This window comes from Pseudophryne corroboree, chromosome 6, assembly GCF_028390025.1.
Source record: "Pseudophryne corroboree isolate aPseCor3 chromosome 6, aPseCor3.hap2, whole genome shotgun sequence".
Classification (NCBI taxonomy): Eukaryota; Metazoa; Chordata; class Amphibia; order Anura; family Myobatrachidae; genus Pseudophryne; species Pseudophryne corroboree.
Window position 1 is genome coordinate 215,039,120 of NC_086449.1, and position 72,089 is coordinate 215,111,208.

Consider the following 72,089-nt stretch of genomic DNA (forward strand, 5'->3'; position numbering starts at 1 on the left):
TATTGAGCCCCTGCCGTAGTGGAGATTACCACTCTATAGTCAAAACTCATTTAATACTATAAGTAGGACTGTGGGAGGAAGCAATGCTAACCTCTATGCCCACAGCATGCCTCAGCCTGTCAAGCCAGACATTTTCCTGGCTGTAAGCCACCATGAGACTCCATACTGGGCCTTATTCAGTAACTGTGCCTCACAGGAGCTCCTGGCTCATCTAGTGATGAAGTGCAATGGATAGCTGATGCAATGCAAGATCACTGAAACTCTGTTCTTCTAACACCGTAAGGTCTTGCGATAATCCCACGCATTCCTTAGGAAAAGAAGATCCCTGCACAACAAATGCGCATATTCTAAATAAATAATCCCAAAATGTGGAACATCAATAATAAATCAAAATTAAGGTTGACTAATTGGAGCCATTAATTTGAGTGAGTCCCTAACATGAAATAATTGAGAACAACCTCTCTCTAATGCTCCGGCCGAAAATCTCACTTCTACCTCTCCAGCAGTTGCACTGGATTATGATTCAGACTCTTCTGAGTCACACTGACTTTGCAACAAATGTGGTCTCTCTCCACTTTATTTAAAAAAAACTTTGGCAATTTCCATTTCCACCTTTGCGGCTAGTTTTCAAAAATATGTTTGTGATGTTGATACTTGTTTTATATCTGCTCTAGGCTTTCATTTAAACCTAGGATCAAGTACAGCAGCACCCCTGAAATTATACGGCAGCACTCCTGGATTTATACAGCATAGGCAGCACCCCTGGAGAATTACACAGCACAGCAGACAGGCAACAGCACCCCTGGACTTAAGCAGCAGTGGGGCAGCACCCTTGGACTTATAGGGCAGAGGGGCAGCACCCCGTATAGGGCAGCACCCCTGGAATGATGTGGCAAATAAGAGGTGCAATATGAAATTGTCCTTGGGCCTTCCCACCCACCCTTATGTTGTATAAACAGGACATGCACACTTTAACAAATCAATAATTTCATTTCAGTGACAGGGCCTGCCACATGCCTGTGGCTGAAATGATTGGTTTGTTTGGGCCCCCACCAAAAAAATAAGCAATTAATCTTTCCTTGCACAAACTGGCTCTACAGTGGCAAGATGTCCTCATGCTCAGATTCCCCTCCTCTTTAGTGTTTACATCCTCATCCTCACAGAGAAACACTATTCAAACAAATAAACCACTTCATTTATGTGTCAGCAGACTGCTTACACTATTACCCAAAGTTTCTAACTTGACAATGACTTATGATGAATGTGCTGCAGGTGACGTATAAGGGAGAATGTTTGTAGGTGGTTAACGTCCTTATCCCTACTTATTATGATTGACAAAGGCAACAGATGGCTTGACACCTGTTGTCCGGTTTTGTGGAGAAATAATTCCACACCGAAGAGGTGGCTTTCTTGGTATTTTACATTTTCATCCCATGGGCAACATCCATCTCCACTGGTGCCTTATTCAAACAAACCACATCACCATCAGAATCCTCATCGTCAACATCCTCTCCAGCGCCAGCTACACATGTATCCTCCTCATCCTGGCGTACTTCTAAAGTGACATCCTCAATCTCAATATCAGCAACTGGACTGGCGGTTCTCCTCCCAGCACTTGCGGGGTGTGTGCAAATGGAGCCTCCTCTTCCCATACAGTGTTGTGAAGGTCAGGCCTAGACATCGCGGACAGTACCAGCACCCCTGTATTTTTACAGCATACAAGACAAGGCCAGTGTACATTAATTTTCACTGCACCCCTGTTATTTTACAGCATACAAGACAAGGCCAGTGTACATTAATTTTCACTGATTGCCTGTATTTTTACAGTATACAGGACCAGTGTACTTTTATTTTAACAACAGCACCCCTGAATTTTTACAGCATACAGGGCCAGTGTACATTTATTTTCACTGCACTACTGTATTTTTACAGCATACAGGACCAGTGTACTTTTATTTTAACAACAGCACCCCTGCATTTTTACAGTAGACAGAGCCAGTGTACATTTATTTTCACTGCACCCCTGTATTTTTACAACATATCAGACAGGGCCAGTGTACATTGATTTTCACTGCACCCTAGAATTGTTACAGAATACATGACAGGGCCAGTGTACATTGATTTTCACTGAACCCTAGAATTATTACAGCATACAAGACAGGGCCAGTGTACATTGATTCTCACTGCACACCTGAATTGTTACAGAATGCAACACAGGGCCAGTGAACATTGATTTTCACTGCACCCTAGAATTATTACAGCATACAAGACAGGGCCAGTGTACATTGATTTTCACTGCACCCTAGAATTATTACAGCATACAGGGCCAGTGTAATGTTATGTTAACAACAGCACCCCTATATTTTACAGCATGCAGTAGCAATGTGCTTTTAATTTTTAACAATTGCAGCCTTGAATTTTTACAGCATACAGGGCCTGTGAAATGTTATTTTAACAGTAGTACTCCTATATTTTACAGCATACAGAAGTGTGATTTTTATTTTTAACAACAGCACTCCTGAATTTTTACAGCATACAGGGCCACTGTAATGTTATTTTAACAGCAACACCCCTATTTTTTACAGCATACAGGAGCAGTGTGCATTTAATTGTGAACAACTGCACCCTTGAATGTTTACATCATACAGGGTCAGTGTAATGTTATTTTAACAGCAGCACCCCTATATTTTACAGCATACAGGAGCAGTGTATAATTTATAACAACTGCACATTTGATTTTTTACAGCATAGAAGGCCAGTGTAATGTTATTTTAACAGCAGGACCCCTATATTTTTATAGCATACTGGAGCAGTGTGCTATTAATTTTTAACAACTGCACCCTTGAATATTTACAGCATACAGGGCCAGTGTAATGCTATTTTAACAGCAGCACCCCTATATTTTACAGCATACAGGAACAGTATGCTTTTAATTTTTAACAACTGCACCCCTGAATTTTTACAGCATACAGGGCCAGTGTAATGTTATATTAACAGCAGCACCCCTATTTTTTACAGCATACAGGAGCAGTGTGCTTTTAATTTTTAACAACTGCACCCCTGAGTTTTTACAGCATACAGGACCAGTGTAATGTTATTTTAAAAGCAGCACCACCATATTTTACAACATACAGAAGCAGTGTGCTTTTAATTTTTAACAACCGCACCCCTTAATTTTTACAGCATACAGGGCCAGTGTAATGTTATTTTAACAGCAGCACCCCTATATTTAACAGCATACAGGAGAAAAGCTACACCCATGTATAGCTGCAGCACCCATACAGCACATGAAACACCAGTGACAGCCATGACAGCCAAGACATCATCCCTAACACAGCACAGGTACACCACAGTGACTGCAGCAGCACCCCTATAGAGCACACACTAACCCCACCCGACACCACCACCCACAGAGAGACAGAGGACTGTCTTCCTCACTCTCCAAGTCTGGAGTGAAAATGGCGGCAACGTGCGGCTGTTTATATGGAATCCAAAACCTGCGAGAATCCAATAGTGGGATGATGACGTTTTGCCTTGTTCTGGTTTTCGAGTCTGGCGGGAAGTCCCGAGCCGGACTTGGAGCCAGGCTTGGAACAGGATGTTCAGGGGAGTTCGGTTCTCTGAGAACCGAACCCGCTCATCTCTAGTGTTTATGAATAATAGGACTTTTATTTTGTATCACATTGAAAAAATATATTTTTTTCATTGGAATTATATAGGGGAATATGAGGTAATATATATATATATATATATATATATATATAATAACAAAACTAATTTTATTATAAGTTCAATAGTTGGCCTGACATATTACAAAAATACAGATATTTAAACATAAAATACAATCATAAATAGATGTAACCATCATAAATTAACGGTCATGTTTGGTGAACCACAGATTATGTGACTAAACTGCCTCATCAGGGCCAGATTAAAGAAGAAGTGACAGGGGCTATCATTCAGGGGCCCCCACACATTAAGGGCATATATTGTAGTAGTTATTGTATGATTTATGTCTTTTGTTTTATATAATAAAGGTGGTGCACAGGTCCATCATTCCCAGGCAAGTTTGCTGAGAACATTATTTTTTTAACTTTATTTATACTATTACCTCCCACAGTCAAGCCAAAGCCCCATGTTTGTAAAGAAGAACCCCAAGACTGGTTATCCATAGGAAGGATGGTCCTCATTTTTTAGGGTGGTCCCAACTACTCTGGGAATTCAAGCACTGGGCTGACCAATCGAGGGCTGGATGCTAATATAGCTGGGGGACCCCATTCCACCCCCCCCTATTTTCCATTACCAATGCCTAGGCTCAGAAGCCCGGGGCTGGTTATCATTTTTTATTATTTTACTGTACGTTTTTAAACTATTTTTACACAAAGCCTTTTAAATCATTGCTGATTGACAGGGGATTCACATCAGAAGAGGGGCTTCAATTCCGACAAGTATTGACAGTGGATAAAAAATAACAGTCAAAGTTAATGCATAGTAATTCTTGTTTTTTTAGACTGTAGATCACTGTTGATGCCCATCCATATGCAGCTGGCAGCAAAACTGATCTTTAGTAAATTTACCCCTAGTACATGCTATAAAATTATAGGTGGAGAAAGAGCGCTATATAAATAAAATTATTATTATTATTATTATTATTATTAAGTGGCCACTATAAGCATCTTCTCCACTTATCCTATTTAGAAGGTTTGGTATATCTCCCACATGGATTCCATAGTACAAAGTTAATGCACTACAGCCAGTCAGGAACCGCTTAAAAAAGGTTTTAGGGCATCACAATTTGTAATAATTTATACTACTTCAGTTAAAGAGCCCATTCATCAGTAGACTACCAGAGATATTCCCTGTTCTCTCATTGCCTGGGTCAGGGGATTGAGAAAAGCCAACATGTCGGAAATCCTTGATTTGTCCATGATCAGGTTCAACGAGTCAGGGATTTTTAACTTGCTGGATTTTGCAGATTCCCCGATGGATTGCTGATCATAAATGCCCGCCCATCAGCGTTCTTGATTACCGATCATTGGAATAGTGTTGGAGAATTGAGGAATCATCTGGCTGATATATGGACGGCTTTAGCTGTTGTTATTAGCAGCTTTTTTTAAATATTTGTTTTTACAAATATTGTAAAATAACAATATTTTGTTTCGAGCTACAATTTTTCAGGGCTTTTTGCTGTCCTCAGAATATATAATTTCATGCCAAATTATTCACCTCATGTCTACAAAAATTACCATAAATCTATCACTCGTACATAGTAAGGCTGTTTTGAACTGATGTCCAATTTTATTTGAACTTCACATGGCAGAAGTAAATTTAAGGGTTACAGTGCATTCATGAACAATTAGAATGAATCATAATAAATATTAGTCTAGATCAGATATACAGGGCTGCCATAACCCTTCTATTACCATTTCATTGTAGACAATATTTTCTTTAACCAAGATAACATCCACTTTGGCTGTTTATTTATAAAAGGAGGCTTTACAAGGAAGGACACGTTGAGATGGATATCTCACTGTCAGATGGTCCTACTAAGAAACCTTGGGAGAAAGAAACATTTGGTCATTTATCATATTTTTTGTGAAAACACAGACTTAATTTTAACTGTATAGTTTAACTCTGTAAGCAATACAATAACAGTAGACAGAAGTAAAACAAAACAAGCAACTACAATTTAGGTGCAGTAAGTTGAATCATCAATGCTTACTTTTGTGTTGCTATAACCCCAGTGGTATAAATCTATTTTATATGTGATCAGACTCATCAGAATGATCTTTTTTATTATTTAAAAAAAAAACAAAAAACTTTGAAACTTAAGAAAATAAATGTAATCCCGTAAGAAAACAAAGTTCATGAGATCATGGCATCAAAATAGGCCAGCTCTTCTTTTCTGTACAGTGCAGATGCCTTGTAAAGCAGCATACCTGGAGCCTGATGAAAACCTTTCCCTTTCAACATGCAATGAGTCTGCAAACTTACTTGCAGAGAAAGTATTCTCCATCTGTGCTAGAATCCCCACAGTGCCATCAAAGGAGTGCCAATCTTCCAAACATGCCAGTGTAAGCCACCTGTCTTCATAGACCAGAGCTTTGGCCCAGTGGATATTTAAAAAATTACTTCACAGAAAGGGTAGTGGACAAGTGGAATAGCCTCCCATCAGAGGTGGTATAAGCTCAGACAGTAGAGCAATGTAAATATGCATGGGATAGACATAAGGATATCCTTACACAGAAATAAGAATCAAATAAGGTTTGAGATAAAAAATATGGTAAAAAAAAAAAAGGGTGGCAGACTAGATGGACCAAGTGGTTCTTGTCTGCCATCAAATTCTATGTTTCTAATCTATAGTATATTCCCCTATAAAATATAGTTGTAATAGTTTGAACATTTTATGTCACATCATTGTGTCATTTTGTTATATAAATCTGTCCTCCATCTACTAAAGTACTAAGGGAAGTTATCCAGCTTAGAGTTCACTTCATTACACACAATGGTATCAGTTAAGCAATTAACCAGCAGTAGAAACTAATGCCAAATGAGGATCCCATTAAGCTACAGTAACTAACACAAATATGGACTAAACTGAATATCCTTAATCTTCTGCTTGATGCTCATAAATTATTGTCAGCAGCTGACAAGTATATGCCACCCAATAATAATATTCCTTGTACGACCTATTTCATTATATACACGCAATAAATAATGAATAAATAATGAATAATATGAATGTCCTCTGCCAATCAATCAGATATCTGAGATATTCAACCATTTCCCATGCAGCACATCTGATTGTAAGAAATACTTCTCCCATTTGCAAAATTAGTGCAACCTAATATTGCACTTTAGATGACAAGAAATGTGAATCCCTCTCATTAACCCTACCTAATCCAAAAGTTTAATCCAAACTGTTAAAAACTGTTAAAAAAAAAGTATTATCAAGAATGTTTTGCAGAAAATATTTGTTAGGGAACTGCTACCTTATTCATAGGGTGGTGACTAATTGGCTAATACTGTGATGGAAGTAGTTTGCAGATAACAATAAATAACAGTAAACATATTGTTTTATGGACAACAGGTATTGAGATACTCTTTTTCAACCACTGACATGGCGATTGGAAAATTCATTCCATACATTTTGCTTAGTGCCTTTCTGTTGATCTCATCCTATTCGCTAAAATATATATCTTGCTTCTGTATTCATTTACACCAGTGGTTCTCAAATCAAATCTGACCTCAAGTATCTGCAACAAGTCATGTTTTCAAGATTTCTGTCTGTAGAAGCAGGTGGGATAATTAGTAGCCCAGCAAAATACTGTACATTCACGCACCTTAGCATGATCAAAGAAATCCAAAAACCATGACTTACAGTATTGGGAGTACTTATGGACTGAGAAACATTGATCTACATGATTGCACTACTGTGGTGAAACGGGATCGTTAGTATGCGATCGCAACACTGATGCATCGCATACTGAATTAGGCCCAAAGTCTCACACTTCCTGCTTCTCACAGGCTATTACATTCTCCACATTATGGCCCTCATTCCGAGTTGGTCGCTCGTTATTTTTCTTCGCATCGGTGCGATTTTCCGCTAACTGCGCATTCGTAATGTTCGCACTGCGGCTGCGTCAAGTAAATTTGCTAAGAAGTTTGGTATTTTACTCACGGCATTACAAGGTTTTTTCTTCGTTCTGGTGATCGGAGTGTGATTGACAGGAAGTGGGTATTTCTGGGCGGAAACTGACCGTTTTATGGGTGTGTGTGAAAAAACGCTGCCGTTTCTGGGAAAAACGCGGGAGTGGCTGGAGAAATGGGGGAGTGTCTGGGTGAACTCTGGGTGTGTTTGTGACATCAAACCAGGAACGAAACTGACTGAACTGATCGCAGTGGCAGAGTAAGTGTCGAGCTGCTCAGAAACTGCTAAGAAATTTCTATTCGCAATTTTGAGAATCTTTCGTTCGCAATTCTGCTAAGCTAAGATTCACTCCCAGTAGGCGGCGGCTTAGCGTGTGCAATGCTGCTAAAAGCAGCTTGCGAGCGAACAACTTGGAATGAGGGCCTATATCATAACAGCAACATACATCTTCAAACCATCTTCTACAAAGATCAATCTACATACATTTGGAGGTATTACAATATATTATCATACCTTGAAAAACCTATAAATGACAGTGACAGTGATAACAGCAGGCAAAAAAAAGTGATATCCAACTATGAAAGTATTGAAAAAAGTGTTTGTTTTTTGTTTTGTTTTTTAAATTCTGACTTGATATTCCATTACATTTACTCGTCCTACTCCTATCCAAAACAGCATCTCAATATGGTCATATTTGACATAAAAAAATATGTTAGCTGCTATTACACAATACTTTTCCCATTCAGGTCACTTCAATGAAAGAATCCTGTAAGTAAGAGGATCAACTGTTATAAAGTATAAATAAGCCTTCTCACATACTAATTATTGTTGATAAACAATTATTAATACATTCTTTAATAAACAACTTAATAATAAGTGGCAATTGCATGGCAATTGCATTACAGATTAATCAAAAGACAATTGTAAGGGAATATATCAGTTGGTTGTCTGTTTTTTCCTGTCTATTAGATAGAAAAAAACAGACACCCAACTGACTTTTCAAACAATTGAATACCGCCCTTTGTGTCTATCTTGTTGAAGTCCCATTGTACTAATTAGAATCCTTTCACAATGTTTTCAAATTCCCTGTTATTTTAGCGTGTGAATGCACATCTACCTGGGATTTCGTACTGTAGGTCTAAATGCAAACTACCGGGGAGGAAGTCCCAGGTCTCCAACCCTGCTGTTTACCAAGGTCGGGGCTGAGACAAGGGAATTTGCTGGCTTTTAGGTCCTGCAATTTCCTGGGTCTGATGTGTGAAAGGGGTAATAGTCTCCTATTGGAGATATAAGAAGCAAAGGTGTTTATGTATCAAGTAGTGAAAAGATGGGAGAAAAAGACCAGTGCAGAAGTTGCCCATAGAAACCAATCAGCATCTACCTATCATTTTACAAAATGCACTTGATAAGAGCTTCTTCAAAGCTTATAGGTTGCTAGGGGCAACTTCTCTACTGGTCCACTGGTCCACTACATCAACCCCCAAATTACAATATATTTGTACAATATATCACCTGTTTAAACAGAGTGTATATTTACTTGTCTGAGTTTCCCCACCTTGGGCCTGTTAGCTGGGTTATTATGCTGGAGAGGTAGCAGGCCTTAGGACCGCTGGAAGCTGCTAGTCTTAAGTGGAATGTGCAGTTTGGCTAGTAAATTAAAGCCCTGTTATGAAAACTCAGTGGTGTCCAACTGGATAAATCATCTGGTTAAAATTAGCCAGTAATTCCACTAATTTTACAACCCTTCTTCCAGCCCTCAACGCCTCATTTAAGAAAAAAAAATGTTTATGTTCCCTTTCAAAGCACCTGCATTTTAAATGTGCAACCCCTGCTCCCCTCCCCAAAACCAATTACTTTCCCTATATATCTGCGCTTTTATATTCAAGAAAAACTTCCTCCTCCTTTATGGGCATCTGACTTTCTCAAGGTGTCCCAATGTGAGATTAATTTGATTGAACCTGCTTCTGGGGGAAACTAGACAGATATGCAGCTATTTGTAAATAACAAACCGGAGGACTTTTATCATGGTTCCTTGTCAGCTGTTTGTTTTATTCTAGTTTGTAGCACTTTGGTGGCTTGCTACGTTGTTATTAATATAATTAGTATCATTTTATATTATAAGCAGAGCAAGAGTTCTGGAGCGACATGCAAGGAGATAATGTTGACATTAAAGAATAAACAATTCACTGTAGCTAGTCACGGTTTTTTGATTGCAGGGAATTTAAGATAATATATTGCTTGCAGTTATTGATTGTAGATTGCTTACAGTTATTAGGCTTGATTCAGACCTGATCGTAGATGTGTTAAAATTAGCGCATCTACAATGAGATTCTCTGACATGCGGGGGGATGTCCAGCACAGGGCTAGTCCCCCTCCCCCCACATGGCAGCTATGCGTTCGCACCCACCAAGTAGCTCCCTACCTGCGCAGACTAGCTTCGCCAGCAGGCAGCTACCCACCATGTTCTGTGTCAGAGCGGCTGCGTGTGATGTGACGCTGCCACCGCGGCCCATCCCAGCAATGCAGGCGTGTCCGGACTGCGCCCCCCCCAATGGTGTTCTGATGCCATTGGTACGCCCCCTCCCTCCCTGCGACCGTCTCTGCCTGATTGACATGCTTTTGCATCTCACAGGGTGCGCACACTACAGAAAAGGCATCAGGCTGCGATCGCTGTTGTAGCGATCGGTTCTGAATTAGGCCCATTGATTTATAGATACCGCTTTCACACCAAAATCCCAGGTCTGACCCGGGATTTAGAACACGGTTTGAACCAGGGTAAGACCCTGGACAGACCTTGTTCACACTGCAGCTCCAACCTGGATGCCGTGTTAACTGTTCTGACAGCACTTGGAGATGAAATCATCACCGAGCGCTAGGGATCCAGCTCTTCCTATGTTGTAAACAGGACTAGGGTTTGATGACCTGGGTCACCCGTTCACACTGCCCCGAGTATAACCCTGCTCGCTATCCAGGTTAGATTCCTGGGTCACTGGACCCAACTTGTAGACAGACACACATAAGCCCAAGACAGAGAGAAGCCAATTAGCCTACAAGTACCTGTATGTCCTTGGATGTAGGAAACCACACAAACATGGCGACTACACATCCAACCCAAGGTTTTTTTTCGGGACCCTTTCACAGCAAGCTACAACCCAGGTTATGATGGCAGTATGAAAGGGGTATAAGGTACATACAGAAATAAACATCCGGATGGGCATTTAATTGAGATTACTTTTTATTAATAAATACATGTACTAAGCCTTGGAGAATGGTAAAGTGGAGAGAGATAAACTATCAACAAATCAACTTCTGTCATTTTTCAAATACAGCCTGTAATATGGCAGATAGGAGCTGATTGGTTGGTAGTTTATCTCTCTCCACTTTATCATTCACCCAGTGGGGAGTGTCGGTCACATGCCACTGCATTGCCCCTGAGGTGTCTGGGTACTCACAAACCCTACCTGCGTGCAACACTGAGAGTGTCAAAGATGGCTGCCTCTGCAATAATGTAAAATGCTTTAACGACTTTTGGCAGGAAGGTGCTGTAAATAAAGCATTATTAGTAATTATTATTATAACAAATTTACCTAAATGACAGCATTAGACTGCAAGCTCCAATGGGGCAAGGATAGTGGTGGACAATTTCATATTCACTGGAAAGTGCTGCTTACGTATTGTGTCTAAACATTGGCCCTCATTCCGAGTTGATCGGTCGCAAGGCGAATTTAGCAGAGTTACACACGCTAAGCCTACGCCTACTGGGAGTGTATCTTAGCATCTTAAAATTGCGACCGATGTATTCGCAATATTGCGATCACAAACTACTTAGCAGTTTTAGAGTAGCTCCACACTTACTCTGCCAGTGCGATCAGTTCAGTGCTTGTCGTTCCTGGTTTGACGTCACAAACACACCCAGCGTTCGCCAAACCACTCCCCCGTTTCTCGGCCACTCCTGCGTTTTTTCCGGAAACGGTAGCGTTTTCAGCCACACGCCCATAAAACGCCGTGTTTCCGCCCAGTAACACCCATTTCCTGTCAATCACATTACGATCGCCGGAGCGAGGAAAAAGCCGTGAGTAAAAATACTATCTTCATAGCAAAGATACTTGGCGCAGTCGCAGTGCGAATATTGCGCATGCGCACTATGCGGAATTTCACTGCGATGCGATGAAAAATACAGAGCGAACGACTCGGAATGAGGGCCATAGTTCATTCAGGTTCATCAATGCTTGTCATAACTCCGCCTTTCTTTTATTTTCACCACCACAGACAGACACACAAACTAAGACCAAGATGGAGGGAAGCCAATTAACCTACAAGTACCTGTCTGTCTTTGGATGTAGGAAGCCACACAAACACAGCGATTACACATCCATCCTGGACTAAATCAACTCAAAAGTAGAGATGAGCGGGTTCGGTTTCTCTGAATCCGAACCCGCACGAACTTCATGTTTTTTTTCACGGGTCCGAGCGACTCGGATCTTCCCGCCTTGCTCGGTTAACCCGAGCGCGCCCGAACGTCATCATGACGCTGTCGGATTCTCGCGAGGCTCGGATTCTATCGCGAGACTCGGATTCTATATAAGGAGCCGCGCGTCGCCGCCATTTTCACACGTGCATTGAGATTGATAGGGAGAGGACGTGGCTGGCGTCCTCTCCGTTTAGAATTAGAATAGATTAGAGAGACACTTGATTTACTAATTTTGGGGAGCATTAGGAGTACTCAGTAGTGTACAGTGCAGAGTTTTGCTGATAGTGACCAGTGACCACCACTTTTATTTATAATCCGTTCTCTGCCTGAAAAAAGCGATACACAGCACACAGTGACTCAGTCACATACCATATCTGTGTGCACTGCTCAGGCTCAGGCCAGTGTGCTGCATCATCTATATATATTATATATCTGTCTGACTGCTCAGCTCACACAGCTTATAATTGTGGGGGAGACTGGGGAGCACTACTGCAGTGCCAGTTATAGGTTATAGCAGGAGCCAGGAGTACATAATATTATATTAAAATTAAACAGTGCACACTTTTGCTGCAGGAGTGCCACTGCCAGTGTGACTAGTGACCAGTGACCTGACCACCAGTATATAATATTAGTAGTATACTATCTCTTTATCAACCAGTCTATATTAGCAGCAGACACAGTACAGTGCGGTAGTTCACGGCTGTGGCTACCTCTGTGTCGGCACTCGGCAGCCCGTCCATAATTGTATATACCACCTAACCGTGGTTTTTTTTTCTTTCTTTATACATACATACTAGTTACGAGTATACTATCTCTTTATCAACCAGTCTATATATTAGCAGCAGACACAGTACAGTGCGGTAGTTCACGGCTGTGGCTACCTCTGTGTCGGCACTCGGCAGCCCGTCCATAATTGTATATACCAGTGACCTAACCGTGGTTTTTTTTTCTTTCTTTATACATACATACTAGTTACGAGTATACTATCTCTTTATCAACCAGTCTATATATTATTAGCAGCAGACACAGTACAGTGCGGTAGTTCACGGCTGTGGCTACCTCTGTGTCGGCACTCGGCAGCCCGTCCATAATTGTATATACCACCTAACCGTGGTTTTTTTTTCTTTCTTTATACATACATACTAGTTACGAGTATACTATCTCTTTATCAACCAGTCTATATATTAGCAGCAGACACAGTACAGTGCGGTAGTTCACGGCTGTGGCTACCTCTGTGTCGGCACTCGGCAGCCCGTCCATAATTGTATATACCACCTAACCGTGGTTTTTTTTCTTTCTTTATACATACATACTAGTTACGAGTATACTATCTCTTTATCAACCAGTCTATATATTAGCAGCAGACACAGTACAGTGCGGTAGTTCACGGCTGTGGCTACCTCTGTGTCGGCACTCGGCAGCCCGTCCATAATTGTATATACCACCTAACCGTGGTTTTTTTTTCTTTCTTTATACATACATACTAGTTACGAGTATACTATCTCTTTATCAACCAGTCTATATATTAGCAGCAGACACAGTACAGTGCGGTAGTTCACGGCTGTGGCTACCTCTGTGTCGGCACTCGGCAGCCCGTCCATAATTGTATATACCAGTGACCTAACCGTGGTTTTTTTTTCTTTCTTTATACATACATACTAGTTACGAGTATACTATCTCTTTATCAACCAGTCTATATATTATTAGCAGCAGACACAGTACAGTGCGGTAGTTCACGGCTACCTCATTGCGCCTCTTTTTTTCTTTGCGTCATGTGCTGTTTGGGGAGGGTTTTTTGGAAGGGACATCCTGCGTGACACTGCAGTGCCACTCCTAGATGGGCCCGGTGTTTGTGTCGGCCACTAGGGTCGCTAATCTTACTCACACAGTCAGCTACCTCATTGCGCCTCTTTTTTTCTTTGCGTCATGTGCTGTTTGGGGAGGGTTTTTTGGAAGGGCCATCCTGCGTGACACTGCAGTGCCACTCCTAGATGGGCCCGGTGTTTGTGTCGGCCACTAGGGTCGCTAATCTTACTCACACAGCTACCTCATTGCGCCTCTTTTTTTCTTTGCGTCATGTGCTGTTTGGGGAGGGTTTTTTGGAAGGGACATCCTGCGTGACACTGCAGTGCCACTCCTAGATGGGCCCGGTGTTTGTGTCGGCCACTAGGGTCGCTAATCTTACTCACACAGCTACCTCATTGCGCCTCTTTTTTTCTTTGCGTCATGTGCTGTTTGGGGAGGGTTTTTTGGAAGGGACATCCTGCGTGACACTGCAGTGCCACTCCTAGATGGGCCCGGTGTTTGTGTCGGCCACTAGGGTCGCTTATCTTACTCACACAGCGACCTCGGTGCAAATTTTAGGACTAAAAATAATATTGTGAGGTGTGAGGTATTCAGAATAGACTGAAAATGAGTGTAAATTATGGTTTTTGAGGTTAATAATACTTTGGGATCAAAATGACCCCCAAATTCTATGATTTAAGCTGTTTTTTAGTGTTTTTGGAAAAAAACACCGAATCCAAAACACACCCGAATCCGACAAAAAAAATTCGGTGAGGTTTTGCCAAAACGCGTTCGAACCCAAAACACGGCCGCGGAACCGAACCCAAAACCAAAACACAAAACCCGAAAAATTTCAGGCGCTCATCTCTACTCAAAAGGCTTCAGGGCTGCATGTTGCGGCCACATGGATCAGCCTTCCTACATCTTTGACTGATTGTTATTACCCAGTTTTGTTTTATCATTGTGTTCAATTGTAAAGCACAATGGAATTTACTGCGCTATATAAGAAACTGTTTATAAATAAATATAGTGATAAAAAATGAATACATGTACAAATAGTTTACACTCTAACAAAATATGGCTTGTCATTCCCTTATTTTCTGAATTTTGTCTAAAATAAGTTTTAGGTTGAATCATTGTGGTTTATTAGCAGCATTAATAGGATTTTAATTACCTATCGGTAAATTATTTTCTCGTAGTCCGTAGAGGATACTGGGGTCCATTTAGTACCATGAGGTATAGACGGGTCCGCTAGGAGCCATGGGCACCATAAGAATTTGATAGCGTGGGCTGGCACCTCCCTCTATGCCCCTCCTACCAGACTCAGTCTAGGAAACTGTGCCCGAGGAGACAGACATACTTTGAGAGAAGAATAGATAAGGATAGTGGTGAGATTCTAAACCGGCAAATACAACAAGAGGAAAGCCAAGTGAATCAAACTTGAAATAGGAACAGCAACGGCTGAACCAACATTAATTAACCAAGTAACAGTGCAGGAAGAACAAAGCACCGGGCGGGCACCCAGTATCCTCTACGGACTACGAGAAAAGGATTTACCGGTAGGTAATTAAAATCCTATTTTCTCTTACGTCCTAGAGGATACTGGGGTCCATTAGTACCATGGGGATGGGTGGTCTTCATTATGCCGACTGACGGGATCCCGGCGCACAGTATACCGGCGCCAGGATCCTGACAGCCGGCATACCGACACTTATTCTCCCTCGTGGGGGTCCACGACCCCCCTGGAGGTAGAATAAAATAGCCGTGCCCATAGCGTGGCGAGCGCAGGGAGCCCGCAAGGGGCTCATTTGTGCTCACCACACTGTCGGCATGCTGGTCGCTGGGAGCCCGACCACCGGCATACCATAGTGAACCCATGGGGATGTACCAAAGCTCCCAAACCGGGTGGGAGAGTGCTGAGGTTCCTGCAGACCTGACTGACCAAACTGAAGGTCCTCAGAGGCCAAAGTATTGAACTTGTAGAACTTAAGAAAATGTGTTTGAACCTGACCAAGTAGCTGCTCGGCAGAGCTATAAAGCCGAGACACCCCGGGCAGCCACCCAGGACGAACCCACCGACCTAGTAGAGCGGGCCTGTACAGATTTTGGACACAGCAAACCTGCCGTGGAATAAGCATACTGAATAGTAAGCCTGATCCAGCGTGCAATGGACTGCTATGAAGCAGAACACCCAATTTTATTAGGATCATAAAGAACAAACAGCGAGTCAGATTTTCTGTGACAAACTGTTCGCTTTACATACACCTTCCAAGCCCTCACAACATCCAAGGACTTTGAAGTAGCAGAGGTGTCGGTGACCACCAGAACCACAATAGGTTAACAGCCTATAATATGGCAGATAGGAGCTGATTGTTTGGTAGTTTATCTCTCTCCACTTTATCACATATAACAGGCTGTTATATGTGGTTGATATGAAATGCAGACACCACTTTAGGAAGAAATTGCTAACGAGTTCTGAGGTCAGCTCTATCCTCATGGAAAATTAAATAGGATCTTTTGTGAGTCAAAGCCCCCAGCTCCGACACACGTCTTGCTGAAGCCAAGGCCAACAGTGTGACTGTCTTCCATGTAAGATATTTTACGTCCACCACCTGTAACGGTTCAAACCAGTCCAATTGGAGGAACTGCAGCACCACATTGAGATCCCAAGGTGCCGTGGGAGGCACAAAGGGAGGTTGGATATGCAGAACACCTTTCAAGAATGTCTGGACCTCAGGGAGAGAAGCCAATTGTTTCTGAAAGAAAAAGGACAAGGCCAAAATCTGGACTTTTATGGAGTCCAGACGAAGGCCCACATCCACGCCTGCATGCAGAAAAAGCAGGAAATGTCCTAGATGAAATTTCACCGCAGAATAATTTCTGCTCTCACACTAAGAGACGTAAAATATGATGGTAATGCTTAGACGTTACCCCCTTCCTGGCTTGGATCATAGTCGGGATAACCTTGTGAGGGATTCCTCTCCTGGCTAAAATCAGCCGTTCAATTTCCATGCCATCAAATGTAGCTATGGTAAGTCCTGAAAGACGAATGGGCCCTGTTGCATAAGATCCTCGCGAAGAGGTAGAGGCCACAGATCTTCGAGGAGCATCTCCAGAAGGTCAGTGTACCAGGCCCTTCTTGGCCAGTCCGGAGCAATGAATATTGCTTGAACCCTTTCCCTTTTTATTCTCTTTAGAATTCTTTGGGATCGGAGGAAGTGGAGGAAACACGTACACCATCTGAAAGACCCATGGAGTGGTCAAGGCGTCTACCGCCACTGCCTGTGGGTCTCTCAACCTGGAACAATACCGCTTGAGCTTCTTATTGAGACCAGAGGCCATCATGTCGATCTGTGGATATCCCCATTGACTTGTCAAGTCAGTGGGGATATCCACAGATCGACATGATACCCTGAACACTTCCAGGTAAACGCCCCACTCTGTTCCGGTTTCAGCGTTATGGTGTGAGGCAGCGCGACACCGGAGCTCCGCTGCAATTCACCCAGAATATCTTCTAAAGGCTTGACTTCAGCCTCCACGGCCGCTACTATAGCCCGCTAAACTCCGCGGCTCCTTGCAGCACTAATGGACAAGTATTTGTCCTCCTCACAGCAGGCCAAGCAGACCCCGCAAGCGCCGGCTCCCCGTCAAGTGAAGCGACAAGCTGACTCTAATATGGCGCCCGGCATCACTACCCCTCCAGCGTCTCCGGCGCATAAGAAATCAACACCTGCCCAGCAGCGCCCAGATGCTGCTCAGCCCTCTCGCAGCCCTAATGCCCCACTCACCCATGCTGATCTCACAGATGCCATTACAAGGGCGATGGCCCCTCTCCTCACAAAAGCTGTCACAGACATCACTCAGCAACTGCAGAAGCTGCAGCACAAAGTCTCTGTCAATGAAAACAGGATTGGGAATCTATGCCATGATATGGCTGATGTACAGACCGAGCTGAAACGTCTGGAAAAGGAAAACTACCAGCTCTGGAACCGCATTGAAGATGCAGAAAATAGATCCAGGAGGAATAATATACGGTTAGTGGGTCTTCCGGAAAAGGTGAAAGGGGCAGATATCACTAATTTTGTACAGACCACTCTCCCCTCTCTGCTTGGCATCACTGACGTCTGCGCTGATCTAGTAATTGAACGAGTCCATAGAGTCGGCCCCCCTCCGCGATCTCCTGATGGTCGCCCACGTGTGACTTTGTTTAGGTGCCTGAACTACCTACATAAGGTTGCATTTTGGTCCTCCTCTCGGAAACACCGCAACCTACTATGGGAAAACAACCGTCTGTATATCTTCCAAGATTTTTCGGCCGAACTGACAAGAGCCCGCAAGTCATTTAATCCCGTTTGTTCCAGATTAGTGGCTGCTAAAATGAAATTCTCGGTTCTCTACCCGGCCAAACTGCGCATATTTAACGGTGACAACCACGCTGACTTTACTTCTTCTGCCGACGCGGAGGCTTACTTGCAAGAGATCCTTTCCCCAGATTCAGAGGATATTGCTGATTGTTCCGATGTAGCTCAGATCTGAGTATATGCATACTGTATATGTCTCCCTTGTCTGTTTTCACTCCCCCCTGCAGAATTACAGTCCCCGTCATTCCATACTAGTCCATTTGTTTTCTGCTGATCCACCGTATACTTGGGTGTATACTTTTGATTTTTTTTTTTTTTCTCTTCCCCCTCACCTACTACACACTATAATCTTAACCTTCTCTCCTAACCACTCGCTACTCACCCTTCATACCCATCATACGATGTACCTTCTGCATATGCTCACTAATGCTACATTCCATGTTTTCTGACTTTCCATTCCTACCTACGATGCACGATGTTCCATTTTAGATATGCTGTACATACACGCCTATATGCACAGTATGGAATTTTGGTCCTCCTCATTCCATGTCTGGTTAAAGAATTTGAATCCAACTGATCCATTGTATACTTAGCTGTCTGCTTATGCTCTCATTTTTTTTATTTTTTATTCTTACCCTACTTGCTTTAATCTTTATCTTCTCTCCTGCCTACTCGTGATTAACCCCCTTATATCTGCTTTGTTACATTATTTTATGTATACTTACCTGGTTGCACATTTTAACTAATACAACATGTCGTGTTTACTACCTATTATGATATATTCTCAAAACTCCTGAGTCGAATTATATATGGCGGCCTTCTCGTAAGAAATTATTTACAAATGTTTGCCGGTATATTCTCATATGTATATCCTCTCCCCCTCTCCCCTCTACGGTGGTCTATATATATATATATATATATATATATTTTATTTATTTTTTTCCCCGTCTTTCTCACCTCTTCTATCCACTCCCACCTACAATTCACGATGTCCTGTTTATGACGTGCTGTATATACATGCTTATCCGCTCAATTTGTGGGCTTCCCCGCTGCTGCGGGCTATTGATAGCGCCCCCTTGTTTATATTCCCACATTCATTTCTGGCCGAATTGCTGTCCGGAGCTCTCAGATGGATTCTTATATAGACACTTACCATGTTCTCTTCTTGGTTACGAGGATGTTGGTTTGCATCTCAAACCTGTTACTTATTGATGTATTTTTGTTATGTTTTATTTAGTGTTTTCCTCTGTCCCTCCTCATCCTCTCCCCATTCCCAATCTGGTTACTCCGCTACATTTCTCCAGACGGCTATGGACCTTCTTTCGCGGATGCTCCTTCCTTTGGGTGAGTAGATGACTGAGATTAAAATTGGTACGTTAAATGTTGGAGGCATAAATACCCCGGCCAAACGCCGGAAAATATTGTTGTATCTGAACAAACAACACATATACTTGGCCTTTCTTCAAGAAACACATCTTACACAACCCGAAACCCTGAAACTTCAATTCCTTGGATGGTCCCTGATAGCGGCAGCCCCATATAATTCTAAATCTAGAGGGGTGGTTTTTCTAGCACAAAAACGTATTAACCTCAAAATACTCTCCACTGTAACAGATCCCCAAGGCAGATTTCTCATAGTCCGAACCACAATTACTGACAAACCCTTTATATTCTGTACAGTTTATGCCCCTAATTCGTACTGCAAATCCTTTTTTCAAAATCTCCTCTCTAAATTGAGCCCTTATATCTCGGATAATTTAATTCTTACAGGGGACTTTAACTTAATCTCCTCTTCCTACTTAGATCGCTCCCATCTCCCAATATTCCTATCCAACTCCCCAAATTAGGCATTCCTTCATTTGCTTCCAGCTTGCAACTTATTGACGTCTGGAGAGCATTGCATCCGGTCGACAGGGAATTTTCCTGTCACTCGGCGGCTCACAATACCTTTTCTCGAATTGACTATTCACTTGTGGCTCATCACCTATTTCCTTCCATTTCTGCCTCCACGTTAGAACCCATTGCGATCTCTGACCACACCCTGCTCTGGTTTTCTCTAGCAATTCTCCCAGCCCACCCTCCCCCTCCTTCTTGGAAATTTCCCTATCACCTGGTCTCCTCTACTAAATTTTGTGATTCACTACAGGATGCTTGGGACTCATACGAAGCCAATAACAAACCTCACTCTGAATCTGATCCCCCTCTATTTTGGCAAACCGCAAAAGCAGTGATGCGAGGACATATAATGTCCTATTCCTCTGCATTGAAAAAACAATACACCAAATCTTATCTTGACATGCAACAATCCTTATCTTCTGCCTACCAACAATTCAAGACTAATCCCACATTAGCCCATAAAAACACGTACACAAATCTCAAACTTCAATTTAACGAACTTTTATCTTCTATGGGTGACAAATATAAGTTTCATGTAGATTTTCGATTCTATAAGTACGGGAATAAAACAGGTAGGCTCTTAACTGCCCTACTGAAAGGCTCCTCCTCTCCTACGATTATTTACCCCTTACAACAATCAGATGGTTCCTTAACCTCCGACCCTGAACAGATGTCACACCTACTGACTTCATATTATAAATCTTTGTATTCGGACCCTCTGCTCCCTGAAGTTCACTCTCCGAATACCGAATCACTACTGTCTACTCTGCCTCCCCCTACGGGCAACTCTTCTTCAATTCCTCCTACCTCACCGACCTGGTCCCTACCTCCGCTACCCCAGATTCCCCCTGATTTTGTCTCCTCCCTTTCTGCTCCTATCACAATAGAAGAAATTCGCTGCACTATAAAACACCTCAAATCACACAAAGCACCTGGACCGGATGGTTTTACTAATGACTTTTACAAACTACTTCTTGACAAAATAGATACACACCTCCTGACACTATATAACACTATCATGGAATCCCAGTCTCTTAGCCTTTATTTCAACTCAGCAATTATTAAACTGTTCCTTAAGCCAGGTCGAGATCCCTCCCGTCCCAGTTCGTACCGCCCAATATCCCTTTTAAACACAGATTATAAGATTCTAGCGAAAATCTTAGCAGACCGCCTTAAACTTTCCCTCCCTTCTGTGATACACCCGGATCAAACTGGGTTCATCTCGGGGCGTCACTCTGTATCCAATGTACGTAAATTACTCTCAGCAATCTATCACTCAGCTTCTAGCCCGGATCCCAACATTAAAATTGTCTTAGCCTTAGACGCAGAAAAGGCTTTTGATCTAGTCACCTGGACACATCTTTTTACAACTCTCCAACACTTTGGTTTCCCCCCCATTTTTATCTCCTTCCTTCGGACTCTCTATTCCTCTCCCACCTCACAAGTCTGTTGTAATAGGCTGTTGTCAGCTCCCTTTCAGTTACATCGTGGCACCAGACAAGGATGTCCCCTCTCCCCCCTACTTTTCGCCCTAGCCATTGAGCCTTTAGCTATACACATTAGACTATCTCCTGATATTATTGGTATCCCCATTGGTGACGAGACTTTGAAATTAGCTCTCTACGCAGATGACATGCTGCTCTTTCTTTCTAACCCCCACACTTCCCTACCGCATTTATTCCACCTCATCGAATATTTTGGCAAGGTCTCTGGCTATAAAATTAACCCTTCCAAATCAGAAATTTTGACCATATCCGGACATAGTTTTACCCCGCAATCCCCTCCTACTCTGCCTTCTCTTCCTCCTAGCACAAGCTCTATAAAATACCTTGGTGTCCACATTCCATCAGACATCTCATCCTTATATTCTCTTAATTTTACTCCCGTCCTTGCTAAGATTTCCTCTTTATACGACTCATGGCTTAAATTACCCCTGTCTCTACTTGGTCGTATAGCAGTTGTTAAGAGTATAATTTTTCCAAAAATTTTGTACCTACTCCAAATGCTACCTATGGGTTTAAACAAACATGACCTCCAGAAATTTGACCGTCTCACCTCGACATTCTTATGGCAAGCCAAAAAAACTCGCATAGCATTATCCAAGCTTCAGACTCATAGATCCCAAGGTGGACTATCCCTACCCAACCTTCGCAATTATACCTTGGCCATCCACTTCAGATACATCTCTGATTGGCTTCTCTCCACTTCCACTTACACACAGTCGTCTCTTGATTTAAATCTCTTTTCCCCCTATTCCCCTAGTGCCCTTTTACATTCTAAAAGACGTTTCATCCCCTCACACATACTACACCACCCTCTTTTTTCCTGGACTTACAAATCCTGGTTGTCGATTAACACTAAACTCTCCAGGGATCCCTCTACGTCCCCCTATGTTCCCCTCTGGGGGAATCCTTCTTTCACCCCTTCACTACATAACTCGCAATTCCTCTCTTGGAAAGAAAAGGGACTATCACTTGCTTCCCAGGTCTTTGACCCTGGCGGCTCCCTCCTCTCCTTTTCAAACCTACAAGAGCTTTATCAGATACCTAACAATACATTTTTTATGTACCTCCAGTCCCGTCATTATGCTTGCTCCTTAACCTCAGACACTCGACATTCGCTCGCCTCAGACCCATTGCTTAACACTTAACACTCTTAAAAAGAACCCCTTTCATCTTAAATACCTGTATAATTTGATTATGCCAAAATCAGGCACTGCATCCTGGCAAAAGTTAAAGGCGACCTGGCTCTCGGATCTACCGGATTTTAATCTTCCCCAAATTCTCCACACACATTACGACAGAGCCCTTACTAGGCTTAAATCCTCCTACTTACAGGAGGTGCACATAAAAACCCTACATCGTGCATATATCTCTCCTGCACAGAGACATCATTTTATAGCTGACACTTCCAGTTCCTGTTTAAAATGTTTCCACTCTCATGCTACTTTCTTTCATTGTTTTTGGGAATGCGGGAAAATCAAAAAATTCTGGAACAAGATAGTGAATTATATCAATAAACTCCTACACACTACACTTCCTTTAGATCCCCTAGCCTGTTTATTTGCAGATTTTTCGAATTGGTCAAAAACACTACACCTATCCTCCCTTCTCACACTGTTAACCATTATAGTCACCCTAGCCAAGAAAATAATCCTGATCCACTGGACTTCTCCCTTATCACCGTTTATAAATGAACTTACATCCAAACTGCCCCAACTCTTATATTTTGACAAAAAAATTGCTTCCTTTGACATTACCAGAGGCAGAGCTAAATTTGAAGCAAAATGGCTCCCCTTTATAGCCTCGTTAGACTCTCAAACTCAAAACGCCATCATGATTACATTTGAAAACACTAACTGGCGTTCTTCCTACCAGGATACTACTGGGTAATGCCTCCGTCATGTACCTTATGCCTCTTACATGCTCAGTCGTCTGCTCATACCATGTCTATTTCTGACTTGTCCTTTTAGCTGTATCCATAGCTACCCCATAACTGTAACCACCCCCCTTCCCTTTCCACACCCTCCCCTTTCCTTTAGGACTTGGTAGTTTTGAAGTTTCCTTATACACAGATTTCATGTGCATCAGTTACCCTCTATTCTTTACTTTATTGTTGTTGTTTTTTTCACGAGGAATATACGGCCATAATATCAGCTTTCAACATATCAGATGGTATATTAACAAGCCTCTCCATTAGACCTTGTTCATTTCTCCACTCCGACCCTTCTGATTTTTGAAATATTCCTCAGTATACCCGTTTAGAGTAAGATCGTTATGTACTTCCTACAATCTACTTAGTTTAGATAAGGTTTCACCTGCAGTCTAACGTAATCTGATATACGGTTAGGTAATGTCCTCTGTCGCATACCTAGGTGTTTCATACTCAGTCTTACTCTTCTCTGTAACTGCTGTTATGATATCGATCAATGTGTTATGTTATATTATTATTCTAACTTGAATAAAAATGTGTTTAAAAAAAAAAAAAAAAGGCCCCACTCCAACGGGTGCAGGTCGTGTCTGCTGAGGAAGCCTGCTTCCCAGTTGTCTGCTCCTGGAATGAAGACCGCTGACAATGCCACAGCGTTTCTTTCTGCCCAGAGGAGAATTCTTGACATCTCTGACATTGCTGCTCTGCTTTTCGTTCCGCCCTGTCGGTTTATGTACGTCACTGCCATCACATTGTCTGAGTGGACCTGAATGGCCTGATCTTGAAGAAGGTGTGAGGCCTGTTGATTGGAAGGACGACTTCCTGACTTGACCATCTTCCTTGAAACTGCACCCCTTAAGTGACTGCTCCCCAACCTCTGAGGCTTGTGTCTGTGGTTAACAGAATCCAGTTCTGAATTCTGAACCTCCGACCCTTGACGAGGTGAGAAGTCTGTAGCCACCACAGAAGGGAGATCCTGGCTTTTGGCGACAGACGGATCCTCTGGTGCATATGAAGATGTGATCCAGACCATTTGTCCAACAGATCGATATGGAAGGGTCGTGCGTGAACCCTTCCGTACTGGAGAGCATCGTAAGAGGCCACCATTTTCCCCAGAAGGCAAATGCAAAGTTGCACCGACACCCGGGTTGGCTTCAGGACATCCCGAACCATCGACTGGATTACCAATACCTTCTCCAACGGAAGGAACACTTTCTATGACTCCATGTCTAGTATCATTCCCAGGAATTAGAGCCTCCTTGTTGGCCCTAGGTGAGACTTTGGAAGGTTCAAAATTCACCCATGATCCTGGAGGAGTTTGGTTGAGAGACCAATGCTGTCCAGCAACCTTTCCTTGGATGGTGCTTTTATCAGGAGATCGTCCAGGTACGGAATTATGTTCCCTCCCTGTTTGCAGAGTAGAAACATCATCTCTGTCATCACCTTGGTGAACACCCTCAGTGCCGTGGAGAGACCAAATGGCAGGGCATGGAACTGGTAGTGAGAGTCCGGCAATGTAAACCGTAGATAAGGCTGATGATGTGGCCAGATCAGAATGTGAAGGTACGTATCCTTGATATCCAGGGACACTAGGAATTCCCCCTCCTCTAGACCTGAGATTACCGCTCTCAGAGACTCCATCTTGAATTTGAACACTCGTAAGTACGGGTTCAAAGACTTGAGGTTCAAAATCGGTCTTACCAAACCGTCCAGCTTCGGCACTACGAACAGGTTGGAGTAGTACCCCTTGTTAAGCAGATGAGGCGGAACTGGAACAATGACCTGAGTTTGTACCAGTTTTTGAATGGCATGCTGTAAAGTAATACTTGCCGCTTGTGAAACTGGCAAGACTGATTTGAAGAATCTGTGAGGTGGGAGCTTTTGGAACTCCAGTCTGTATCCCTGGGAAATAAGATCTATGACCCAGGGATCCTGGCACGAACTTGACCAGATCTGACTGAAGAATTGTAGGCGGGCTCCCACCTGACAGCCTTCCAGGCATTGCGGCCCACCATCTTGCTGAAGTCTTTGAGGAAGCAGAGCCTGAGCTCTGTTCCTGAGCACCTGCAGTTGCTGGTTTGCGTGGTTTACCTCTTGCGCCGCTGGAGGACGTAGAAGCACCTCTGGATTTGCCCTTGAACTTGGCCATCCGAAAGGACTGTAACTTAGAAGCTGAATAAGTCTTCTTGGTAAGGAGGGCTGCAGAAGTAAAAGACACGTAGACTTACCCACAGTAGCTGTGGAGATCCATTTGTCTAGTTCAGCTTCAAACAAGGCCTCTCCTCTGAATGGTAGGCATTCCATGCCTTTCCTGGAGTCCACGTCAGCAGTCCACTGGTGTAGCCACAAGCCCCTGCGTGCCGATACTGCCATAGCAGTGGTGCGTGCGTTAAGCAAGCCTATCTCTTTTATGGCTTCCACCATAAAGTTCGCAGAGTCCTGTATATGCTGCAGGAGTACATCCCCCTAGACAAGGAATCTAACCCCTCAATTAGGTTTCCTGACCATTTTGCAATTGCTTTTGTGATCCGCACATGCAATAGTGGGTCTTTGGGCCACCCCAGCAGCTGTGTATAATGATTTGAGTGTAGTCTCAATTTTACGATCAGCCGTGTCTTTTAGGGAGGCTGCACCATGAACAGGCAATACAATTTTTTGTGACAGCCTAGAGACTGATGCATCCACTATCGGTGGATTTTCCCATTTTTTTCTATCCTCCAAAGGAAAGGGAAAAGATGAGAGTAACCTTTTAGGGATCTGAAATTTCTTATCAGGATTAACGCACGGTTCTTCAAACAGGGTATTCAATTCCTTTGACACAGGAAAAGTGACTGAGAACTTCTTTTTTACATTAAAAGAAGATTCCTCACACTCCTCTGACACCTTATCAGGAATATGCAGAACATCTCTGATAGCCTCTATAAGAGCCTCTATTCCCTGTGACAGAGCCGCATCCCCCTCTGCCCTCCAGGTCCACCTCACTCTCCTCCAAGTCTGACCTCTCAGCGTCAGAGTCAGATTGCAGGATATGGGCCAGAGATTGCTTTTGCGGACAAATGGGAGGGGATTGAGACGCAGTTTTGGGGACTGAGTCTGTTCATAAACTCATCCACAGACTGTTTTAAGTATTGCGTCTCTTTCTCATTGTGGGACAATTTTGTAGAAAGAGTGGCGATCATTCCTTTAAGAGAATTAACCCTCTCCGGTTCAGCCCCGTTATTCTGTGAACCCTGAGTACCCAGTAGTGATCCCCCTGGTGAAGAGGAACACTCCGCTGTACAAGAAACACACTCTTTGCCTGACATAATGTAATGTGAAAGCACACACACACGAAAAGGTTAAGCACAAGTAACCCACAAAGAGTCCTTCAGGGAGACAGAGTTGTTTGGAGCCAGCCCCCATCGCGCCATTACCACTAATGCCAAGCTTAGCAGGGTCGCAGACTAAGTACCCTGATAGGGGACTTAGAGGGACATTTACTAAGCAGTGATAAAAGTGGAGAAGTGAGCCAGTGGAGAAATGCCCATGGCAACCAATCAGCACTGAAGTAATATCTATAATTTGCATACAATAAAATTATACAGAGCTACTGATTGGTTAATGGGGCAACTTTTCCACTGGCTCACTTCTCTGCTCTTATCACTGCTTAGTAAATGTCCCCCATAGTACACTAATAGCCTTCCTACCTCTATGACTGTTATCACCCAGTTTGTTATTGTTATTTCAAATTGTAAAGTGCAATGGAATTTGCTGCGCTATATAAGAAACTGTTAATAAATAAATAAATAAAATAATAGTCGCTCCCCCCTACTATGACCCCCTGGTACTGCTGAGGTAATTTGGAGTCACACCGGAGGAGCTGCGTGTCCCTGTCAGTCAGTGTCTGTGTTAACTGCAGAGGGAAAATGGTGCTGGTGAGCTGCTGGATCCTCTCATAGTGAAGCCCCACCCCTTCAACGGCGCGTGGTCTTCCCACTTTTTTTATACTGGATGTTGTAATTTGTGTGCATAAAATGGAGCAGAACTGTTTTAAGGCTGTGTTTGCAAGTTTGGCTACCGTGTACAGTGTACTGAGACGCAGTGGTGTACTGTATTCCACCCAGATTAGAAGCCGTGCGTCTCTGTACCCTCGTGCCGCCATAATGGCCAGCGTCCTGCTAACTGGGATGCCGGCTCAGTACTCACCACTCTTCATTCTTCTGGCTCTGTTGCGGGAATGTACACTCGCCATGGTGGGGCTTGTGAATAGTTCCCTCAGGAGCTCAGTGTCCTGTCAGCGGGGAATGGGACCATTAACCCTTCAAGAGGTTGGGCTGTCCCCCCCCCCTTCCCTAAGTCCCACGAAGCAGGCAGGCTGGTGCCAACCATCCCTGCCTTAAAATAATAAACATAGAAAATAAATGCATAAAACTCTTGAGGAGCTTCCTTCAGCGTGACCAGCTCCTCCGGAACATTTTCTAAACTGAGTCTGGTAGGAGGGGCATAGAGGGAGGAGCCAGCCCACACTACCAAATTCCTAAACTGCCCATGGCTCCTAGTGGACCTGTCTATACCCCATGGTATTAAATGGACCCCAGTATCCTCTAGGACGTAAGAGAAGATAGGATTTTAATTACCTACCAGTAAATCCTTTTCTCGTAGTCCGTAGAGGATACTGGGCGCCCGCACGGTGCTTCATTCTTCCTGCACTGTTACTTGGTTAAGTAATGTTGGTTCAGCCGTTGCTGTTCCTGTTTCAAGTTTGATTAGCTTGGCTTTCCTCTTGTTGTGTGTGCTGGTTTAGAATCTCACCACTATCCTTATCTATTCTTCTCTCAAAGTATGTCCGTCTCCTCGGGCACAATTTTTTAGACTGAGTCTGGTAGGAGGGGTTTGTCATGGGACTAAATATTCAGAAAGCCTGAGACAAATGTTACTTTAGGACTTTTCCTTAGTTCCTGAGATCTTACATAGGTGCTGCTGAGAATAAATGATTTGTGGAAACCAAACACCCATTGCCAGTAGTTCTCGTTGGGTAGACCAGCTGTGCTTTACTTATCTAATTATCTTACTCCAGTCATAGGCAAAGAAGGTGGAAGCACAAAACGCACAGACAGGGGTAATTTACATAGTAGGAGTAGATAAGGAGAAGTATATCTAGCATCCTGTAGTTTTATATCAAAATACAAGACTAAGCTTTAATTAATTCAGGCATAGACGAGAGTATATGAATGCTTAAAAGATTTGCCATAAATATAATATAATAATATATAATAATAATAATAATAATAATAATGGCCCTCATTCCGAGTTGTTCGCTCGCAAGCTGCTTTTAGCAGCTTTGCACACGCTAAGCCGCCGCCTACTGGGAGTGAATCTTAGCATAGTAAAATTGCGAACGAAAGATTAGCAGAATTGCGAATAGACACTACTTAGCAGTTTCTGAGTAGCTCCACACTTACTCGGCAACTGCGATCAGTTCAGTCAGTTTCGTTCCTGGTTTGACGTCACAAACACTCCCAGCATTCGCCCAGACACTCCCCCGTTTCTTCAGACACTCCCGTATTTTTCCCAGAAACGGCAGCGTTTTTTCACACACACCCATAAAACGGTCAGTTTCCGCCCAGAAACACCCACTTCCTGTCAATCACATTACGATCACCAGAACGAAGAAAAAACTTCGTAATGCCGTGAGTAAAATTCCTAACTGCATAGCAAATTTACTTGGCGCAGTCGCAGTGCGAACATTGCGCATGCGCAGTTAGCGGAAAATCGCTGCGATGCGAAGAAAATTACCGAGCGAACTACTCGGAATGACCACCAATAATAATAATAATAATAATGTTATTATTATCATTATTATTATTGTCATTATTTATATTGCACCACAAGTGATCAGCAGCGCCTTATATAGTATAGAAACAGAAAATGTATGAACTAAACAAGAAAAAAGTAACACATTAACACACTTTAGTTTATAACTATAGCTGCCTCAGCAGTCAAAATACTCAAATAAGAAGCAGGATGGCAGAACCCAAGTGTTTGGTGCTGTTGTGGGCAGTGGGGAGGAGATGATGGTATAAGTGAGAGAAGGAAAAACACATGATGGAAAAGGGCCCGGCTTGTGAGAGCTTACAGTCTAAAGGGGAGGGGCAGACAGACAGTGACACAGAGGGAGAAGACAGAGAAAGGAGAATATGCCCTCATTCCGGGTTCTTCGCTCGCTAGCTGCTTTTAGCAGCAGTAGAATTATACGTGTGAGCGCACATGTATTAAAAAATGTGGTTAATTAGGCTGCTGGTTTGGTAAATAAAAAATGTTTTTATTAATATAAAACAGACTAAATAAACATTTACAGAATAAAAACCATCACAATGGAAATCGCAGAATAGATTTATGCATATATCCCCGCTATAGCCAATTGGACTTTATATGATTAGTATTGAGCATGCATGCCTATAGAGTTAGCTGGTTAGTTAGAACAAGTCATGGTCCTCAGATCCAGTCTTGGTCATTTGTAACTGTTTGGTCCCTCTAGGGGATTTTAAATGAAGGTGTTAGTGTTAATTGATTAGACAAGAGCCAGAAGTTGTCCCTTAATACATAATAGTGGTACAGTCCATTTGGATAAGACAGCTTTCCTCAAATGATGTTGGATAATGCCAGTTAATACTGGATGAAAGTGTGATACTGATGGATTTTGTAATCAGTTAATCCGTCGTGACACTCGTATGGGCAATGCTTACCCTCCCACTCTGCGGCGGTTTCTTGTGTCTGCGGCTAGGCTGGATCACACTGGAGGCATGGACTTCGTCCAGCTGAGCGGTGGCACGCTCCAAGCGTGTGGTGTAGCAGGGAGCGCTCGGCCGCGCGTCGCGGCTTCCGGGTTGGACGGGGCTTCCGGTTTCCGATGCGCTCCACCTGCGTTCCACTTGACGTCTTTGAGTCACCTGACGTGTTTCTCCGCCTTTTGTGGGTGGCGGTTTCTTCAGAGGTTTGAAAATCTCAAAGCAAAGTCTCTATTTATCCCCCTCAAGGACTTTTTCATTGGTCACAGAATTAGTGATCGTTACTGATGACGTCTGTATCATCCTTCTCGGGGATGCCCTGATTAGACCAGCTGTTTCTAATCATTTATACCACTTATATGCACAAATCATATATATAATATATAAAAAATGCAGATATATTTCTTTTTTTTTAAAAAGACAGATATAATATAAATATAAACATAATCCCTCATGACCACTGTGAGGTGTTATAAAATGCAAATAACGCTTGCTCACATATATATATATATATATATATATATATACATAATTAAGGCTCAGATGGCTAAGAGCCGTTGTTTAAAAAAACTCTAGTTGGTATTAGCAAGGTATTGAGACCCAATTAATTAGTGGGATATATATCTGGAGCCAATTTGGTTCCTGATGTCTGACCCCGTGTATAAAGAAAAAGAGGATATATAGTATGAGCTTTTATATGGAGACACATACGTATATATCACATACTTATATAGTTAAAAAATAATAAATAAATATATAGATATTTCTAATATAGAAATCTACTGAGAGGATAGTTGCATATATGGAGATCACATTATGAATACATATACAGCGCTTGATCTATTTATATACTATATGACATAAAATAACACATTTTTTCTTTCTTATATGTAGGACTGACCATTTTTTTGAGAAATATTATTTTATTATTGACACCCATCCTTTCTGGTTTTTCCCCAGGGGATGGCGTTAACCATAACAGTTAATGTGTTCTATATATGAAATCAATATGGAACAAACTGTACTTGGATTATAAATTACAAGAACTGCAATATAAACAGACAATCATAGCAAAAGGTTTGCTGGCCCAATATTTACACTCGCAGGATTCTAGAGAATAAATCTCACATAGAGGGTCTCATCAAGGGGAATCACTTATCCCTTCTTATTATTAGATGTTATTGAGTTCTATATTTTCATTTAGACCCTGGGGTTCCAGAGTCTTTAGACGGAAGATCCAATAGGCTTCTCTTCTACATAGAGCATTGAATCTATCACCTCCCCTTTTTGTTAACCCAACCTGTTCAAGAGCTTTTAAACAAATGTTAGAGATCTTTCCCTGTTCACACTGATTTGTATGTCTGGATACACTATGTACATTACTTTTGTTTATAATGTTTCTTCTATGTTCAAGAAACCGTACCTTCAGCTTTCTAATGGTGCGTCCTACATATTGGTACCCACAACCACACTCGACAAGATAAACTACATAGGTGGATCCACAATTCAAGAAACCCTCTATGTCAAAGGATTCTCCCGTCACCCTTGATTTAAATGTCTTATTGCACAAATTAACATTCAAGCAAGTGAGACAATTGGTTCTGGCGCACCTGAAGAAACCCTTGGGTTTCTCACGCAGTCTGTCTAAAGGGTTAATATTTGGTGATTCCAGCACCTTACTATTCCTCTGAATTCGTTTCTTTTTATCAGGATTGAACATACTTGGTGCTAATTTTACCTGTAATGTCTCCGATTTCTTATATACAGTTCTGATATTTTTACATATTACGGGTTCTAACAGAGGATCTATCAATAGAAGTGGAGTATTTTTCTTTATTATTTGGTTGATCTTGGTGGCATGTGTATTGTACTGTGTTACAAAAATACATTTTTCTTTAAAGGTACCTTCCTTATGTATTTTTTGTTGTTGTTGCTTTTTGAGGGATTTTTTGGTTAAAAGACTATTACGATCTTGTTTCTCTACATCTTTAATGCTTTTTGGAGGATATGATCTGGGTAGCCCTGTTGTTCAAAGGAGGAGTGTACTTTCATTACCTGTTCTTGATATCTATATTCTCTCGAGCAATTCCTTTTCACTCTTAGGAATTGACTCTTTGGGATGTTATCTCGCCAGGCCTTAAGGTGACTGCCACTATATTTCAAAAAATTATTTGTATCGACCGGTTTGAAATAGGTCTCTGTATGGATGTTCTCACCATCGGACAGTAGAGCAATATCCAGGAATGTGATAAAGTGTGGGTCGCATGTATGGGTAAATTTTAATCCATAAGTGTTGGTGTTCAAATGTGATAGAAATGATGTTATAGAATTAAGGTTCCCATCCCAAATAAAAAAATAAATCGTCTATATATCTGCCATAGAGGACCAGGTTCCCCCCGAGGTCTGCCCCCCAAATAAGCTCCTCCTCAAGGGCCCCCATATATAGGTTGGCATAACTTGGAGCGAACCTGGTCCCCATGGCAGTCCCCCGTGACTGTAAATAATATTTGTGGTTAAACGTGAAATAATTGTGCTCTAATATAAATTTTATGGATGTCACCACCAGGGCCTTTAGATTGTCATCAACCGATTTGTCTTTTTTCAAGATCTCGGTTATGACTTGTAGTCCTTTCTCATGTGGTATATTAGAGTAGAGGGATTCTACATCACATGTTAGGAAATAGTATGTATTTTTCCACCTGATTGTCTTCACCATATTTAAAAATTGCATGGTGTCCTTAATGTATGATTTTAATTGTACTACGTATCCCTGGAGGTGAGCATCCACAAAGTGCGACAAATTAGAAGTGATCGATCCTATACCGGAAATGATTGGGCGCCCCGGGGGTGAGGTAAGTGACTTGTGCAGTTTGGGCAAATGATAATAAACCAGAGTGATGGGATAAGGTGTAAACAAAAATTGCCAAGTGTCCCTGGATATTGCTCCCCTGTCCAATGCCTCATCCAACATGATCTTTAGCTCACCTAGAAATTTTTCGGTGGGGTTGGAAGACAAGACCTTATAAAAGAGAGTATTATTCAATTGTCTATTTGCCTCCTTAATGTAGTCTACTGTATCTTGCAGTACTACCCCACCCCCTTTGTCCGCCATTTTTATGGTAAGATTTTAGTCAGCCATTAAGATTTTTAGGGCTTTTCGTTCGTCATGGGATAGGTTATCTTTTAGGGGTTCTTTTTCTGCGGTCTCACACAATTTCCTAAAGTCCTCCATGGTTACGTTATAAAAACCCTCTATGGAAGGACCTCTAAACTGTAGTGGGTAAAAATCTGATTTCTTTTTAAATACTCTATCTTTTTCTTGAGCTTTATCAATGTTAAATAACTGAACAGTCCCATTAGTTGTGCTCTCCAGTCCTAACTCCTCCAGAATATTCAATCCCTCAAAAAGCAACAACAACAAAAAATACATAAGGAAGGTACCTTTAAAGAAAAATTTATTTTTGTAACACAGTACAATACACATGCCACCAAGATCAACCAAATAATAAAGAAAAATACTCCACTTCTATTGATAGATCCTCTGTTAGAACCCGTAATAGGTAAAAATATCAGAACTGTATATAAGAAATCGGAGACATTACAGGTAAAATTAGCACCAAGTATGTTCAATCCTGATAAAAAGAAACGAATTCAGAGGAATAGTAAGGTGCTTGAATCACCAAATATTAGCCCTTTAGACAGACTGCGTGAGAAACCCAAGGGTTTCTTCTGGTGCGCCAGAACCAATTGTCTCACTTGCTTGAATGTTAATTTGTGCAATAAGACATTTAAATCAAGGGTGACGGGAGAATCCTTTGACATAGAAGGTTTCTTGAATTGTGGATCCACCTATGTAGTTTATCTTGTCGAGTGTGGTTGTGGGTACCAATATGTAGGACGCACCATTAGAAAGCTGAAGGTACGGTTTCTTGAACATAGAAGAAACATTATAAACAAAAGTAATGTACATAGTGTATCCAGACATACAAATCAGTGTGAACAGGGAAAGATCTCTAACATTTGTTTAAAAGCTCTTGAACAGGTTGGGTTAACAAAAAGGGGAGGTGATAGATTCAATGCTCTATGTAGAAGAGAAGCCTATTGGATCTTCCGTCTAAAGACTCTGGAACCCCAGGGTCTAAATGAAAATATAGAACTCAATAACATCTAATAATAAGAAGGGATAAGTGATTCCCCTTGATGAGACCCTCTATGTGAGATTTATTCTCTAGAATCCTGCGAGTGTAAATATTGGGCCAGCAAACCTTTTGCTATGATTGTCTGTTTATATTGCAGTTCTTGTAATTTATAATCCAAGTACAGTTTGTTCCATATTGATTTCATATATAGAACACATTAACTGTTATGGTTAACGCCATCCCCTGGGGAAAAACCAGAAAGGATGGGTGTCAATAATAAAATAATATTTCTCAAAAAAATGGTCAGTCCTACATATAAGAAAGAAAAAATGTGTTATTTTATGTCATATAGTATATAAATAGATCAAGCGCTGTATATGTATTCATAATGTGATCTCCATATATGCAACTATCCTCTCAGTAGATTTCTATATTAGAAATATCTATATATTTATTTATTATTTTTTAACTATATAAGTATGTGATATATACGTATGTGTCTCCATATAAAAGCTCATACTATATATCCTCTGTTTCTTTATACACGGGGTCAGACATCAGGAACCAAATTGGCTCCAGATATATATCCCACTAATTAATTGGGTCTCAATACCTTGCTAATACCAACTAGAGTTTTTTTAAACAACGGCTCTTAGCCATCTGAGCCTTAATTATGTATATATATATATATATATATGTGAGCAAGCGTTATTTGCATTTTATAACACCTCACAGTGGTCATGAGGGATTATGTTTATATTTATATTATATCTGTCTTTTTAAAAAAAAAGAAATATATCTGCATTTTTTATACATTATATATATGATTTGTGCATATAAGTGGTATAAATGATTAGAAACAGCTGGTCTAATCAGGGCATCCCTGAGAAGGATGATACAGACGTCATCAGTAACGATCACTAATTCTGTGACCAATGAAAAAGTCCCTGAGGGGGATAAATAGAGACTGTGCTTTGAGATTTTCAAACCTCTGAAGAAACCGCCACCCACAAAAGGCGGAGAAACGCGTCAGGTGACTCATAGACGTCAAGTGGAACGCAGGTGGAGCGCATTGGAAACCGGAAGCCCCGTCCAACCCGGAAGCCGCAACGCGCGGCCGAGCGCTCCCTGCTACACCACACGCTTGGAGCGTGCCACCGCTCAGCTGGACGAAGTCCATGCCTCCAGTGTGATCCAGCCTAGCCGCAGACACAAGAAACCGCCGCAGAGTGGGAGGGTAAGCATTGCCCATACGAGTGTCACGACGGATTAACTGATTACAAAATCCATCAGTATCACACTTTCATCCAGTATTAACTGGCATTATCCAACATCATTTGAGGAAAGCTGTCTTATACAAATGGACTGTACCACTATTATGTATTAAGGGACAACTTCTGGCTCTTGTCTAATCAATTAACACTAACACCTTCATTTAAAATCCCCTAGAGGGACCAAACAGTTACAAATGACCAAGACTGGATCTGAGGACCATGACTTGTTCTAACTAACCAGCTAACTCTATAGGCATGCATGCTCAATACTAATCATATAAAGTCCAATTGGCTATAGCGGGGATATATGCATAAATCTATTCTGCGATTTCCATTGTGATGGTTTTTATTCTGTAAATGTTTATTTAGTCTGTTTTATATTAATAAAAACATTTTTTATTTACCAAACCAGCAGCCTAATTAACCACATTTTTTAATACATGTGCGCTCACACGTATAATTCTATTGTTTAGGTACTGTGTCCCTTTATTTAGGAGGACATCCAGATCCTCCTTGTTTGAGCTGCAATTAATTATTTTAATTGACAGTATAACAAACTTAGCGCCCATTATATTATTTATTTTAGCAGCAGTGCAAACGCTAAGCCGCCGCCCTCTGAGAGTGTGTCTTAGCTTAGCAGAAGTGCGAACGAAAGGATCGCAGCACTGCTACAAAAAAAGATTGTGCAGTTTCAGAGTAGCTCGAGACTTACTCCTAGCTAGCGATCACTTCAGTCTGTTTAGTTCCTGTTTTGACATCACAAACACGCCCTGCGTTCGGCCAGCCACACCCCCATTTCCCCAGCCACTCCTGCGTTTTTATCTGGCACGCCTGCATTTTTACACACACTCCCCGAAAACGGTCAGTTACCACCCAAAAACACCCACTTCCTGTCAATCACTCACCGATCAGCAGTGCGACTGAAAAGCGTCGCTAGAGCTTGTGTGAAACTACATCGGCTTTTGTGAAAGTACGTCGCGCGTGCGCACTGCGCACCATATGCATGCACAGAAGTGCCGATTTTTAGCCTGATCGCTGCGCTGCGAACAACGTCCCTCATTCCGAGTTTTTCGCTCGCTAGCTGCTTTTAGCAGCCGTGCAAACGCTAGACCGCCACCCTCTGGGAGTGTACCTTAGCTTAGCAGAAGTGCGACCGAAAGGATCGCAGATCTGCTACAAAAAAAGATTGTGCAGTTTCAGAGTAGCTCGAGACTTACTCCTAGCTAGCGATGACTTCAGACTGTTTAGTTCCTGTTTTGACATCACAAACACGCCCTCCGTTCGGCCAGCCACTCCCCCGTTTTCCCAGGCACACCTGCATTTGTATCTGACACGCCTGCGTTTTTCAGCACACTCCCAGAAAATGGTCAGTTACCTCCCAGAAATGCCCCATTCCTGTCAATCACTCACCGATCAGCAGTGCTACTGAAAAGCTTTGCTAGACCTTGTGTGAAACTGCATCGGCTTTTGTGAAAGTATGTAGCGCGTGTTCACAGCGCGCCATACGCATGCGCAGAAGTGCCGATTTTTACCAGATCGCTGCGCTGCGAAGAACGGCAGCTATCGATCAACTCGGAATGACCTCCAATGGCAGCTAACGATCAACTCGGAATCACCCCCATAGGGCCTAATTCAGACCTGATCGCAGCAGCAAATTTGTTAGCTAATAGGCAATACCATGTGCACTATAGGTGTGGCAGATGTAACATGTGCAGAGAGAGTTAGATTTGGGTGTGGTGTGTTCAATCTGCAATCTAATTTGCAGTGTAAAAATAAAGCAGCCAGTATTTACCCTGCACAGAAACGAAATAACCCACCCAAATCTAACTCTTTCTGCACATGTTATATCTGCCTCCCCTGCAGTGCACATGGTTTTGCCCAACTGCTAACAAAATTCCTGCTGCGATCAACTTGGAATTACCCCCATAGAGCAGTGGGTTAGTCTGAGAGCTCGAAGGCTTTGATAAGAAGAGGTTATTGAGAGCACGTTTTAAATTTTGCAGAGAGGTGGCGTGTCTGACAGGGAGAGGGAGAGAATTCCAGAGGTAGGGAGCAGCACGGGCAAAATCTTGGACTCAGAGTGGGAGAAAGTAATCAGTTGGAAGTAATTAGTATTGAGCATATTATTTAATGTCCATAATATATCAATAATAAAAGTATGCAAAACCAGTAGGGGACAGGGACGTGCAGTCAGGGGAGGCAGGGGAGGCAGTGCCTCCCCAGTCATATTCCAATCTGATGATTACAATAATACAAAGAGGATATTTATAACACAGATTCTGTGTTATATCTAACTTCTTTGTATTATTGTAATCATTTTTGCTGTAAAAAATCCTAGCCATAACTGGATATGAGGCAGCTGCCTCCCACTGACAATTACAAACTGTATTAAGCAGGGGGCGGGGCCACAGGCGCTGTCAGGAAAAGCCCATTAAAAAAAACAAGGGGATGAGGCACCTCTATCGCTGCCTCAGTGACAGGGGCAGGGCTGTGATAGCAGCAGCTGCTGGGACGGATCCAGAGGGGGCGTGGCACACTGCTCTCTTACCCTCCCTGGTTGGATGCCTGAAAAGTAGGCCTGGTTTTCAGTACTCATTGGCTTCCTCCCCGACCAGTCACTGGGCATCCGTTCCATACATCACTCCATCGGTGGGACACTGGGACTCGGCTGATGGCTCCCGCTGGTGCAGCTCCTTACACACCATTACGCTAGTGTTATTGTCTCTCCTGCTCACTCCCTCTCCCTAATCCCCCTCTCCCTAACACTCCCTCCTCTTGCTCCCCTGTCTCTCTCCCTGACATTCACTCTCTCTTCCTGACAGTGACTCTTTCTCTCCCCCAGACACTGGGGGTCATTCAGACCTCGCTGTTGATGCAGCCCGCAGCGCAGTTTGCTGATGGAGGCAAACTGCACTGCACGGGCAGACACAATGCGGTCGCATCCCCGATGGATGTGGCCGCAGTGTTACTGACATCGGCAGCTATCAGGCATCTTCATTGCGGCTTTGGGGGGCGGGCCGGATCATTTTCGGGGAGGCTGCGTGACGCCACAGCCGCTCCAAAACAAAAAAAAAATGGTGTCAGACCGCCTGACGGCGCAGCCAGGGGTGAACCTTAGTTCCAATGCGTGTGCATTGATCTGCGGCCATCTCTGAATAAGGCCCACTGTCTCTCACACTCTCTCTGACACTTTCTCTCTCTTCCTGACACTCTCTCCTTGACACTATATCTCACTCCCTCTCTCTCCCTAACATTGTGTCTCTCCCTTTCTGACACTATCTTCCTCTCTCTCCCTGACACTGTCTCTCCCTCTCGCACACTATCTCTCTCTCTCTGCCTGAGACTGTCTCTCCCTCTCTCTTCCCCGACACTACTGTATATCTCACATCCTCTCTCTCCCTGACACTGTCTCTCTCTTTCTGACACTGTCTTCCTCTCTCTCTCCCTGACACTGTCTCTCCCTCTCGCACACTATCTCTCTCTCCCCGACACTCTCTCTCTGCCACTGTCTCTCTCCCCTCTCTCTGACACTCTCTTCCCCCTCTCTCTCCCTGCCACACTCTCTCCCTGACACTGTCTCTCTCATTGATACTGTCTCTCTCCCTCTGTCTTTCCCTGACACTCTCTCACTCTCTTTCTCTCTCCCTCCCGGACACTTTTTCTCACTCCCGCTCGCTTCTCTCTCTCGCTCCTCCCCCTCTCTCTCTCTCTGATACCTTTTCTCTCTTTCGCTCTATTCCTGACCCACCCCTGTCTCTCTCTCCATTTCTTTCTTGCTTCTCTCTCTCACCCTGGCATCCTTTCTCACTCTTGCCCCTCTCTTTATCCCTGATACCCTCGCTCTCTCCCTGACACCCTATTTGTCTCTCTCTCCCCCCTCACTTCCTTCTCTCCTAAGGGGAAGTGACAGCAGCAGTGGGTGGTAGATGTGTGTGTGCGGGGCCGAGGTGGGGGGGCCCAGAGATATCTACATATTGGGCCCCAAGATTTCTGTTGCTGGCCCTGCCTCCAATCCTCTCTCTGCCCCTGTTCCTCTAGATGAGTGACTGCACTCTTATGGTCCTGTCTCTGACTCTATTACCCCACAGCCCCAGCCCCATTCAGTCTCTCCACCTGCCCCTGTCTCTGCCCCTCGGGAGTCTCCATTTGTGACTGCTTTGTCGTTGTGCTGTTTCTGACACCCTCTATTATCTCCCCCAGTCACCTCTCTCTGCTCCTATTCCTCTCCCTCTCATTGTTCTGTCTCTAACACGATCCTCCAGCCGCACCCTCTCTTTCTGTCTCCCTTTCTTCGCTCATCGCATCATTGCCCCACCCACACTGGCCAGTGCCTCCCCAGCCATTGACCTCACCGCACGTCACTGGTAGGGGAGCACCCTGTAAATATATTAATTGAAGCAGGAGGAAATCTTTTTCCTATAATTTGATTATCCTCTCCCTGTCCCTTTATATACTGTAGCTCCAAACCCCAGATGATTCCTAACTGCCTCAAAGTTTCCTCCTCACCTAGAGTATCATACATATGAGCTTACTTGACATAAAATAAGCTCCTGGGTGTTCTCCATAGCTGATTCATGGAGAGTAAAAATATTTTTTGTGAAATGGTACTTATCATGGTTAAACATTTGCCTCTGACATCAGTCATCTTGACAGACAGGTAACAAATTTTAATAAGGAATCCAGCCAACTCTGCAGGGCTTAATGTATCAGTTCTATGAAAAAAGTTATTCTATGGTACAAACTACAGTATGTGAGCAATTACCTGTTGGATAAGTGTCCCACAGTGGGACAAAATCTAATCTACATGATCATTGCATTATTACTCCTGTACACTGAAAGGTATCAAACAAAAAGTGCACATCAGACTTTTGTTGACTCTCCCTATTTGTCTCCCTATTTGCATGGCATACAAATAATAATAATAATAATATTCATAATAATATTCATAATAATAATAATAATAATAATAATAATAATAATTATTATTATTATTATTTTATGTATATAGTGTTCTTTCTCCAACCGGAGAAACAGCACTTTAAAGATATCAAAAACAAAGCACATAATACAGAAGATTTAAGTACAGTAATAAAGCAGTAGACAAGCCACACAGAAATGAAAAGTAAACCTAGAGCGCACAATAAGTATAATAATAATACAAGGTTGGTGTAGGCATTTTGGGAAATAACCTCCATTGTATACACACAGTGGTGTCGAGAAAGGGGGGGAGAGGGTACAAATTACCCGGGCCCAGGTCTGATGGAGGGGCCCAGTTAGGACCCAGTGGGGGTCCCGGGCTTCCTTCCCCTTAACTGGCAGCAGCAGCTACAGCTCTTCTCCTAAGCCCAGCACATGCTGCTGACTGCTGGGTGCCCTTAGTGGAATGACAGGTAGTATAAGCAGAAATACAGTGGCACTCTCAAGACTTACTAATGTAACACTATATTCTGGTGATGACCACTAATGTGCAAGTCAACATTTCAGTTTATTCAACTTTAATCATGGTAAGTACTGAAAGTTCTGTGGCATTTCTGCATATACCAGAGGTTCCCAAACTCGGTCCTCAAGTCACCTGTATCCATGCCTGGCCACAGTTGACTTAATTAGCACCCTAGTCAATTTGATTTAACCATCTGTGCTGAGCCATGGATATAGCTAAAACCTGGACAGTTGGGGTGCCTTGAGGACCTCTGGCATATACTCTATGTTTGTGTGTTTATATATATGTGTGTGTGTGTGTGCGTGTGTGCATACAGTGATTGCACCTACAGGCTATAGCGCATCCCTAATCACAAAATTACGATGGAGGATCCACTTTCACAAAATCATGGTATTCCAGGGAATGCGCTCTGCAACCAATGCAGCTTTTATGTGACTGTTCCACACTTTCATCCCAACTACTGGGAGGTATGTCATGCTCCTGTGAGTGGATACTTCTCATGTACTAGACATGCCCCCAAAATGGTGCAGCCATACAACTAACAGAGTGTGGCCACACACCCTGCACTGGGTGTGTGGCCACACCCCCTGTACCGGGGCCCAGGATTTCTCTTGGCGGCCCTGTATACACACAGTATTATTCAATCCTGCTATAGCATACTCTACAAACCTACTTTATGACATAATTATTAAGTAAGCTTTACAAGAAGTGCCTCCATGTGGTGGCATTAAATTGTAATGTTGCTTCTGTAATGTTGTGTGCATAGTTTCTAACCATTTCTTGACTTATTTAATTCATTAACCTACATCCTAAAGGCACCAGTGCATCCCTTACATTTTACAGTACAGCTGACAAGTATTTAGGGGATAATTCAACTAACCATGAGGTGGGATATTTCTGCGCAAGTGATGGCAATTATGGCAACGATAAAGGCACGCAGTTTTGCTTGCGCCCATAGGAGGTGCTTGCAAGAATTATCAAAATTAAGCTAAACTTTCTGCAACTTTGTACAGTAAATGAATGACACTATGAGGTCATGGGTTCAATTCCCACCACGTCCTCAACCTTGAGGCGTTTCTATATTCTCCCAGTGTTCGCTTGTGTTTCCTCCAGAGACTCCAGTTCCTCCCACAAATCAAAAATATACTGGTAGCTTAATTGGCGCCTGACAAAAATTAACTATTGCATGTGGTAGTGAATATAGCTCCACTGGGGCAGGGACTGATGTGAATATTGGGGGTCATTCCGACCCATTCGCATGCAGCGGTTCTTCGCTGCGGTGCAAATGGGTCGGAACTGCGCATGCGCGGTGAGCGCAATGCGCACACACGTCGTTGCCCAGCGACGGCCGTCACCGGGCAGCGGCTAGAACAAAGAAGGAAGTGATCGCTAGCGCGATCGCAAGAAGATTGACAGCGAGGAGGCGTTCCAGGGCGTCTACTCACCATTTTCCGGCTGTGGAGATCCGAACGCAGACGTGTCCAGGCGTTTGGAGGGCGGATGTCTGACGTCAATCCCAGGACCTTCGTCGCTGGATCCGTCGCACAGGGTAAGTAGGTCTGACCCTGGTCTTGTTTTGCAGGAAACTTTTTTAGCATACCAGGGCTGCACAAGCGATCGCAGACCTGCTATGCTAAAATACTCTCCACCATAGGCGGCGTCAAGTTGATCGCACGAGCAGCAAAAAGTTGCTACTTGCGATCAACTCAGAATGACCACCCTTTTCTGTAAAGCGCTGCAGAATAAGTGCATGCATTAAAAAGATTGTTTCCGTCTTTCTTCTTCTGTAGCTCATAGCGCCTTATTCATGTTTGGAAGTAAAGCAAAAAAGCAAGCAAAACCACTGCAGCACCAACCACATAGTGCAGGGGGGAACAGCTTAACACATATAAACATACATGTTATGATGTATGTAATGTATGTGCTGGCTTGTTCCCCTGGGGATCGGCAGTGTTGTGTCTATCAGGCACCATGTGGTACCCAGGTCTCGGCATAAGGCTTCACACTCCTTCTAAGCCCCAGACTCCTGAGATAATAGCCAATGGGAGTCTGGGGGCTGGCTTAGAAGGAGTGTGAACAGGGCCGTTTCTTGGGGCAGGCGAGCAGTGCAACCGCAGTGCAACCGCCGCGGCACTAACTGTGGTTCCCTGCTTCCTCCTATTTCTCCCCGAGTAACCCGCTCAGGGGGCGGAGTTTCACGGAATGACGCGGTTGCGTTGTTACGTCACGGCGCAACCCCGTCACTCCGTGAAACTCCCCCCCCCCGAGCGGAGTACAGAGGGGGATCCAAATTAGGAAGAGGGAAAGGCCGGCGCGAGGAGCGACTGGTGAGGCGGGCCGAAGAGCGGTAATCGCCTCTGTAAGTATTTTCTCTCTCTCTCAATGTGTAAAATGGGGACACCTGCCGTAATGTGTGAAATGGGGACTGTTGCCTGCCGTAGTGTGGGGATTTAATGTATCAAGGGCATTATGGTGTGTGGCATAATATGGTGCAGGGGGCATTACTGTGTGGGGCTTAATATGGTAGAATTTTTTTTTTCCTGTGGTGGTCGTGATCTGTTGGAGCAGGGTCAAAAACTGGATTGTGAGGTAGTCTTTTCAGACGAGGCCACACCCATTTAGATGAGGCCACGCCCCCTTGCCGGGTGCGCGCGTAAGTTTTTTTTTCTTATCTAGGTGTGTGGGGGGGGGGGGGGCACATTTTTTTTATGTCATGGGGGGCGCATTTTTAAATCTCGCACTGGGAGCCAAATTGGCTAGAGACAGCCCTGAGTGTGAAGCCTTATTTGGCATCCCAGGTACTGCAAGGGACCTGATAGAGACCGCGCTGCTGATGCCCGGGGGACGAAGCCAGCACATACTGTATATTACAAACACCATAACATATATGTTACTTTATATGTGCTGTGAGGTCTCCCATGGCACTATGTGGTCAGTGCTGCTGCCGCTGATTTGATCCCCTTGCATGGCAACATGGTTTATTCCAGACACAAAGCTACTTGCTGTTTTTGCTTTACTTACAAACATGAATCAGGGCCATTATCTGCTTCTTCTGTTATAGTCATTGACTGAAACTCTTTATGGGCAGCAATAGTTTCATCTACAGCTTTAGGCTACATACACAAAATAATGTGTATTAAAGCTGAGCATTTGTTTCTAATTATATACATTACAAAGTTCAATTAGTTTTACATTTACACAACTTATATAAACTGTAATTGGATGATAGCTGCAAAAATCTCTTTCATGTAAATTACATTTTGAAGCCGGACAGTAGACATTAATTATCGATGACCGCCATATTTACAGATAAGTGTCAGACTAGGATTCCGTAAGACAGAACATTACTTTGCAGCACTTTAGACGCTATTCATGTATGTAATAGATCAGATTTTTTTTTATGTAAAAAGGAAACTGTGAGTAATTTGTCATGTGAAGAAATTAAACCTGTTGTAATTTGTCATGTTGAAAGGCTGCTTTTCCTACAGGTTTTGATATGTGACTTTGTGTGCTGTGAGTCTGAGCTGTAATACTTCACTCATGAGCTCGATTCCCCCTCAGGGAAAATGAACAATATTCATATTTATTTTGCCTACCCAAAAACATTTGTGACTGAACCCAGCTGGTTTTCATTACAAACTCGGTTCATTATAGTCATGTATCTATACTCTCTCATTTATCATTTAAAGTTATTAAGGCAGTCTTTCTATGAAATGCACACCATTTTCCTCACTGACAGTCCGTGTTTGGCCTTCGTAGCTGCTAAATCTATTTAGATATTCGACCCTTAATTCAATTTGTTGCAGGTACACACTGAATGTCTGTATTTTGGTTTTAGGGCTGTTTCTTAATGGGTTAAGTGCTATCTGACTATATGTATATTGCTAACCAAAACGCATTTTAAGCAGCGTAATATGTCAGTAGCCTTATTTGATAAAACTTCAACTGAACCAGAGTTTTGTTTCTACACATAAGCTAAGGCAGTCTCACTGCTATTCAAAGGTATGTCAATTAAATAACACAGTTATTGCCTTCCAGCAATAACTAAGCAGACATGGCGCTTCAGCCTTAAAGCAATTAACCCAGTTTTCATTGTTTGTGTCTCTTGTCCCTCCAAATAGGAACAGTTGTAAATTTTGTCAGTGACAAATATTTCAATAAAGATGTAACAAAATCTAACATTTTATTCCTACATTCATAGGCACAGGTGCAAAGTATATGAGCTGGAAAATGTTTCTGTATACTATATACATTTATTATTAGATACTGAATTGTACAATAAAACAACTCATGGAAAAAAGCCACTGTGTTAAATATTGATGTGTCTTTCCTTCCAAAGACATCATACTCCTTTAAATCTAGCGTTAGAAAATCCTCTTATAACTTATAACGCTACTATTTGTATGCTATGGACCTTACTTATACCCCTTTTAAGAGCCCTACACATTGAGCGATCCGCCGCCGAGCTGCTTGACGGCGGATACGGCCGGTGGCGGGGGGGCAGTGACGGGGGGAGTGAAGTTTCTTCACCCGAGATCGTCCATATTGGCCTGCATGCTCAGCCGACAGGGCACCAGCGATGAACGAGCGCGGGATCGCGCATCGTTCATCGCTGGTGCCTCCACACTCAAAGATAATTTTCGCCCAGTGTGTAGGGCCTATTACACCGCCAGCTTCTAACACGGGTTATTGCACATGAGCGTACATAACCCATTTTGCTGTGCGGTGTAAAAGGTCCCAGTTGGAATATTCCGGGTCGAGTGACCTGGTATTCCAACTGGGTAGCTTGCAGGGTTGAACACTGGTTCAACCTGGCAAGCTGCGCCGTGTAAATGGGAAGCCAGGTCAATGCGACCCAGCTCCCATTCACAGTGTATGTACGGGCGACATTTGGAGATCATGTGATCTCCAAGCGCCGCCCCCCCCCCCCCCCCCCCCCGCCGCATCATCGCTGACGTCACCAAACCGACAAGATCCCGGGTTGGAAACAGCGGTGGGAAAGGGGAAGCACCCGTGACAGGCTCCCGGGTGCGACCCTCCTCAGTTGGTGTAAAAGAGGTAGAGTTAGGAACAAACACAAAGGAGCCCATTCAGTGTTGAATGCAAGTCAGGCGCAATTGTGTTCACGTGTGTGCATAGAACTAAGGGGGTCATTCCGACCCGATCGCATGGCTGCGCTTCTTCGCAGCCATGCGATGGGGTCGGAACTGCGCATGCGCGGTGGCCGCATTGCGTAGGCGCGGCGTTGCCCAGCGACGCCCGTTGCTAGGCAGCGATGCCACTAGCGAAGGAAGTGGTCGCAGCGGTGACTGCAAGAAGATTGACAGGAGGAAGGTGGATCCGGTCTTCTTTTACAGGAAACTTTTTTTGCATAGCAGGGCTGCACAAGCGTTCGCAGCCCTGCTATGCAAAAATACACTCCCCCATAGGCGGCGTCTAGCTGATCGCACAGGCAGCAACTACGTGCGATCAACTCTGAATGACACCCTAAATGTGGAAGTTCATCCATTTGCACACATCTATGGGGGCACATTGCCTGTTCAAACCGCCTTCATCATTATCAGTGCATGCTTGCACCAGCCCTATACCTGGTGCAACTGATTCGTCTGTGTAGCCTGCAATAATACCTACACATCAACAGCACATGCTCAACCAACTTAGCCTATGTGCCAGCGCCCCAATACTAACAACACACTCTCACCCAACACAGCCTACATGCAAGCTCCCCATTACCACCTAGTTACAGCACATCAGCTACAAGTGGTGATGTGACTGAGATGCATACAGTATGACTTGTAATCGCTGTTGGATTCGTGTACTTGGCTATGGAGCATGCACAGTATAAAAAATCCCAAGATCTGTCCACAAAATTGATTTGTATGTAATTCCAAACTGCCAGAAAAGGTGGAAATTTGCCTGTATCATACTTCACATCCATACCAAATTTGGTGGGACAGTCATGATTTGGCGGGGGCCATTCCGATTTGAGGTGGCTATCCTGCAAACAATTTGTGGTCGGTTTGGAAGGTATTCCCTTGCTGTAGGATCTGGTGGCAAGCACCCACAGTGTGTTTAGAAGTAAAATGCAATTTTTATCCTTTCCTAAAACGCATACTAGAAAGCATCTCCACACCCACTATTATACGGTCACTCCTCCACGGTGCTGCTGCCAGACCTCTGTCTGTCCCCATCCACACTCCTGAATAATGGGGGATAGGATGAAGTTGTACACAAATACTGGTCAGCTTTATAAATACAGTGGGGGTCATTATGAGTTGATCGCTCGCTAGCAGTTTTTAGCAGCCGTGCAAACGCTATGCCGCCGCCCACTGGGAGTGTATTTTAGCTTAGCAGAAGTGCGAATGGTTGTATCGCAGAGCGCCTGCAAAAATTTTTGGTGTAGTTTAAGAGTAGCTCAAAACCTACTCAGCGCTTGCGATCACTTCAGACTATTCAGTTCCTGATCTGACGTCACACACCAGCCCAGCGTTCACCCAGCCACGCCTGCATTTTCCCTGGCATGCCTGCGTTTTTCCGCACACTCCCTGAAAACGGTCAGTTGCCACCCAGAAACGCCCACTTCATGTCAATCACTCTGCGGCAACCAGTGCAACTGAAATGCATCGCTAGACCCTGTGCAAATCTGCATCGTTTGTTGTGCCCGTACGTCGCGCGTGCGCCGCATACGTATGCGCAGAACTACTAGTTTTTAGCCTGATCGCTGCGCTGCGAACAAATGCAGCTAGCAATCAGCTTGGAATGACCCCCAGTATGTCAGCACATTTTAAATAAGCTCATCCTCGATTTTGCTAAAGTGCAAAACTGAACCTTCTACTTGATTTCAACATGGGAATGTGACAGTGATTATTATTAATATTATTATTATTTTAGGATTAACATATTTTAACATTTATTTTTTTATTTATTACCAGTTATTTATATAGCACATACATATTCCGCAGCGCTTTACAGAGAATATTTGGCCTTTCACATCAGTCCCTGCCCCAGTGGAGCTTACAATCTATATTCCCTATCACATGTACACGCACACACATTCATGCTAGGCAGGGCCGGATCTTGCCCTTGTGGCGCCCCGGGCAAAAATGGGGGCGTGGCTTCATATGGGGGCGTGGTCAGTTACGCCCCCATTTGTGCCCCCTGTAGCGCAGCTGAAAAAAAAAATAATAATAAATAAAAGTATACTTACAATCCCCGCTCCTGATTCCAGACCTCCTCCTCCGCCGGCGCCGCTCTTCTCCTGGACTCGGATGGTTGTGTCTGTCCTCGGATCTATGGGAGAGACGTCATTACGTCTCTCCCATAGCACAGCATAGACACTAGAGGTCAATTATGACCCCTAGTGTCTCTGCCACTATGCTGTGCGGTGCGCGATGACGTCATCGCGCACCGCACAGCAAAAGTCCTCTCCATTAAGGGAAACTAGACGCTTCGTCTAGTTTCCCTTCATGGAGAGGACCTTTGCTGTGCGGTGCGCGATGACGTCATCGCGCACCGCACAGCACAGTCCTCTCCATGAAGGGAAACTAGACGCTTAGCATCTGGTTCCCTTCAAAGCGGGGGACCAGCGGCGGGCACAGCGGGGGGCACTGCAGAGGGCACAGTGGCGGATCTTGCCATGGTGCGGCGCCCTCCGGAAGGCGGCGCCCTGGGCAAAAGTACTGCTTGCCCGTGGCAAGATCCGGTACTGATGCTAGGGTTTATTTTGTTGGGAGCCAATTAACCTACCAGTATATTTTTGGTTTGTGGGAGGAAACAGGAGTACCCCTACACAAGTACAGGGAGAATATACAAACTACACACAGGGCCATGGTGGGAGTCGAACCCATGACCTCAGTGCTGTGAGGCAGTAATGCTAACCATCCTTCAAGCATAAAACAGTCCTGTATTTATTGCACAATTAATTAATTTATAATTAGGTTGTTCCGACAACAGTGGCATAGCAGTAGGGGCAGTAGTGATAGCAGCAACGGTCAGGCCCAGCTGCGACTTCCATATGCTACACAGCCTGAGGCTGGCTTGTTCCTTTCATTCCTATGGTAGAAGCAGCTGCATTGCCAGATTCACTGTTATTGAACACTGTAAGGGGCTAATTCAGGTTGGATCGCAGTGTGCGATCCAACCACAAAAATTACAAAAAAGATGTGGGCACATGCGCAGCGCCCAACCTATTGCACCGCATTTTCTGCGGGGGGCACACAGAAAATGTGATCGCCTCTGCCTGCGCCATCACTCTATTTCCTAGGCGGAGATGGAGCATTGCGTGGGCTGAGTCCGGCAAACGGGGGGCGGTGCGGCACGAACGGGGCATGGCAGGGGTGTGATCGCGGTGGCTGCGTGACATCACACGCAGTTGCCGCAATCAGAAACATTAGGCATGGTGAGAGAGTCTGCAGGGGTAGATGTAGTGGGTGATGTGGTGAGAGTCTGCGGGGCAGATGTGGTAGATGACAGGGTGGGAGTCGGGGCAGGTCTGCTTACAGCACCCCCCTTCCCTTCCCCAGGCCCCTTTAATGTCTATCTCTCATAACACTCTCCCTTCAATAATCACCTAACAGTACCCCCGCTTCATTAATCCCCTCATACCACCCCCCCTCCTCCCTCTTTTGAATAAACACCTGACAACACACCACTCAGTTCATACAAAATTACCTTATTAAGATGCCTCCTTGCCCAGAGTTCCTTCTCACCGTTCATTGCTCTAAACCTCCTTCCTAGGATGGGCCCCCTGGGAATGTCACACAGAGACGTTCTGCAGGCTGTCGAGAATTGTAGTTTAAAATGGATACATGTTTCACACTATTTACAGAGCGCAAATCACTGAGCTAGACTACTACTCCCAGCAGCTCCCGTGGTATTAAGTAACGCTTATCCAAGCTGTAGTAGCTACGCTGTATTAGAAACCTGGTTGTCATGATGTTACTTGTGACAAGCTATATTCATACAGTACATATAAACAGGATGTGAAAATCTGATTGTTGGTGTTTATGGGGGGGGGGGTGCGGTGACATGTGATTAATGAAGTGAGTTCTGTGTTTGAGTATTGAAAGGGGGGGTGCCTGTGAAGTGTACTGAAGGGGGCTTCTGTTATGTGATTATTGAAGGGGGGGAGGAGAGCTGTGGCAGGTAGACATTAATGGAGCCGGGTAGGGGGACTGTAACCAGGGAAGGGGCTCACTGTATGGCCTTTTTAAGGACTCCATTCTTTGGGCCTCAAAGTCCTTGCAAGGGCAGCAAGGCCCTTTAGACCTTGTTGGATGTTGCCAAATTGTTGCTGGTTGCGAAGGGGTCCCATAACAGTCCAAGCTTCACGGGCCCCAGAATGTAGGTCTGCCACTGATTCTACCCACTGGCCATGGATGACACTGGTGCCTCTGGCGAGGGCCATCCTAGCCCACGGATGCTAAATATTCTGCCTCTTATTGCCCTCCCCCTGTGTATAACTGTTAGCTGACATGCATGGTAAAAATTGATGTTTTACTTTTTTTTTTGTGTGTGTGTGTGTGTGTGTCTATATATATATATATATATATATATATATAATTTTTAATGTGTACATGTCCTTAGTTTGCATCTTTTGTTTTAAATGAATTTGTTGTTCAAACTACAATAAATGTTTTAGATGCAGCCTACTGATGTCATAGAACATGTTAGTTTTGGTATTTATAGTTTATATTCTTTTAGTTTTTTCATTGGGCAGCATTTTATGTTACCATCAGAGGGTAACTCAGTCTCTGTATGAATGGTAATTAGACATGGTTACGTGCATTGCTTTGATTGACAGGCTTCCATCCAATAACGTAGTGTAACATTACAGAGGGCCTGGCCATCATTAAATATAAAGATAACCTAGTAAGTCTAGTTCATGTAGGTTCTAGTAATGAGGTCAGACAAGTCATACTGGGTCCTGTTTCCATGGGGTCCTTGGTGACAGACAGGGTTGTATCTGTTTCAACCAAGGAATTTAGTGCTAAACATCTTCACCGGTGATAGGCAGCAGGCAGGCCTTGGGCCACATATCTCCCTCCAAACCTTCATTTGTAATCCCCAGCTCATTTTTGCTTGTTATAGGTGGTAGTGTCTGTTAAAAAATAGGGTCTATCTGTCAATTATTAAACGTATTAATTAAAATTACTACTGAGACAAATATATTATTTCAGAAGATAACAGTTTTTACGAGACTCCTAAAATGACCATATTTGATCGATTCAGATACGGATTATGTGGGCTATTCAGAGATGGATGCAGTCGATGCGTTTGCATGCAGCGGCGCGTCCACTGGGTCTGTGCATGCACACCGGCCATAGTGCATGTTCATAACTCTTCACCATGTGATTGCATCCCAGAAGGATGCGATCGCATAGTGATTGACAATGCGGTTGTTGGGGGGCACCGTTGCAGCATTTTTGGGGATTGGTCCTTCGAGCGCTGGCATATCTAGGCGTTTTCGGAGTGACATCACATGCAACCGCTGCGAAACAAAAGATGGCGCCGGACAGCCTGTACATGCAGCCAGGCTGCGCAGACAAAGGTCGTCCTCTATTTGATGCATTCGCAATTAAAATGCAAACGCATCACAGGGCGGCACAATGGGTGGGCGACCCCCTGTATGTGAGTAGATGGGTGCAGATCTTACTGCGTTCATCTCTGAATAATTCCCTATGTCACTCTTCTCTAGGTAGAAGAAACATCATCAGTTTGGTCATATGTACGTCTAGACCTATGTTCTAAAGACACATTAAACTTGTCTCATTTATTTGCTGTCTAACTGAACTCTGTGACAAAACCTATGTGAGATTTACATTGTCTTATTCAAAACATTGTGTCTCTTTAGACTTTATTAATATCCTTAACTAGAACCCTAGAATAATAACACAGATGTAATAAGTAACAATATAACATTTCCCTCTGTTTACTTGATATTACAATGTGGAGGAAGACAGATGAACTATCTCATGCTTGAATATCTGTAAGGAAACTTTGCTTTGTAGTTAACAAAATAAACTGTAACGTTTTTCTTGCCTTAGCCCCTGAAGGTCTTGATAGCAATTCTTGGTTCCCACTAAATCAGGAATATGGCTGGTTCAAAATGGTTTGAATTAAATTAATTAAAAAAGCAAAACGAAAAACAACCCACAGCTCAGAGATGAACCCAAGATTCTTACTGCTTCATCAATTAACTTCATTACAAATAATCAATGCATGTAACATTGTATAACTAAGGGGCCGATTCAGACCTGATTGCTAGGCTGCGTTTTCTCACAGCCTGCAATCAGATCTAACTGTGCATGCGTATGCACTGCAATGCGCAGACGCTGCGCACCGCAGCAACGGGGATCGCCGGCTAGCAACGGGATGGTGCAAAATTTCCGAACGCACAGGCGATCGCAAGGAGATTGACAGGAAAAGGTAGTTTGTGGGTGGCAGCTGACCATTTTCTGGGAGTGTCCAAGTGTTTGCAGGGAGAGTTCCTGATGTCAATTTCCTGTCCCGGGAATGGTTGATGTGATCGCAGCGGCTGAATAAGTCCTGGGCTGCGCAGACGCTGCACAACATCAGTTTGTGCAGTTCTGCTACACATGCGTTTGCACACTTGCACAGCTAAAATGCACTCCCCCTGTAGGCGGCGACTATCTGATCGCAGCAGTGCAAAAATCACTTGCTGACAATCAGGTCTGAATTACCCCCTAAGTTAGCCAACTGTATATTGTACGAGAACATGATTTCACAAAATCCTAAACCAGGTACACTTTGGAACCCTTCCACCTTGATAAATAGAAAAAACCTTGACAACTGAAACTAAACTAAACTAAACTAAACTACAATAAGGCAACTAAAGGTGAATGTTATCAAGCAGCATTTTATTGTGCACTATAAATCCTCTGCATTTTGCTACAAATCGGTGCACCTCACCTGAAATAAACTGCTTGATATATTACCCATTGGTTCAGAGGGTAAAACTTATATTGCCAATGGTGAATCCCTTATATTATAAGCCCTATCAGCATGCATTTTCTGGAAACAACATTATTGGGTGTCTACCATTATTTGTGGGATATTCCCTGGAAACAGATGTTCATGGTGTACCTACAAACAGTGGATGAAGTGGAAATTTTGAAGTTGGGATATGAAGGTTGTAATTATGCGTGCGCCTTCGGTGTGCATGCTCTGGAAAAGGATGTGCGGTCATTTAAAAGGAGGCATGTCCTTAAGTGTAGTGTACCACACCATATACCCCTTATACACATTATGCACCATAATAGTAGGACCCCTTATACTATCTAGTACTAGTGCCCCTTACACATTATGCCACTCGGAATGAGCCAAAATTCACATTATGTCACACTGAATGAGCCAAAAACCCCACAGAATTAGCCAAAATTCACAATATGCCACACAGTATGATCCATATTTCACATTATGCCACACAGTATGATCCAACATTCACATTATGCCACATAGTATGAGCCAAAATTCACATTATGCCACACAGTATGATCCGACATTCACATTATGCCACACAGTATGAGCCAAACTTCAGGGACAGAGAGAGTGACAGCATGGACAGGGACAGTGACAGAGAGAGTGACAGCAGGGACACGGAAAATGACAGAGAGAATGACAGAAAGAGTGACAGCAGAGACAGGGAGAGTGACAGAGAGACTGGCAGTGACAGAGGGACAGAAAGAGTGACAGCAGTGACAGGGAGAGTGACAGGGACATAGGGAAGCAGGGTAACTACCTAATGAGCAGCAAAGGTGCGGAAGGGGCTGTGGTTGGCGGCGGTTCAGAGGCTGTAGTTGGCGGTGGTAAGGAGGAAGCCATGGGTGGCGGCAGTGCATAGGAGAAGACTCTGGATGGTGGCGGTGCAGAGACGGAATCTGTGGGCAGCGGTGTGAAGAGGAGGCCTTCAATGCGACTCTGGTGGGGTCCTATGACCGCCACCATTTGAAATCTGCCGCAGACCTGCAGCCAATCAGAAGTAGTTGCAGGGTCGCTCCTGATTGGCTACCAGTTTCAGAGCTCCAATTGCTGCGTGAACAGCGCGGCATTTGAAAGGCGGTGGTGGCGGTGGTGGTCTTCAGTGCTCAAAGTGCCGGTATGCCATACCGGTGTATACCGGCCCAATTCGAGCACTAACTACAAATATTAGGGATCCCTCAAATGTACTATGGAGGTGTCAATATCTGCTGCTATCCCTTCTTTTCCGAGAGCGTTAGTAACCCCCATAGATTTTCATGTAGGCTGCGAAGCTGCTGGATAAACTAAACTCTGGTGTGGCAGTGACACCCTCTAAGGGCTACTGGGGCTTTTATACATAGCAGACTCTTTTGCTCCTTAACAGAAAAGTTGTGGGAAACTCCTCTTAACCAGTGGTGTATTTTACCTATGGCCCCACCTCCAGGTAAAATCTGCCACCCAGCTCACTGTCCGTGAAGCCAGATGCAGTCCATGACAGCAATTACCTCACTGTAACTGGCAGTGATTTACTATTGGAAGTCCTATCGGTCAGTAACAGACACACTAGGCAGTTCCGTTGGGCAGCCCAATCTGGCCTTTTATGGGCTGCAGTCGGTGCAATTCATAGAAGCCTGGGGTTTGCGCATTCACGCTTTCAGCATTGCATCTGCACATACGCCGGTCCCAGCACCTGCTGGATCCATTGCACAGGTACTGGGACCCGAGGCTCGTTGGCTTTCTCCTCTCTGGCTGTTTTTGCTCCTCTCTCTCACTAAATGTAAGTAGGAGCCACCGCTGCTCTTAACCCTCTCATCAACACATACAGTATGCTTGCAGTTCTTACCCCTCTCATTGGTGCTGTGTAGGATACACACCTTACTGGGCTGCTCAAACTGCAGTCTTTCAGCTCATTTTCTGTCTCTTATTGGCTTTATTTATCTGATCTCTCTCCAGACCTATGTCTTGGTTTTTCTCCTCAGCTGTTAGATGGCTGCTGCCCTGGCCCTGCTCTTCTCACCATTTCCCAGCTCCCTCACCATTGCCCAGCTCTAAGATTTCTCCTAGGGATGGACATCGGAAGCCAATGATTAGCAACCTGTTTTGATGGAAGTATTTTTTCCTTTGAATTGTAGGTATTCGATGGTTGCCAGACACTGGTGCATCTTTCTGATGCTAATCTGATGGTTGACAGCTTCTATGAAGCTATGGATGCAGAAGTGCTGGTTTTGTTCCAATAACATGAACAACACTGTCCATTGTTAAACAGAAGCATGCCCCCAATACACTTTCCATAACAAGTACAGCCTGTAAACCAACCTAGGGATAGGTTGACTAAGCGGCAGGTTAGAAATCCCCTGGTTTTGTATCAGTTCCCCAACAGGATTACATCCTTCAGATTTACTAAGCTAAAACATGCCACAATACAGCTGACAAACCACACTTTGAATAGTATAGCTCATCAAATTAAAATCAGTGTTTTTACCATTAGAATAGAAACTCCATATTTACTAAGCAGTGGATTTAGAACCCATGTAAATGCAACAATATCCCCCCCAAATAAATGACCTGCTTTTGACAGGCAGGTTTGGGTGCACTGCACAGATTCCTAATATCTGTGCAGACCAGGGACATGCTGTGAGGTAAATGGCTCAGGATGCACTGGCTAGTACCAGAGCACTGGCGTAACTAGGACAGGGTGAGCAGGGCACATGTGACAGGCTTGGGGGGATGGGGTGCCACCGGCCAGGGCATCATAGCAGCACCGCCCACCCACCACATTTGTGCCACACCTGCACCACCCACCTTGCGCCGCCGAGGAAGGCTTGTGGTGTTCATCGTCATGACTTTACTGCAGCTCCCACTTAGACCAAGACGCCAGCATCAAGTCATGCTCCTGAATCTCAGCCTGCTGTGGTGTTTTCTGACACCTGCTGCCTAGCCTCACCGTCCGCCAGCTCCTGGCTCCCCGAAGGTGAGGGCGGCTGGCAGGACACAGACAGACATAGGAGGGGGAGAGGGACAGAGACACATAGAATGTGGGGCGAAGAGACATAGAATGAAGGGGAACACAGATATACATAAAATTAAGGGGGGAGACACAGAGAGACATAGAATGAAGAGTGGATGCAGAGAGACATAGAATGGAATGGGGAGACACAGAGAGAAGTGGGGGGAGGCTGTTTGACACATAGTGAATGGAGGGTGATGGTGAGAGGGTATCCGGTCTCTAGGTCAACAAGACTTAGGTCGACAGTGTCTAGGTCGACCACTATTGGACGACAGTAACTAGGTTGACAGATTTTCTTGGTCGACATGGTATCTAGGTGGACATGTTCTGAGTCGACAGGACAAAAGGTCCACATGAGATTTTCACTTTTTAAAAAAAAATTAACTTTTTCATTCTTTACGATCCATGTTGACTTCAATTGAGAATGGTAGCCTGCCGTGCGAAGCGAGCCATGCAAGGGGATGCGGTACACTAATTTGGGTTCCCGGTCACTGTACGGCAAAAATGACACCAAAAAAGATAAAAAAATTCATATTGACCTTTTGACCTGTCGACCTAGACCATGTCAATCTAGAGACCCTGTCGACCTAGAATCCCTGTCGACCTAGTTACTGTCGACTAATAGTGGTCGACCTAGACACTGCAACCTAAGTGTGGTCGACCTTCAATACCACACCCGGTGAGAGATGCAGACAAAACATGATGGTGTGGAAGAGAGGCACAGTCGGGAGATGATGGTGTGCTGACAGATGATGCAGGGAGAGATGATGTTGTCCTAATAAACAAAGCAGGGGGAGATGATGGTGTGCTGAGAGATGACACAGGGGAGGAGATGATGCTGTGGTTGAGACAATACATGGGGCGGAAATGATGGTGTGCTGAGAGACGACACCAGGGGGGAAATGATAGGTTGGCTGAGAGATGACACAGGGGGAGATAATGGTAAAGCTGAGAGATAACACAGGGTGGGAGATGATGGTGTGGCTAAGAGATGACATAGGGGCAAATGATGGTGTGGCTGAGAGCACAGGGGAGCTGGTGTGGCTGAGAGATGATGGTGTGGCTGAGAGATGCAGGGAGGATATGATGGTGTGTAGCTACAGGGGATTAATTATCCCACAGTAAATTACCATGGACAATTGAATTCCCCCGTATAACTGCACAGAGGCCCTCGTCACTTAATACAAATGCACAGTAGTCTGCACCCAATACAAATGCACAGGGTCGGGTGGGGGTGGGGCAGGTAAAGGGGAATTGGTTTGTATGTGCGGGTGCTGTGGATCGGGGGGGGGGTTGGAGCTGTGATAGAAAAGAGAGCAAGAAAGAAAATCTGATGTGGGGGATGTGTACCACAGATGGGGGGGGGGGAGAAGATCCAAGAGTGGAGAAGGGAAGAAAGAAGAGGTTAGAGATTAACAGGAAGGAGAGGGATGGATCTTGTGTAAGCAGGGGCCCCCTCAAGGAGACAAGCCACTCAATGTTGGTGGGCAACTTTTAATGGGGTACAACAACTTAGATGCTTAACCAGTGAGGTGGTTTTTTTGATGGTATTGTGACAGTACTCACAGTTATACTCACACTGGTCACGGAGTTTGCATACAGCTCACCAGTCGGTGACAGCAGTGTATCTGGTGGTGTGGAATCTCAGTAATCGCAGGATCTCTCTAGGGCTTAGTGGAAGACTTGTGTTTCCCACTGGGGTGCTCTAACACAGTGATAACATGGCTCCACGCATGTGCAGTAAAAGGTTTGGTGGTCATCTTCCACATTAGAGGAACAAATGTGGAGTCAGTAGTGCTCTCCATCCTGAAGAAATCTAACTTCACTCTCATGTCCACATTACCACCTCCCTCTATCTTGTACATTATGAAATGTCAGATCTTCCTTCAACAAAATTGGATCCATTTACAACAAATCCCCTTTTAATCCGTCATTTTGCATTACTTTCATCCCTCTGTCACTATTTCCCCGGTAACTCTTCCCTACAGAGTCTCACCTTCTTCAACAGCACTAACTCTGGTGACCGACATATATGGTAGCAGGCTTCCTACTGTCCCTTAGTTGAAACCTCCATATCACTACCCTAAGGGGTACATTTACTAAGCAGTGATAAGAGTGGAGAAGTGAGCCAGTGGAGAAATTTCCCCATCAACCAATCAGCACTGAAGTAACATCTATAATTTGCATACTATAAAATGACACAGAGCTGCTGATTGGTTGATGGGGAAATTTCTCCACTGACTCACTTCTCCACTCTTATCACTGCTTAGTAAATGCACCCCTAACCATCTTCTTTTCCTCCTTTGATGTTTATACCATATGTTTTTTTATTATAAACCCCCCCATTGGTCCAGTTTCCATATTAATTTGACAAGTTTACCCATGACTTTCTTACTTCCTTTCCTCTTTTCTATAAACCCTTTTTAAAGGGGGTTTCAACATCATTAACCCTACTTAAACTGCCCCGAAACTTCTCAGGCTAAATTTCTATGGTGGTTTCTCACAATGGTCATCATTTCCCACTCCCCCATATATCTCCAATCTCCAGTTCTTAAATTCTGATTTCCCTTTCTTTGACCATAACATCCTTACCTTCAAACTCACTCTGTCTATTCCATCACCCAAATCCGTGCGCATGGAGCAAATCCTACATGGCGAGAGTGAAGGGACATTATATGGAAGATGTTCTTTATTATGTCCTTTTTTTCACATTGTCATTTGTTTTCCCAATTTGTTTACAATTCTCACTTGTGTTTTGTCTAATGCATAGCAATACTGTCAAATTGCCTCTGTTGCAATTATATAATATGTATTGTTGTTATGAGTTTCAAATAGGCTTTAATTCTACATCAACCAATCAGCATTTAGGACTATATTTATGTGTGGTTTAAAACAACAATAATATCTAATGCTTAGTAAGTAGCCTATCTATGTTGGGAGCTGGATGTACAGTACAGACAGGTCTCTGTGCCAAGAAGGGACATAGCCCACACCTTAGCATTTACTTATCCCAACGGCGTCCACAACATTACTCTGGTGACTTCTTTGAAAAAATGGACCCCATGCCATATTTATGAAGAGATCACTGGAAATATGCACATATTCCCAAATATACTGCCCAAAATATAGCAATAACTCTTTCTTGGGGCCACAGAAATGTGCATACTGACCTACTCCTGTTTTAAACCCACCCTGGGCTTATTACAAGTTTGACGCCATTGAGTACAGTAGTTTTAGTAAATAACCAGTTGTGTTTAATTGAATTTTTATTGCACTTTAACACCCAAATACAAGCAATTAAAATGATATTCTTAAGCAAATGCAAGCTTTAACAATCTCATTTCATCTGAAATGATTTACATTAAGGCAGTTTAATAACATTCTCCTGCTAGAAGATCTAATCTCACGTTGTCAGCAATGTGTACATACTACTGCATGGCTCTGTATTGACGTGCACATTTGAAAACAGTTCAGATGTTCTATTTCAGGCTCTCTGGCAAAATGAGATGAAATAAAATCATTATGATCCTTGAAGGAATCAGGAAAAGGGTTATTTTTGCATATTACTATCCGAGCCAAGATACTCTAGACTGCAATATGGCAAGTTGGGGTGTAGATAAAGTAAATTTTGTGTCTGTGTCAATCCCATGCCCTTTGTTTTATGACCCTGGAGTCCCAGTGAACATATTCGCAGCCAAACATATGGTAATATAGGAGAATATGACTTGCTTACTGCTATGACAGTGTATGTGAAACAACAAAACAGGGTGCTCTCACTGTGAGAAACAGTTTGAAAGCGGCTCGTGTTACAGCCTTACAGATTGCTATCACTGCCTTTATTTGTCATGTATCAGTCATATAGCCTTCCAGCTCTTTGTTCCAGGAAAGGAAAGTGAGTTTTGAATGTGTCAGGCCAGTGTAAATGCTGATGTATAGGCCACAGTTGTTTGTATCCTAAAAGGTTATGAGACCCCTGCCCTCCTCTCCCATCCCCCACACATTGCCTTTAAGTTGGGAATGATTCATCAGCTGGCCTTTAGCAAGAAGTTAGGCCTCCCTTGGGACCTGGGTTCTTTGACCTCTGTGAACAGAAGGGTCAGGCCATGAGCAACTGTGCAAGCTCCCCGTCCATCAGATACATGGCCCTGAAACAGAAGAGATAGAATAGAGCTGAATGGTGGGAAAAAGTGCAAATTGTTAAAAGTTGTCAGGACATTTCCAAGGGACTCAGTGCATCAGCTGACACAGTGGGTCAAGGGTCATGTTCCCTAAGCATGTAACAGTAACATCTGCTTGTTAAGGGCCACAGGGGACCATAAAGTTTCTAACCTCTCTATACAACACGGTTGCCCTTTAATATTTAGTATACTATTGTACATGTGCATTTGCCATTTAGCATGATTAAAATGTGCACCCAATTGTTTACATTTTTGCATTCTTATGTTGGTATATTCTTTTTTAAAGCAAATAAACGGCAACAAAAGGGTTATGATTCACTGACATATAAACAGTAATTCATTATTTTGAATTTGAAGTCTCTCAAAACATTATGGATATGGGCAGAGGTTTGAAGCACTTCTTTACATTTTTGCTTTTTCTTTGCACCTCTAACTACATTAAATCTCTTGCACTTGACCCAGTATACATTATATGCCATTCTACAGTATTTAAATGGGCAAGTGTCGTTACGTGTTTATATTTAAAGCACCAAAAACATTTTGCAATTGTATTACATTGTATGTAACAAAGGTTACAGTTATGATTTACATTTTTCCTAATAGATTTTCTTTTATTTTTATGGCTAATACTTAAAATCAGACAAAATGGGGTCAATTCAATTACTGGTGAAGGGGGTCAGTTGCTGTTGCAATGGTGTAGAAATGGCAGCAATGGTACCTGAACTCGCCCCCCTCGCGGACTGATCTTGCACTGATTCCCTGATGTTTGTATGTAGCCCCAAGGGGCTGCAAACAAAAATCAGCGAGTCTGGCGGAACCGTGAGTGTGGCAAATAGCAACACTTACTTGTGGGGGTGAGAAATTTGCCTCTAATTGTACTGTAACCAGTTTGTCATTTTTTAAATGCTCTTATAATGTGAATACTTTTACCTCAATTGTTTTTATAGTACACTATAAAAAAAATTGTTTTGTTTCAAGGATTGACGCACAAATAGCCTGTGTGAGCTGATAAAATATTTTATATTGCTGCAACAATGAAAGCGACTTGTTTTGCAGCGCACATGAGGATTAAGTTGTGCCAGGGATGAAAAGGTTAACATGCTCAGAGTGTCCTTGAAAGCTATGTTTATTCCATCCCTAGAATACCTTCTTAGCGGAAACTTTTGGGGGGAGTTTATTTTTAGATCCCTGAGAGCTAATGTTACACTACACATCTACAGCAAGCATTACATGTCAGCTACAGTAAGGTTCACATAGATGTACTCCTAATTTAATTGTATCATAAGCATGTGTGGCATTCCTGCTTAATCAGTCCGGCTAATAACCTGCTCCACAACCTCCAGGCTCAGAGGTTAATGTGATACTGCGTAATGGGCTTCCATGAGGTGGGGCCCTGTAGTAGATGGTGTTGTCCCATCCACTAATGTGATTATATAAATAAATAAAAATTTAATTCGGAAGTGCATTCTGCCATGCCCACAATGAGCCAGCTAGCAGGTCACTGAAGTCGACTTAATCAGGGTCAGAACCAACAAGCTTTGGCCTGATCCTCACAGTTCAGTGGGAAAAGTGCACGCTCTCCTACGCCCTTTCATTCATTTCTTTTTCATCTAGAAAAGAGATCCTCATAAACATGCATAGCAATTTTCCAGTACATTAACCTAAGCAGATCCTTATATCCACGAGTAAGGGAAAGTGGGAAATTAGATGGGGGTAATACGGGAAGCACTGAGAGACGATAACATAAGATGGATGAGTCCGGCATGAGAGTAGGCAGTTTTCCCACTGTATTGGCCTATATACCTCTGACAATGGCTTCATTGAGTACGATGCTTGACATCAGCCTCATAAACTAGTATTTGGGTACAAAAGATCTGACACTTGAAAGTACCAATCCCTACCCTTTCTGGATTACAGCTGCACACAGGGGCTGGGCCAAACAGACGTGTCTCTTTGTTGGACAGAAAAGCACAGAAGCTGGAAATAAATTGTACAGACTTCAATTCTGTTGCACAATTTTGCCCATTCCCCAAAGACAGCATCTATTTTCCTGGCCTGATAAAATTATGCACATCTTTCTCTCTTCCTCTCTTTAGTGACAGTGCATGGAATCTGGTAGGATGGGAGAAAGACAAAGGTGGCATTTAATTAGTATTTCTGCCAGCGAAAATAGATTTCTCTTGCAGTGGAGAATTATTTTCATTTCAGCTGAAGACACAACACCTGGAAAAATGAAAGACAATAGCAAGAAATAATCATAAAATAAAAAGTGTATTATACATTTCTTACGTGACCTATAAAAATAAAATCTTTCAGCAATCTTGTCCCTCTAACGTATAAAGAGCAACATGGTCTGTATTGGCGTAGGGGGCTTGAGCACAAATAGTTATTTAACTCCCTGTAACTTTTCTATCATACCAGCAAGAGCAATTAGCAGCAGACCATATGTTATATTGATCGCACCGACATACAGTGACATTTCAAGTCAGAATGTACAGTAGGTCACACATGTATCATGTAACTGACTAATTTTCAATGATCATAATTACATAAAAAGGGAAAGTGTTCTCCCAATTACAGACAATGCACATATAGAGGCAGTGGTAGAACAGCACGGTTGGTATTCAGTATGCCAACTGTTGGGATCCCGGCGCTCAGTATACCGGCGGCGGAATCTCGACACCAGACAACTATTCTGCCTCTTGGGGGTCCACAACCCCCCTGGGGGGAGAATAAATGGCGTGGTGCACGTAGCGCGCCACGGTGCCTGCAAGGGGCTCATTTGCGCTCGCCCCACTGCCGGCATGCCGGCGGTTGGGATCCCGGCACCGGTATGCTGAGTGCCGGGATCCCGATCGCCGGCCACTTATACTACACCAGAACAGCACATAGCTGGACTCATAGCAGAGTAGGGGAGTAAGGCCTGGTGATGCTGGTCTCTCCTTCCTTTGCCCTCTCTTTTCTCTTCTACAGTATGCATTTGCAGGACTGGCTCATGTGTAGTAAATCCCTGTTTATGCGCTGTGCTAATGCTAATAGAGAATTACACTGGGTACTGGGAGTGCCAGAACTGCCAACAGTGCAGGAGTGTGGATGCTACAGGACCTCACTCAGTTCTTGTTCACATATCTACCATAGAACCTGCTACAGAAGTACTAGAGTTTCTTTGAGTAGTAGCACAAATTGCCTAGACAATGAATTTGTATATATGACTTATATTAACCCTCCGTCAGGCGCACCTCTGGGATTCCCGGGTTCAGGCGCAGTGCACCTGACAGGTGCCTGTTAGAAAATCGTCATTAGTGCTTAATTAACTCAATTCTAATGCTCTTAAAGGGATCAGTGACCTTCATTAGGACGTACAAATAGGGAAATCGTAGGTTTTACGGGCCATTTTAGCAGAAAATCTGAAGCAAAAAAGAGAAAACATGAACATGACTATAAGTTTGGGTGCAGTGTGCCAGAGAGGCCACCCTGGACAAACCTACATATTTCTGCAAAATATCCACAACCTTTGTAATTTTCATTCATAAAATGAGCAAAATAAACAATTTTGATGAAAATAAAAGGAAAAACAAACCTTCAAAAGTCAGAGGAGTTTGGGCGCAGAGTGCCTGAGAGGCCAGGAGGGTCACTACTGCACTCCACACAGGCAACGGAAAAAATGACTAGGGGGGCTTCGAACAGCACTTAGAGATAGGAACTTACTAGGAGGGACAGGCCCCTGCGTGCCCTTGGGGCGGAGAGGGGAGCGAGAACAGCTTTGCGGCGCCTGTCAGGCCAGCGTCGCCTGACTGAGGGTTAAGGATGTCCAGCAAGCTTTTAGTATATTAATTGGGGATAATTGAATAACCTTACAAATGTTTCCAACTATGCATTTGGCTGTGTTCAAGGAGAGAAAGAAAGAAGGAGAGATTAGGACCCAAATGTATTAAGCATTAACAAGAGATAAAGTGGTGACGGATGAGTGATAAATGACCAGTCAGTAAGCTCCTAACTGCCATTTTTCAAACACATCCTTTAACATGACAGTTAGAAAGCTGATTGGCTGGTACTTTATCACTCATTATCCATACCTCCCAACTTTGGCCGCCTTGAAAGAGGGACACACGCGCGGCGAGCGCGTGCTCCAGAAAAAGGGGTGTGGCCTGTGAAAAGGGGGCGTGGCTTAGCGGGAAGACCCGCGATCGCGAGCCACGCCCCCGATTTCGTCACTGAGGTGGCATGCCCAGCGCTCCGTGAGCCGCTGGCATGCCCCCTCTCCCTCTGTCTACAATGAATAGACGTCTATTCACCGCTGCTCTGCGAAGCAGGGCAGCGAGAGACTGAGCCTCCCAACTGCCCCCCCTACCGCGGGACACTACGGCCTGCGGGTGGGACAGCGGGACAGACCCCCAAAAACGGGACTGTCCCGCGAAAATCGGGACAGTTGGGAGGTATGCATTATCTGTCTCTACTTTACCTCTTAAGGCTTAATACAGTTGAGCCTAGGAGCTTTTATAGTTGCCGATTGTACAGTATATGTCAGTATATGTCAGTATACAGCCAGTGTTTCATTCCCCACCATTAGACATTCCACGTGCCGCAAATGAACCCATATGAACTGTTTTTATTGGCAAACCTGTAATTTTTAACAAAACAGAGACTTCATGCTGTTAATTTTTGTTTATAATTAGGTAGAGCAGGGCATACTGCTTTGAGTTGGCAAATACGATTTGTGGAGCCATTGTTATGGCAGTCTGTAAACACATTGGGGCAAATGTATTAAGCCTGGAGAAGGCATAGAGAAGTGATAAAGTGGTGATAAGTGCAAGGCGATAATGCACCAGCCAATCAGACAATCAGCTCATAACTGTCAATTTACATATTGGAGTTGATTGGCTGGTACGTTATCACCTTGCACTTATCACCACTTTATCACTTCTTTATGCCTTCTCCAGGCTTAATACATCTGCCCGATTGTTACTAAGGAGCCCAGTCAAGAAGAAGCACATCTGCCTTAGCAATTCCATTTTGTTCTTCCCAATGAAAACTTCTCCTGGAGCTCAACTAATTGCCAGCCGGCCGATGCTCAACTCCAGTGAGGCTGTCAGTTTCATGAACATCACCTTTGATAGGATAACAACAGCTTTTTGAGAAATTTGGGATGTGATAAAATAATATTTATTACTTCATTACCTCTGTACTGTGCTTGAAAGACTTCAGAACAACTGTAAAGCAAATTGCAGAAATATGAATCAGGGTCAAATACAATTATCAGGATGTATTATTCCTGAGAAGAAATGAGTATGGATCCTGACAAAATTAATGCAGTTGTTACTTGAATTGTGTCTAATAATAAAAAACAAGTGCAACCAGTGGTGTAACTCCCTAAAGTAAAGGAGGCGGTCACCTCTGGTCACCAGGTGTTGGGGAAGGAGGGCACCATCAGCAGTACAGAGAGGGGAAATGCACTTATAAAATACTGTGGCTGGAAGCACCCGGTATTTGTAGTCTGAGCCATGGTGGTCATTCCGAGTTGTTCGCTCGGTAATTTTCTTCGCATCGCAGCGATTTTCCGCTAACTGCGCATGCGCAATGTTCGCACTGCGACTGCGCCAAGTAAATTTGCTATGCAGTTAGGTATTTTACTCATGGCATTACGAGGTTTTTTCTTCGTTCTGGTGATCGTAATGTGATTGACAGGAAGTGGGTGTTTCTGGGCGGAAACAGGCCGCTTTATGGGAGTGTTTGAAAAAACGCTACCGTTTCTGGGAAAAACGCGGGAGTGGCTGGAGAAACGGAGGAGTGTCTGGGCGAACGCTGGGTGTGTTTGTGATGTCAAACCAGGAACGACAAGCACTGAACTGATCGCACTGAAAGAGTAAGTCTCGAGCTACTCAGAAACTGCACAGAGAAGTCTTTTCGCAATATTGCAAATCTTTCGTTCACTATTTTGATAAGCTAAGAATCACTCCCTGTAGGCGGCGGCTTAGCGTGTGCAAAGCTGCTAAAAGCAGATTGCGAGCGGACAACTCGGAATGAGGGCCCATGTGTGGATTTGTTGCTGTTCAATCACACTCCCTACAGCAATTCAACTCCAGTGTGGGGGTTGCAATTCTTCGGAATAGACCTTACCTCATGGAATTGATAGGTGAAGTTTTGCCACCGAATGCAGCACCTTATTAGCTGTGCAAACTTCTACTGATGATTCCTAAGAAACTTTTTGGGAATAATACCTTCTATTATGCAAATCAACAAAAAAGGGGCTTCCTGTTGAAAGTCATCTGTGATGCAAGAAGCTTTAATTGAACTAAACATCCTTTTATATTATACATCTAAATCACAGAGCATCTGTGGGAGTTGTTGCCTATTGCTGTAGGACAAATCCTTTCTCAACTTGTAAGAGTAAGAAGATGTTATTGCATCCCTACTCCTATGGGCATTGACTCAACTTTACGTGAACAGGCCTGGCATGAAAAAACATATTATTTTCCTATCCGCTGCAAGAGAGCCCTATTTGAAGCTGCACCGGTCGCTAGATCATGGTTGGAACGGATAGGGGCTGAAAGACCGGTGCTCGGGATCCGGGAGGTCAGCATACCGACCCCAGGATCCCGACAGCAGAATGCCGGTGGTGGGGAGGGGGCGGGGGGTCAAGTGCCACAAAGCCCCTTGCAGGCTCACTGCGCTTACCACAAGTTATATTCCCACTCTATGGGTGTCGTGGAGACCCACGAGTGGGAATAGTCCCTGTGGGTCGGCATTCTGCTCAAGATCCCGGCGTCAGCATAGTGTGCGCCGGGATCCCAAGCAGAGGTCACGTGACCGCATTCCATTGGAACAACATGGAACAGTACTTCTATTTGTCCTTACTCTCCAATGTGTACCTATGTCTCCAATTTACTGCCTGAACCTTCACTCCTGTTCTTGGGAACGTTGCTAGCCACTTCCATCCCACTTCCTCCTAAATTTAGCACATCTACGATCAGTCACACAGACATGCTGGGGGATGCCCAGCACAGGGCTAGTCCGCCCCGCATGTCAGGCTCGACGCCCCGCACAAGTACAAAAGCATCGCACAGCGGCGATGCTTTTGTACTTGAAGAGTAGCTCCCTGGCAGCGCAGCTCCTGCGGGAGGAGAGTGCAGCGTGCTCCCCTCAGTCCCATCTCTGGCGGCTCCCTGTGTGAAATCAGCCGCCGGTCCGTCAGCCAGTTAAAACTCATGGTCCGGTAGCAGCTTGCACTGCCGGTCCACGATCTCTGATTGGGTGATGGACTGGCGGCTGATTTAAAATTGCAACCAGCTACCACCCGCCCTTAAGGGTCGGCATCATGTGCGGCTGCTCCTAAGGAACGTGCCTGGAGCCGGCCCTGACTGTACTCCTTCGGATCCAGCCTGGTTCCCCTCCGGTTTTAGTCTGGTCCAGCCGGCTATCTTCTCTGCTTCCAGTTCAGTTCAAGTCTGCATAGCTTCAGCCTGTGCCCTCCATCCTAGTGCCAATTCGATCCAGTCTGCTACCTAAACTCTGGTTCCAATACGATTCAAGTCCGAGATATTTCATAGTACACTGAGGTATCTTGATACATCATTGACTGTTATAGTGCTTTCAAGTGCCAAGTCTTCAGCCTGTTTCCAGTTAGTGACTTCTAGCAAGTCTTCTGCTTTACAACTCACCTGCTCATTGCAGGTTCAAGTGGACTGTCTCTATTTATTGATACTTCAGTCTGCCCTTTTGCTAAGTCAGTTCAACATCACTTCACTACCTTTCTCAGTACCACAGCTCCAAGACTGTCTCTGGGACTCTCTGCTTATTATACCATCAGTGTGTTAATGGTTGTGTCCTTAGGGTCCTCTCTATGAGTGTTGTGGTCCATGCTGTGTCTCCAGTGGGGTGGTTGACTCTGGGTCTTGGGGATGGGGTACTGGATCTATGTTCCTCTCTAGGGGTTTAGGCTCAGCTCTGATATCTAGGTCATGCCATTTCTAGTAGATTCCAGGCTATTGATTACCTGTCTTAAACCTGTTCTGCTCCTGAATTCTGATGCGCTGGTTATAGCCCAATGGTCCTGAGGTTCAGGTCTGGGGTTGAGTTCCAGCTGTAGGCTGGGGGTTTCCAGTGATCACTGTCCTCTCTGATGACACTAGGTCACTTCCTATACCAGTGGCTAATCATGAGTAAGCTTTTTATTTGCTTACCCCACTTGTCAGTCCAGTCCATGGGTCCTGACATGGATCTGACCCCCAAGTCCATGACACTTTTAAAGCTTCAGCTGGCCGGGTTGTATTGAACCCTCTTACAAATCTGGTTAATTTTATCCAAATAAAAAGGCTACCCAATGATGAAACAACGTATGGAATTAGTGATTCGGAAAATATTTGCCTTTCATGGCATTGGCATTTATATTGTGTCAGACTTACCTACAAGTTCTGGAAAAGTTTCTGAACTGACCTTGGAGTGAATGTTAATCTGGCTTTTTCTTAGTCAAATGGCCAAACTGAAAGAATGATTGGGTGGAACTTTTACCCACTTACAGTTCAATTGGCCACAATGTTCTTTGCCAATGTTTACTCTAAATTTTTAAGTCATTATATCAGTGTGCACAGGCAGTACAGGTTGATGGAGAATTTTCAGGTAGGAATAAAGTCTGGCTTTACATTAAAAACCTCAAACAACCATTACCTTGTCTCAAATATCTATTGGTCAGTATAAGATTTTATTTCAAATTAACCAAATTGCTTTCTGCTTAGAGTATTCCAGACTTCATGAAAATACATATTTTTTTTATGTGTCTCTATTGATGCCATTTCACAAGAACTCCTTTTCAGGTCTAATTTTAATTCTGGTACCACAAGTCCCTGTTAAAGGTGAAGAAGTGTACAGTTTATTGTTGAGAAATTATTGGACTTTAGAATCCTCAGACTCCACTATCTGGTGAAATGGAATGGATAAGGTCCAGAAATTTTTTTTTAGGAACCAGCAGAAAACTTTCATGTTTGTAGAGAATATCACCTTAGACCATTCCAACAAACCAGTTTCTGGATAATCTGGAAGGCTTTAGGAATTGTTACTACCTCTGCAGATTGCTGCCCTGAGGTATGCTGAATGTTAGACAGCTTGTGTCTTTGCTACAGTATCTGTCTATGCTCAGTATAAGTCAGTCTAATGATTTTCTAGTTGTCATGGCTCCTCACTTAACTAAAGATGGCATGTTAATTGAACCTATACTGATTATTCTGCTCCTACCAGAAGTCTTACTGCTTCCGTTAGTGGCTGTATTAAACTGCTTTTCTGTATACTGAACCCAGCTCTCTCAACCATTCTTGAATTTAGCAAACCTTTATCAATCTGCATTTTTTTAAGCTACTGCACTTCGATTCTATCTGTTACAGCTGCAGTGCCTATTGATGATATACCCACAATAACGGGAGCAGTATGGTTTATCGGTACATGGGATCCCAGCGCTTGAAAAACCGGGATCTCGATGTGTAAGAAGATGACAGGGGTGAGTAAAGGGTGTTCTTCCCTCTCCCTAACCCCCTAACCCTAACCCTCCCTCCCCAAAGCCTAACCCTAACCTCCCCCATTGGTGCCTAACACTAACCTCCCCCTTGGTGCCTAAACCCAACCCCCTATGCACGCTGACTAAACCTAACCCTCCCCCACACAGCCTAACCCTAACTCTCTGAGGGGGGTGCCTAACTCAAACCCCCCCTCCCTGAAGCCTAACCCTCGGGTTGCAGCCTAACCCTCCCTCCCCCTCCCCTCGCAACCTAAACCTAACCCCCCCCCACCCCCCAAAGGCTTACCTGCGTTGCGGCTCGGTCTCTCCTCTTTCAGGATTCCGGCTGTCGGTATTCCAGCGCCTGGATGTTATACCCATTCTGGATGCCGGTGTCAGCATTCAGAATAGGGTCAGTATTCCGGTGTCGGTATTCTGACTGCCGGGATACTGATAGCCAGGATCCTGACTGCTTCCCACTATAATGATATCACTATGGGCAGCTTAATGGAACTGTTGCCAGTCAGGATGATCTCACTTACCATATTCACTTGCAAAGCTGATTTTAGGAACAGCGTTGCACACCAAACAATATTACTCATCAAACAATTGTACGCATTCCAGTTCATTCTAAATGAGAATCATTATTGTGCTAAGGTGGATAGGATGATGGTAGGAGGTAGGGAATTGCACTGACCCCTTGTCATTGGAGTTTTGTTTTCCCAAAACCACCTTCACGTATTTTGGTTTTGGATCTGTATATTTTTCAAAAATATATAAAAACAGCTAAAATGAAATAACTTGGGCCTTCTTTTGTTCCTACAGTATAATTGACCTCAATGACATTCATTTCTAGTACACCTCATAGCTCATAATTTTGTTTTCATCATTACTGGCCAAAGGCTGCAGTGAGCTGGCTGGTAACTAAGCGACATAGCAGCAGCACAAACACATGGCAGTTTATATACATCTATGAAACATTGCCAAATGGCAGCGGCAGACAAGAAAAACGGTGCAATATGGAATTGACCTTAGGCCCCTCCCATCCACCCTGATGTTGTATATTTAAAAGTACATGCACAGTTTAACAAACCAAGCACTTCAGCAACAGGGACTGCCACTTTTGTGGTCGAAGTGCTTGGTTTATTTGGGCCGCCACAAACCAATTTTTTGGAAGGACTACAGAGGGTACACACGGAGAGATCAATTCTTAAATTCTAATCAATCTGACTAGATTACTTAGAAGTTAAGCACAGATCTCTCCGTGTGTACCCCCTACAGCGATAGCGATGCACGGCCCCACACGTCGCTATTGTCTGTGCTATATTGGCCTGCATGCAGTCACAATCTAGCAGGTCGCTCATTTCACCGCTGGGTGAAGTGAGCATCCCCCGTCTGCCCCTTCGCTCAGCACACATCGGGCTGTACTGAGCAGGGAGAGATGTGTGCTGAGCGGTCACTGATAGATCGCTCAGCACACATCTCTTCCCATGTGTACAGGGCTTACTTCTGATCACTAATGAGGAGGTTGATGAGGATGTCGGTGGTAGAGATTGCATGGACTAGTCCAAAGTCCTGGTAGCTGATACTGGACTGGCTTTTATTATTTTATGAATTATTATATTTTTGTAAAATAAATGTCATGAAGTCGCCACAAATAACGTAAAATGGAGAAGGTGCCTAGATGGTTTACATCCCTGCCTATACTACTAACTTTGGCCTCACAAATGGAGCAGATGCCTTCACAATTCTTGTTAGGATTTGGGTAAAAATAATCCCACACCCGAGGTGACTTTTTTGATTTTATGCCTATGCATCACAATGGATTTTTCTTACGAGTAAGAATTGCTGTCACTGGTGGATGACTTACATAAACAACATCATCAACATCCTCAAAATCCTCAGTAGTGTAATTTGCCCCTCATCCTGTTCCACTTCTACAACAGCACCCTCAATTTCTATTATTTCATCACCACCTTCTTTGATAGTACTGTTCATCCCACATTTGCAGATGGTGGAAGGAGGCAGAGTCCTCCTTTTGAGTGCAGTGTGAGAAATGTCAGACTCACACATACAAGTGTAGCCATGCTCATCTTTGCTGCGATGCAGTTTTCTGCATTGTGCGCCAGGCTGCAATTATTTGCAGATGGCATTGGTTCAATTATTTCCTATCTACTGTATATGTCTGTGTATATGCATGAGCGCATCCTAGTCATGGGCCTCCACTG